The sequence below is a fragment of the Sapajus apella genome, unplaced genomic scaffold (genome assembly GCF_009761245.1).
Source record: "Sapajus apella isolate SASKATOON/1434 unplaced genomic scaffold, GSC_monkey_1.0 scaffold55, whole genome shotgun sequence".
NCBI lineage: Eukaryota > Metazoa > Chordata > Mammalia > Primates > Cebidae > Sapajus > Sapajus apella.
The window spans coordinates 4,395,618-4,467,706 of record NW_022436995.1 but is presented as its reverse complement, the minus strand read 5'-3'; positions in this window follow the sequence as shown (position 1 = coordinate 4,467,706).

Sequence of the window (72,089 nt, the reverse complement as noted above, 5' to 3'; positions counted from 1 at the left end):
AACATCCCAAAAGTCTATCAACAGGCAAATGGAAAACCAAACTCTATTATGGAATAGTACTCAGCAGTACAAAGACATGAACTCAATGCATGCATCAACATAAACCTCAAAATAATTACTCTGAGTAAGAGTAACCAGAAAATAGAGAGTATACACATTAAATTTCATTTTTTAAAATTTCATAAAAGGCAAACTATAGTACAGAAAACAAATTAGTAGTTTTTGCCTGGCCCTACGTTATTAATTTCAACATAATAGAAAGAATCTTAAAAAGAAATTAGCAGATAAAACATGTACACACACGTGCAAAAAAAAGAATAAAGAAAGTTGTCTACTTTAAAAAATACCTTAAATAAATAGTGCAGAGCTTTGAACTTCAAAATCCAAAGGAAAAGAAAGAACTTACTATAGATGTTTCTTTGATTAAAATGGGCCATTAAACATAACATCCAAAGAAAAGAATATGATTAGCACAAATATTTCACTGTAACATGTACACAGTAAAATGATTAAATCATGCATAGATGCAGGCATTGATGTCTTGAATGTGATATTATTAAGATTTTACTTTAATAAAAATCTTATCTATTTCAGAGGTAGGAATGCTTGTGATTCACTTTTATGGTGGTTATCCAAAGGGATCTTAAAATGTTCTTTCTTATTTGTTTCCATGGCATATTGAAAACAGATATATATTGTATGAGAATATCATGTCTCTACAATTAAAAAGTTGTACTTGTAAAAAGAATCGGACGCTCATGTAGTGACGATTTAATTTCTTTAAATGAATGAGGGGCTGCTTTCCTCCTCCTTAGAATTTTAACTTTCAGAGAGTAAATATTAACTTCTTTCCATTTGATTTTAAAACATCTGAGTGATGGACTAGGTCTATGTTTTAGATTCTTGCCTGGCAGCGCAATGAAGTAAACAATTATTCATTATTTTGCCATTTTAAAATTATTTTCCAAGGGTCATTCAGTGAAGCACTATGTCCCAAGTATCACAAATTTATGATTGCTAATTTAATTTACAATATATCACAATCCCCTTAACCTAGCTGCTTGACCATTTTCTGCTCTTTGTCATGCACAAGAGTAAACTGCATTTGTAAAACAACTTTTGACTTCCTTCTCACAATCGTTTCCTTTACCTGCTAGAGGTACAAGGGATACAAGCAGACAAAGGGGTGTAAGTGGAGGTAAGCCCAATTCTGTTTTAACGGTCTCACTAGCCTCTGTAGGGATAAACAACATGCTGCACAAAGGTTATGTAAATTGGCCAACATATTTCTGATCAATTCTATATCCTGGTAAAGTAACCAAAAGACTGAAGTGAGTATTAACTTTCTGGTTTTCCAGAGAAGCATGGGGCTAAAACTTAAACCTCCTTCAGTGGCACAGCTGGTTGCATCAATAGTATCCCCTCATACACATTTATGAATACATACATACATACCAAGAAAGATGACAAATACATGTGACATATTTTTTAAATGAATAGGAGAGAGGTGGCTAAAAAGAAATGTGAGGTGGTCACTGTTTTGCCAAATGCAAACAAATCTTAGTATTTCTTCTGAACAGGTTAAATAGGTTACACTTTTTAGTAAAATGCTGCCACACACAAAATGTTGAAAAGAGAATTCGCTAACGAATAATACTATGTGTAACCTTCTAAAGAGTTAAAAATTTGCTTTAATTTTTTCAGATGTTACACCTAGTAATTAAACTCTTCTAAAAATGCACTTTAGAGCACTGTATAGTAAGGGAACCCACTTGGAGACCCTCATAATGGCACCATAGTAACAAAAGCCTGTTTGCTATATGAAGCCTACAGAGAAATTTGAAATTATTATTTTTGAAATTTTGAAGAAAGGTTTAAGTTCATAGGGCTTTAGAAAAAAAAGTCTTAAAGCATTTTAAAATGCCAATAAGAGTTAGAGTGCTCAAAGTCATATAGAAAATTAACATGGGACTTAAAACATTTGCAAATATGGCAACGGAAATGTACATACCTATGATTTTTTATAGTGAATTCTATATTCAAAATCTATGGCCTGTTCAGTTTTAAATTTTAAAATAGCTATTTTAATAGAATGATGACTAAGTTTGTTACTAATCTTAGTAAGTGCAATGAAGTAAATTAGTGATTAGTAATCATAATATAAATTATAGTAGCAATTATGAAGTTATTAGTAATCACAATATATGAATTTTTTCAAGTATTAATGATTTCTAAGGCCCTAAATAGCTTAAATAATCTTGGGATAAAAGAATAACGCTGGAAACATCACATGTCCTGTTTTCAAATTAAATTACAAAGTTATATTAAAACAGTATGATAGTGGCATGAAAGCAGACACATAGACAATGGAATGGAATGGAAATCCCAGAAATAAATCCACAACATATATGGTCAACTCATCTTCAACAAAAATGCCAAAAATACATGATGGGGAAAGAATAGTATTTTCAAAAAATGGTGTTGAGGAAACTGGGTATCTACATACAAAAAAAGGAAAAAATGAAAGTGGATTCTTAGCCCACACCAAACACAAAAACAACATAAAATGAGTTAAAGACTTAAACATAACACCTGAAACTGTAAAACTCCTAGAAGAAAACACAGAGGAAGAGCTCCATGACATTGCTCTTGGCAATTATATTTTTGACTATGACACCAAAAGCAGAGGCAACAAAAACAATAAACAAGTGAGACTACATCAAGCTAAAATGTATCTTCGGAACAAAGGAAAAATAAAAATAAAAAGGCAACTAGTAGAATGAGAAAAAATTTTTATAAATGATATATTAATGATAGATTAGTATACACAACATATAAGGAACACATACAATAGCAAAAAAAAATTAACTTATTTAAAAATGGGCAAAGAATCTGAACAGATGTATTTCTGAAGAAGACGCATGGCCAATAGGCACATAAAAGGGTGCTCAGCATCACTAATCACCAGGAAAATGCAGGTTACAACCACAATGAGTTATGAACTCACAGTGTTAAAATGCTATTATAACACTGTGAGTTGACATCTCATTGTCAAAAGACAACAAGTGCTGGCAAAGATATAGAGGAACAGGAATCTTTATACACCGTTACAGAAAACACTGCAGAGCTTCCTCAAAAATTAAAAATATGACTACCTTATTGTCTAGCAATCTACTACTGTATATATATTCAAAGGGAATGAAATCAGTATCTCAGAGAAATATTTGTACTCCCATATTCATCACAGCATTATTCACAACAGCCAAGATAAAGAAACAGCCTAAATGTTAACCAACAGATGAATGGATAAAGAAAATGTGAGATAGACAGGTAGATAGGTAAGTAAGTAAGTAGGTAGGTAGGTAGGTAGGTAGGTGGGCGGGTGGGCGGGTGGATGGATGGACGGATGGATAGATAGATGGATAGATAGATAGATAGATAGATAGATAGATAGATAGATAGATAGATATGCATACCCACAATATTAGAATTAGAATATTACTCAGCCTTAAAAAAGAAAGGAATCTTGTCATTTGTAATATTGATGAACTTGGAGACACTATGCTAAGTGAAAAGCCCAAATCACAGAAAAACCCTACATGATCTCACTTATATGTGGAATCTAAAAAAACAAACTCGTAGGAGACAGTAAAATAGTCATTGCTAGAGGCTGGGAGTGCTTGGGGATACAAGAGTTGTTGGTCAAAGGGTACAAAGTTTCAGCTATAAGGGAATACCTTCTGGAGATTTAATACACAGCATGTTCACTGTAATTAATTACAATGTATTATACACTTGAAAATTGCTAAGAGAGTAGAACTTAACTCTTCTCATGTAAAGAAAGTAACTATGTGAGGTGAGGCATATGTTAATTAGCTTGATTGTGGAAATCATTTCACAAAGTCTATGTGTATCAAAACATCACATTGCATACTTTAAATATATACAACTATTATTTGTCAATGATATTTTCAGATGAAATGAACTGTCTCACATATCAATATTTATATCAGACGTTTTTGCATACATGCTGCAAGGGTAAATGAATTATTCTAAATTACTATATTAAGTCTTTTATCAGTGAATTTTGCATAATAATGTTTCAAAAAGTAGGGAAAATAACAAAATAGAATTAAATCAATCTACTGATGTTTCTGTTGACTTGGAACTGTTATATTCCTTTTGTTTCACATTCTCTTTCTTAGACAAATCCCAGCATAAAATGCACCAAGTTGTTAAATCAATAGCCTGAAAAAGCACATCTCCAGATAAAACAAGTACAAATGATGATGAAAGTAAATAAATCTAATTATGTCCTTGTTACAAAAGTTATCTCTGAGACTAGTAAGGCATACATGAATAACTAATTGCTTTTGTGTATTTAAACAAAAATGTTTAATAATTCAAGAAGCTCGTAAATTTATTTTATTCCTAACAGACAGATACTAAAGAATGGGCAAAGTTCATTTCTGTATTTTCACCACTTTGGGAAATTTTGCAGGAATAAAGTCCAATTATTTGACTGTGCACACACTTTGTTCAAATAGTTACATACTATTGGGCTACAAGAATAAAAGAAAGCCAAACAAAAATACCACCTCTCTAGATCAGAGAAAAATGGTGCAGGTTTATCAAGGCCAAATAGTAAGAAAAACATTTGCTTCAAATACGTATTGCCAAAGATATGTTACTTTAAGATCAAGATATTTCTATCATAATGATGTTAGTATATGGCTAGGGAATAGGACTCTATTAAAACGCTGATGAGAGAACGAATTGTCACAATACTTCTGGTGGAAAACAGATGTTTGATAATACATAAGTCTGTAAAATACGCATATGTATTCATCCATTAATTCTACTTTATGTCCATTTATTTTAGGAAAATAATCATCCTGTATAAAACATTACCTACAAGAATATAAAGTTTAAGCATCCTAAATGGTAAATGTAGAACTGGTTAAATAATGTGGTATGTTCAAGTAGTAAAATACTGTATGATTTATAACATACATTCAGCAATATGAAAATATGTTAAGAACATATTGTTAACATATGAAAACAAAGTGATTACAGAAGCTATACACTGAATTATTTCCTGGTGAAAAATCAACTGTCTTTTGTAGTTAGATATCGCTCTTCAGGATTCATTCCCTGAATGGTGTTCAAGGATCATAGAGCCCACCTCTCAACCCAACCACAACTGATTGATGCAGGCAGCCATGAGCACCTCACCCTGTCTGAACCAATATACATCTTTTCAAAAAATATCATCTCAGAGAGAAAAATTTGTTCCATAATTATGTCAGCAACTTGTAAACCTGTGAGACATCAGTAATAGTATCTGCTAGGTGATCTGGAAAATAGAGAACAATGTTCTGTAGGGAAGGAGATCAACAAAGCTAACTCTCCGAGAGGAGTAAAGATCAGAGGTCAGAGGTCGAATAAAAGAACTTGGAACATTTCAGTCTATGAATCTAGCCCATGTCTGAACCCTGGCTGAAGTCTTGAGCTTAACTCAATACAAACCTTCTATATATCTAATTATTCATTTCAGTATATGTTAACTTCACTGAGTTTCTATTACATGTCAATAAACATGTTCTCTGCAAAAGTTCTGGGCAGGTGTTTAAGCAAATGTCAACAGAAGTTATTAATATGGAGCAGAAGAATAGGCATTTTTCTTGTTATGATTTTCTGGATTTCCAAATTTTGTAAAACAATCATTTATTGCATTTGAACATGGAAATTTTTAATGAAGTTTACAATTAAAACACTTAAATATTTGGATGTTTTTGAGGGAATATGAATTTATAGAATGGAAAACACTCATTCATCAGAAATTCTAGGTTACATTCAAACTATTAATAAATACTCTAGTATGTGTGCCATGATACACATACATATATACAGTCATACACAAATAAATTCAATTTCAGCATTTTCTATAATAGCATATTGCAAAATATTCTAAGTCTCCATCAACACAGCAGTAGTCATAACAATATATTATAGTATAAAGATATATACTTATGTGTGTGTGTGTGTGTGTGTGTATATATGTATGTACTGATATATATTAAAGAGTGAAATAAACCAGTTACAAAGATTTAAAAATCAATAAATACACACATAGATATAGATATACTGGTATTTTCAGCTGAAACTACTTTTGGAATTTTGCATGAGGGGTGGTTAGCTGTAGTCACTTCCTGGTGTGGATCAGTAAAAGGATAAATCAAGGCTCAAATGTAGAGTCTGAGATAAGTAAACGTTTTTTTAACACATATAATTCTGGTATTTTTTGAATTTGTGTATGTAATAATCATGTGTTTTCATTAATTCAATTTAAAACTTTGTGTAAACACACTTTGCCATCAATCTTACAAGAATAAAAATGAAGTTGAGAAAGAAAGAGATAAGAATAAGGAAATGAAATAAGGAAAAGAGAGTGTGTGATAGAAATTGCTTCTCTCTTACTTTTGGACATACACCTGAGTTCACTGACACAGTGTGATTTATACAGACAACATTTGAATTCCATTATGGATCTAGAGAAAATAAACAAATTTATCATTCTAAATAAAGAAGACAAAATCATCTCTTTCATTGGGTTACTAAGATATCTGCATTGTACATGGATAAGAAAATGGTTTTAACCACATACATTTGTAGTCTCAAAATAGTTTTGAAAAAAACTTAGCTATAATTTCCAACATTTTCAAGAAATCTGCTTAACCCTACAAAATGCTATTTCAATTCCACTTCTGTGTCTCTGCCAATGGATTATGTGATTATGTCATTATGAAGCTGCACAATGAAGCTTTCAGCTGCTACATGTTTGTGACTCCATTTTCAAGATTAAAAGGCTATAGAAGTTAAATATATTTGTTTACGTGCCAAAAATAGTAGGGAACTGAGAAAGAGAAGGGAATACAGATATATCAAGAACAGAAAGCATTGTTTTTATAATTTCTGTATTAAATTGGGTTCTCATATATACAGAATAATCACGTTATTGAAAGTGTTATATTCAAGAGATAAGAATTTCCTAATGAAACCTAGGAAATCACAGCAAATTCTAGGACTAAAATAATTTTTTTCTAGTAATTTTCATTAGATTAAGAATTACATTGAAAAACTAAGATGCCCATTAATCTCTGATTTAAAATATCTTTAATGCGATTTTTATTTGATGTCATTAACTTTGAGAAGTACATATTACCTGCTGTTCTTGACATGAATTCAATGTACTTTGTTTCCTATAAAGGCTTTCCTAGGTACAATATGACAGTAAGCCATAGAATGAAAAAAGCTTTCATATAAAAATCAGTATAAATCTATTTACTACTTTATAAACACTTTTCCATCAGCCATGACCAAGAGAGAGAAAGTTTTTTATGTTAATGAACTCTCTGTTCTATCTTCTAACTGCTGAGTGTTATAAAAGTATAAATTGCTCTTATGAGTCAAAGCAATGAAAGTATTCAATAATATTGTGTGCCAGAAAATTATGTCAATCAGAAAACAAATGCATGCCACTGATCAAAACAACATTTTTCTTAGTATCTGAATATTAAAAATTTTTAAAAAGAATTCTGGGAAACATAAACTTTTATTGCAAATTCTTTTTCAATTTTCACTATTCTGAGGAAAATACTTGGTGAACACTTTCATTTATCTTTATCTTTGTTATATATTTCATGGAGGAGGTAGTTAAAATTCAAATATTCATCTAAAATATTAGAAATTGATTTTTAAATGAGATTATGTTTTCTCTGACATTTTTTCTGGATCATAGGAGGCACATTTTTACAAACTTTTCTACAAGTTCATTCAAATGAATGATTTCTTTCCTTCTTGGAAAACTGTTTATCATTATCCTTCCCGGACCATTTCTCTTCACATTTCTTCATTCCTACTATAAATTTTCTTGGATATTGGATTAATTTAGTAGAAATATGATGTGGATATTACTGAAATAATACACTTAACAACAATTGGTAAATACAGTTTGCATAGTAGTACCCATACCTTTTCTTTATTTCGTTATTAAGGATCATGAAACCCCATTTTGTTATAACATTAAAAAAATCATAAATCATGGATACATAAAATAGTTTTTTAAAAAATTGACATATCTCATTATATTAGTTTCCTAATATAATCTTTTTTTTTTTTGAAGGAGAGGAAGAATGAGGAAGAGGGAGAGGGAGAGAGAACTGCGGTGTTGCTTTATTGCCCAGGCTAGAATGCAGTCTAAAAATGGGTATGCCTATAACTGTGTTCAATAATAGAGACACGGAAAAAAAAAATGAGGAAAGAACATAACTAACAAGCAGCCAACCAATATTTCATTTAAACCTGTAAATAGGTGTGATGTGGTACTGATAAAAGTGTATATTTTGTATATTTAAAGTGGAGAGTTCTACAAATGTTAATTAAGTCTACTTGTTCCCGATCTGAGTTCAAGTCCTGGATATCGATGTTAACTTTCTGTCTCATTGATCTATCCGATATTGATGTTGAAGTCTCCCACTATTATTGTGTGGGAGTCTAAGTCTCTTTATAAGTCTTATCCATCTGTATTGGGTGCGTATATATTTAGGATCTTTAGCTCTTCTTGTTACATTGATCCTTTTATCATTATGTAATATCCTTCTTTGCTTCTTTTGATCTTTGTTGCTTTAAAGTCTATTTTATCAGCAAAAATTGCAACTCCTGCTATTTATTTATTATTTTTGCTCTCCATTTGGTTGGTAAATTTTTCTCCATCCGTTTGTTTTGAGCCTTTGTGTTATCCCTGCATGTGAGATGGGTCTGGATATAGCATACCAATGGGTCTTGGCTTTTTTTTGCCTGTCTGTCACTTTGGATTGGGGGATTTAATCGATTTTAATTTAGAATTAATAATATTATATGTGAGTTTGATATTGCCGTTTAATGTTAGCTGGCTGTTTTGCCCATTAGTCGATACAAGTTCTTAATTATATTGATATTCTTTATTTTTTGGTATTTTTTAGAAAGGCTGATACTGGTTGTTCCTTTCTCTTTGTAGTGTTTTTTTCAGAAGCTCTTGTAAAGGAGGCCTGGTGGTGATGAAATCTCTGAGTGCTTGCTTGTTCACAAAAGATTTTATTTTTCCTTCGCTAATGAAACTTAGTTTGGCTGGATGTAAAATTCTGGGTTGAAAGTTCTTTTCTTTAAGGATGTTGAATATTGGCCCCCACTTCTGGCTTGTAGGGTTTCTGCTGAGAGATCTGCTGTGAGTCTGATAGGCTTCCCTTTATGGGTAACCTGACCTTTCTCTCTGGTTGCCCTCAGTATTTTCTCCTTCATTTCAACCCTGGTGAATCTGACGATTATGTGTCTTGGGGTTGGTCTTTTTGAGGAATATCTTTGTGGTGCTCTCTGTATTACCTGGAGTTGAATATTGTCCTGCCTTGCTAGGTTGGGAAAGTTTTCCTGAATAATATCCTGAAGCGTATTTTCCAGCTTGGATTGATTCTCTTCATCACATTCAGGTACACATATCAAACGTAGATTAGGTCTTTTCACATAGTCCCAAATTTCTTGGAGACTTTGCTCGTTTCTTTTTATCCTTTTTTCTCTAATCTTGTCTTCAGATTTTATTTCATGAAGTTGGTCTTCGACCTCTGATACTCTTTCTTCTGCTTGATCAATTTGGCTGTTAAAACTTGTGCATACTTCGCAAAGTTCTCGTGTTGTGTTTTTCAGCTCCATTAATTCACTTATATTCCTCTCTAAATTGTGTATTATTGTTAACATTTCGTCAAACCTTTCTTCGATGTTCTTAGTTTCTTTGCATTGGGTTAGAACAAGTTCTTTTAATTCCCAGAAGTTTCTTATCTTCCACTTTTTAAAGCCTGCTTCTGATAATGGAACACAGTCTTTCTCCATCAGGCCTTGTTCCATTGCTGATGGGGAACTGTGATCCCCTGTAGATGGAGAGGCATTCTGATTTTGGGTATTCTCAGCCTTTTTAGGCTGTTTTCTTCCCTTCGTTATAGATTTATCCATCCGTGGTCTTTATAATTACCGTCTTTATAGTTGGGTTTCTGAATGGACGTCCAACTTGTTGATTCCCGGCACTAAAATCTGAGCAACCCACTGCACCGGCCAAAACGGCGGCGTTAAGATTGATGGTGCTTTTCTGACTCTGCACTGAGAACCACCGCACCAAGGCAGCGGCAAAACCACCTCGCCGGCCTCAAGAGTCGCGCTGGCGACCCGTGGGGCTCCTCCGCTGGGAATCTCCTGGTGCGTGAGCAGCAAAAATTGATTTGAAAGTGTGGCGTCCTCTCGTTCTCTGCGCTTTCAGTGGGAGCTACAGTCCCGAGCTGCTAGTGATCAGCCATCTTGGATTTCTCTCCTATAATCTTAATTGATAACATCGTTATATTTCAAAATGCAAAATACATGTTGTTGCTTTAAAAATGAACTCAATAATTGCAAACTTAATTGAGAATAACTATTAAATATGACATTGTAAATAAAGGTAAATGTATATATTTTAAAGTGTATGCTGTATACACATATTTGTTATAGAGAAATAAAAATGCATGATTAATATAAATATTTGAATTATAAATATATATGAACAAATTCTGTGGTGAACATTGTTTGGAAATATGAGTCCTGGAAAAAAAATAAATGATTACTAAAGAAATTAAAATTCAACTATATTTTAAATAAATTCTGTTAAAGTAATCTTGCTATGATTCATAAATTCCATATATTTTCAAATATTTTACATTCAGCTTAAAGTTACACTTTATTCTAGCTTTTATCTATTTGCAGAGATTGAAAATAAACTCCCTGTAGGTTCTGAATCTTAGACGTTTGACAGATGTATAGATTGCAAAAATTTTCTCTCATTCTGTTGTGTGTTCACTCTGATGATAGTTTCTTCTGCTATGCAGAAACTCTTTAGTTTAATTAGATCCAATTTGTCAATTTTTGATTTTGTTGCTATTGCTTTAGGTGTCTTCATCTCAAAATCTTTGCTTGTGCCTATGTCCTGAATGGTATTGCACAGATTTTCTTCTACGGTTTTTATAGTTTGGGTTTTACATTTAAATCTTCCATCCATTTTGAATAATTTTTGTATAAGGTATAAGGAAGGGGCCCAGTTTCAATATTCTGCATAGGATAGACAGTTCTCCCAGTACCACTGATTAAATAGGGAATCCTTTCTCCATTGCTTGTTTTGTCGGGTTTGTCAAAGATCAAATGGTTGTAGGTATATGGTCTCATTTCTGATTTCTCTATTCTGTTCCATTTGTCTGTGTGTCTGTTTTTGTACCAGTACCATATTCTTTTGGTTGCTGCAGCTTTGTAGTATAGTTTTAAGTCAGGTAGTGTGATGTCTCCACCTACAACCCCATTAAAAAGTGAGCAAAGGCATGAACAGCCATTTCTCAAAAGAAAACATTTATGCAGCCAACAAACGTATAAAAAAAGCTCAACATCACTGATCATTAAAAAAATGCAAATCAAAACCACAATGAAATACCATCTCACACTAGTCAAAATGCTGATTATTATAAAGTCAAAAAGAAATCAATGCTGGTGAGGTTATAGAGTAACACAAATGCTTTTACACTTTTGGTAGGATTGTAAATTAGTTCAGGCATTGTGGAAGACTGTGGTAATTCTTCAAAGACCTAGAGCTATAAATACCATTTGACCCAGCAACCCCATTACTGGGAATGTACCTAAAGGAACATAAATCATTCTATTATAAAGATACATGCATGTGTATGTTCACTGCAGCACTATTCACAAAACCAAAGACAACATGTTCTCACTTATAAGTGGGAGCTAAATAATGAGAACACATGGACACAGAGAGGGAACAACAAACACTGATGAGAGGAGTGAGAGCATTAGAAAAAAATAGCTAATGGATGCTGGACTTAATACCTAGCTCATGGGTAGATCTGTGCAGCAAACCAACATGGCACATGTTTGCCTATGTAACAAACCTGCACATCCTGCACATGTACACTGGAAATTAAATTAAAAGTTGAAGAAATAAAAAAGAAACTACATTTTTAAGTATCCTTGAATTTATTAGCAATTTTCTGACAATTAGATATACTCCTTTTGAGGTTTGGAATTGAGTCTCAGGACAGGTTCCTACAACTCCTGGGTGCTATGTCTGATAAGTAAGTAATACTACGGAAACTTAAAGCCATCCTGTAACAACATGTATTTCAGTTTCTATTCTCTACCTTCACAGGTGGGAAAGGCAGTAGTTTCTACTCTCTACCTTCACAGGTAGGAGAGGCAGTTGTATCAGGAATGATTGCATCTTCTTGCTTACCTCTCTGAAAGCCTCAGTTAAACAGTTCTGTGTTATTTTGCATCATTCTTAGAAGAATCAGATGGATCTTCCTTTTTCAGGACTCCTGCTAATTTTATAGACACCAAATTGCCAGTTATAATTTCATTCCTACCTAAGATAGCAGGATTCTTTTTTGCTTCTGACACTAATCTCAGAATAATACATTTTATACTAGAATTAAGATGGAATAGCTGCTTCTGATAGAACTTGATTAACTAAAGGAAGAAAACAGCAAGTTGCAATTGTCAAGGCAAACTCTGAGGAACAGATTTACGTTTATATAATATATATGTTATATATATATATATAATATATAATATATAATATATATATAATATATATAATATATATATAACATATATAATATATATATAACATATATAATATATATATAATTTATAAATATATACTACCAGATACATCTCTTGAAAATTTTACTGGAAAAGGAAAACAAAAATGGACAATAAGGTCTGGTATGGCAGACACTGAATTATAGTGTAAGTTGAATTTACAATCTTTTCAAAAATTCAATTTAAAATGAATTGTACAAGTAAAATGTTTAGTATTTATTAAGTACGACTGAAACTTAGATAATTATAGTGAAGACATCTAGGTGAATAGTGTTTATACACTTTGAACACAAAAGCATCTCCTCTTTCCCTGTATTATTATTTTTTTTTTATTTCAGGAAAATTTTCCTGCTTCATATTTTTGAATATTTGTCATTGTTGGGCTTTTCCCTTCAGGGACACCCAAGAGCCCTGCTACTGCTTTCCCGGCAGTGGCCTCCATGTCTGAAAGCTTTGTCAGTTTTCATTTTTTTGCCCTTTTCATTTTATATATTTTATATATTTCCCTGTATTTTAAGAGTAATCCTATCAAGCATAAAGGCCTAATAATTATTTTCCTTGAAAATAATACACATTATATTCTGGCCTATTTTTGTCAGACATTTCTGTAACCAGATGGAAATAAGAATCAGGACAATTTCAAAATCCCCTAGGGCATCAGGGATCTGAACGGAGAAAAGATTATCTAGATTTTATGAATTAGTTTTATCAGAAATCTGAAAAATATAGTAGTGATATATAAGAGGAAAAAGAATGAAACTGTAGATTGAACAAAGATGGATAGTGATATGGATATATTTTTTAAATATTCTACTTAGTTCTATACATTATTGAAAGTGTAGTGTTTAAGTCTCCAACTATCCTCCTGCATTTGGAAGCTCTGTTATTAAGTGCTATATGTTTATAATTGGTATATTTTTCTAATGGATTAACATTTTTACTGTTTTAAAATGTCTCCCTTTATATGTAGTCAAATTTTCTATTTTAAATTATATTTTTTCTATTAGTGTATGCATTCCAGCTTTCTTATGGTTGCTATTTATAAAATATATCATTTTTCACCCTTTGCTCTCCATCTATTTGTATCTTTGAATGTAAAGATTTAAATGTGTCTCCTGCAAACAGCATATGGAAGTATCTTGTTTTTTAAACCTTTGTAAAAATGCCTGCTTTTATTTGGATTTTTAATACATTTTCATTTAATGTTATAATTGATATAGTTGGGCTTATATCTGCTACTACTGCACTTTTTGTTCTATATATGTGCCACATTGAGGGACTGTGTTCTCTTTCTGGGTCCACAAGGGGTTGTAGTTTTAAGGGCAAGAACTTCCCAGCACCAGGCCCCCCTCCCATCTCTCTCCATCCTGGAGATTTCACTGTCTCTGTTTTAATTCTCTTGGGTGCGGGGAAAGGGTCAAAAGTCAAAGTCAATCACTCCAGTGGAAGTTCTGAGGAACTCCTTTCATTGGCCAGAGGTCTTGGAGAAGGTGGAGCGGGGGAGGAGTTCCTCCCAGGTTAAAAGTCCCCTTCTTCCACGCCCCTTCAGACTGCATGTTTGGATCCCGTTCCACACATACTCTCTCTCTCCTGTGGAAGCTTTCTCTCTTCTCCTTTTTTTTCTCTTTTTCTACCTAAATAAAATAACTTTTTGCAACACTGTTTGGGGTCCAGTACTTTGCCAGTGCACCTGGTTCCATCTCTCATTTTTGAGAGAGCAGGGGACCAAGAACCTTGGAGAAAGGTCCTCTCAGGGGAGCTAAGGACTCCCTGAATCCCTGAACCCCAACAATGTCTTTTTTGTTCCTTTATTCTCCGTTCTCATTAAGTGAATATTTTCTCATGTAGCATTTTAATTCCTTTGATAATGTTTTCATTATATTTTTTAAAAATTTATTTTTCTTAATGGTTACTCTAGACTTACCATGGACATTTTATCAGAAACTATAACAGATTTGTATTAATTCTAGAAAGATATACTTAAATATGTTAATCCTATATAGGTCTATGCCCTTTTTCCTCTTTGTATGTTATTACTATACATATTACACTTATAAATGTCACAAAGCCAATAATACATTGTTGTTCTTACTATTTTATATAATTTTATGGGGCTTTTTTAAACAAGCTGAGAGAAGAAAGAATGGCATGTATATATTCTTAAGAGTTTTTTTTTCTTGAACATATTATATAACATTTCTGGCTCTCTTCATTTCTTTTAGTGGATTCAAATCACCACGCTATATCATCTACTTGTGTTCAATACAGCTTTATTCCTACCCAGTCCCTTATGCAGTTATTGCCACTAAATATATTTTTATTTGCTATAGTTCCCATAAGAAAATTCAATACACAATGCTTTATTCAATCCCATTTTAAGTGCTTTCCCTCGTACATAATGGTTTATTATTCTTTTACTTCCTTCAAGGTTTTCTGTCTCTTTGGTTTTCAACATATTTACTATGATGTCTTTGAGTGTGAATCTTTTTGCATGTATATTACTTTAAAAAATCATAGATTTCTTGGATACACAGATTATTTGCCATAAAATTTTAGACATTCTCAGCTATTATTTCTTTGAGTGTGTTCTGCTCCTTTCTTTTTCTCCTATATTCTGGTAAGCTTATTACTTGTATCTTGGTGTGCATTATGGTGATCCATGTTTCTCTGAGACTCTGTTGTTTTTTCACATTCTATGTTTGATGAACTGTTGTCATCATATCTTCTTTTACCTCTTTGAGCAGAGTGTTCTTATTCTTTGAATATAGTCAAAATTCTACTTTAAACCCTGTATCTGTTTAAATTCAACATCTGGGTCCTCTCAGAGGAAATTTTTGTTGACTTTCTCTTTTTCTATTTTGTTTTGTGTTTTTGCCACACTTTCCCATTTTTCTGCATAATTTATAGCTTTGTTGTTACTGAAAACTAGATAGTTTAAATTACATATTATCACAGTTCTGCATATGAATTCCTTCTCATCATAAAAGTTTGTTATTATATGATTTTCTGGTGTATTTTTTAGTGACTTGGCTAGCATATTTTAGTAAACTTTATTTCCCTCGCACTGTGAAACCTCTGATGTTATTCTTTAGGTGATTCAACCTTGATGTGGGAGGAAGAATAATTATCTTCCAAAGAAGTTCACATCCTAATGGCTAGAATCTGTGAATTTGTTACCTTACATGGCAAAAAAGGAATTTAGGTTGCAAAAGAAATTAAGGTTGCTAATCAGCTGACCTTAAGATAGGGAGATGATTTTGAATTATTCAGGTGGACCAAGTGTAATTACAATGGTTCTCAATATCAGAATGCTGAAGCAAAAGGTAAGTAAAAAGATACAATATGAGAAGGACATCACCTGTGCTGCTTGTTTTGAAGGAAGAAGAAAAGGTTGAGAGCTAAGAATGTGAGAAGCCTTTGGAAGCTTGGCAAATGATTTTTGGATACATCCCGAAAGCCAACTGCAACAAAAACAAAAATTGACAAATGAGATCTAATTAAACTAAAGAGCTTCTGCACAGCAAAAGAAGCAATCAAGACAGCAAATAGATAACCTATAGAGTGGGAGAAAATATTCACACAGTATGCATCTGACAAAGGTCTAATATCCAGGAATTATTTTTTTAAAATAAAATCAACAAGCAACAACCCCACTGAAAACGTGAGCAAAGGACATGAATAGACACTTCTGAAAAGAAGACATACACATGGCCAAGAAATATGAAAAAATTCTCATCACTAATCATCAGAGAATGCAAATCAAAACCACAATGAGATAGAATGTCACACCAGTCAGAATGGCTACTATTAAAAAGTCAAAAAGCAACAGATGCTGGTAAGACTATGGAGAAAAAGGAATACTTACATACTTTAGTGGGAATGTAAATTAGTGGAACCACTATTTAAGGCAGTTTGGAAGTTTCTCAGAGAACTTAAAACTGAGCGGCCATTCAATCCAGTAATCCAATTACTGGGTTTATACCCAAAGGAAAATTGATCATTATACCAAAAAGACACAGAATCAACCTAGGTGACTATTAATGGTGAATTGGATAAAGAAAATATGGTACATACGTACCACGAAATACTACATAGCCATACAAATGAAATCACATTATTTGCAGCAACATAGATAAAGCTGGTGGTCATAATTCTAAGCGACTAACACAGAAACAGAAAACCCAATACCACATGCTCTCCTTTATAAATAGGAGCTAAGCATTAAGAACACATGGACATACATAAGTTAACAATAGATATGGGGGACATCTAAAAAGAGGAAAGAGGGAAGAAGAACATAGGATGAAAAACTACCCATTAGGTACTATGCTCACGACCCAGGTGCAACACACCCATATAACAAACCTGGACAGGTACCCACTATGTCTAAAATGAAAGTTGCAATTGAAAAAAGAAGAAGAACCTGTGAAAGGCAAGAAAATACACAGTCCCTAGAGCTTCCAGGAAGGAATGTAGCTCTGTCAATACCTTGACTTTATCTTGGTAAGACCTATTTTGTGATTCAGACCTCTAAAACTGTAAGATAATCAATTATGATTATTGAAAATGCTAGTTGGTTGCAATTTTTGTAGCAGCAATAAACAACTAACATAATGTACCGCACAAGGACAGGGATTCTAGAAGGGATCTGTTTGACTTTACTCTTTTAATCTTTGACCTCTCTTTTAATATGTCTGCCTCTTTTTTTTTTGAGACGGAGTTTTGCTCTTGTTACCCAGGCTGAAGTGCAATGGTGCGATCTCGGTTCACCGCAACCTCCACTTCCTAGGTTCAAGCAATTCTCCTGCCTCAGCCTCCTGAGTAGCTGGGATTACAGGCACACACCAGCATGCCCAGCTAGTTTTTTGTATTTTTAGTAGAGACGGGGTTTCACCATGTTGACCAGGATAGTCTCGATCTCTTGACCTCGTGATCCACCCACCTTGGCCTCCCAAAGTACTGGGATTACAGGCGTGAGCCAACGCGCCCGGCCCTGCCTCTCTTTTAATATGTCTGCCTCTGTTGGTATTACACCTAAGTGTTAAGCTTTACTAATTGATTGGTTTTTGACAATGCTCTAGATGGATCTTCAATATGATCCATTTAAATTTGAGTCCCTTTTGCAGGGATCCATTCTAAGGCCAGTCTTTACTGTTTGCTCTGACCAGAGTGTACTTTTCTTAGCTGTTTCTTACCATAACTCTCTCAGCAAAAACAGTTGGCCTATCATTTAGTTTCTTCTTGTCAGGGAGCTGCCAGCCACCAGTTAATTACTTGCCAACAAAATTTCCATTGTTTTTGAAAGTGCTCTTAGGCTGGAACTTCTCCACTCTCTGTTCTAAATAAAGCCAGTTTCTTTAGGGAGATCTTTGGGGCTTTCTTCTCAAAGGGCCTCCCTCCCTCCTTTGGAAAAATCTCTGAGTCACTGTTCCAAAGCTGAGGGTAAAGACAATAATCCACCTCTCTCGGAGTGACACCATAACCTTCTGAGCTATTTGAGACATTAGCTATCGCTCTTCATGTTTCAACTCTCTTAGCATGCAATAATTTTTTATGAATGGAATCGGGCAAAGGTGACTGGGGCTCCTTAATTATTGGCCTATAATACCTGTCACAGATCTCTGTTCTGTGAGCAGGGATTGAGTGGAGTAAAGGAGCCTCTATCTCTTGGCTACCTTGCCTGAAATTTAATCTTTAGAGTATGTAGGTGAAATAGATGAAAAATGCTAGAATTCTGCTTTCGCTGAAGAAATATTATAGCCCTTGACTAAGAGATAGAGGAAAATGAAGCTGCATCTTCTCAGCCACCCTAGGCCAGAATGAAATCATGCTAAGCAAAGGATAGGGAAAGGGATTATGAGGTCATGGCCAAGTGTCAAAGATTCTCATTGTTGTAACTGAACAGCAAGACTTACAGTAATTTTCTTAAATAAATGTTTCTTCATTTGTTTGATGACCTTAAGACAATTTTCAGATTTATAAATCATAGTTTTCTATGTTTGCTTGTTATGACTCTTTCACTGGGAAGTATCTCACACTGACATTCTGGAAATTAACTGATAAGCATGAAAACACACTTCATAGTGAGATCAGTGGTTCTCAAGAATCGCTCTGTTTATTTTCCTAGTTCCTTAATGCCTGGTTGGCCCTAGACATACTCAAAAACTGGAAAAATTTCTACATTTATTTCCTTAACCATGATATAAGAGCTATTATGGAAGATAGAGCCAAATGAATCATTTAGGGACAACTTTCTAAATACATGCATGACCTAAAAGCAATGTCATATTTCTGAAGGAATTATCAAAGTCTTAACAAAGTGATGCAAATCCTCTCACATGTCTATCTAATACGTATATTTGTCTTTTTAGTAGCTGGATTGGATTTACAGAATATTATACACACATAATCAGATGTTAAATTTAATTATAGCTGTTGTTCCAGGTGTGACTTTATGACCACAAACCATTGTAGTCAAGTATTCAAATTACCAATATGGATAATGTGTTGTTCTTTCAAACCAGAACTTTCTTTCACTTGAAAGGAATGGGAGTACATTTCATGATCTTATTTTGGGGCCATGCCAACTCTCTGACTTAGGCAAAATCACATACAGAAATTTAAGAGGCCCTAAGATGTTTGGAATATATGTTCACAGCAGAGAGTAAGAAATAAACAAATGAAAATGTAGGCTACTGCTACTTCAGTAAACTTTTGAAATAATATCTTGTGAAAAACAATTACTCCGTTATGTTCTGTCCCTGAGAAGGAAGCGCAATGCTTGGTAAACCACCTTGATTTTGGAGACAACATGTATCAAATTAGTTTTGCTATTATTACAGTTTGCAAGAGTAAGTTGGAATGGAATAATATAGGATAGACTTTACCAGGTATTTATCATTGATTGGCCTGTTCTAACGCTATTCTACACAATTACTAGTTGAAAAAAATTAAAAGCTACATAACAATATTCTTCTGAACACTATGAAGCAAGGATTCTAAATACAAATTATCATTTCCCTTTATGTGAAGGGTAAAAATGAGATAGTATCATTTTCCTTGCTTTTGTTTTTTTCTCTTTTTTGCTTGAGACAAACAAGGTATTGGAAACAGAATACTTTTTCGCAGCAATATTTCCATGTATGTTCTCCATATATACCAGTGGCAGTTGCTTGATTTGACTCATTAATTCCTGGATTATAGCTTTGCATGTCACTTCTCCAACTTTCTGGGCATTAAAGGAAATTACAACGGTAGTACATTTTTCTTCAGGAACAGCTGCAATAGCAGCCTCAGAGAAAAGGGCTTCCTTACAGGATCGGCACTTATTTTGCGGGTCATTTCGAGAGACTTATCATAGAAGCTGTTCTATATGTTAAACTACTTCCTGTTTAAATCAAGTAGCATGTGTTCCACAATAAGCGCTTGTTGACACAATTTTATGTATTTAAAAGACTGATCATTTGATATTAGTTTCAAATGTCAATATTTAAAAATAACATTTAAACTTATAAAAATTATAAAATAATTTAATGGAAACTGAAAGGGTTTGGAATTCAAGGAACTCAAAGGAAGCTGTTAGAAAAGAATAAGAATGACTAGATAATATTGGAGTGAATTCAGATTCTTTAAGACCATGACAGAGTAAAAAGTTTAGAATTTCTTTGAAGTATAATGAACAGAGTTTTAAAACATAATGTAGTTTTAAACATGGGAGTAAAATTGTATCTTTTGTGACTGAAGAGCTACTTTGAAAGTAGAAATGCCATGTGGTGATGAATTGCTAATAAATTACCCAACTCTTCTTATTGTTTTATTTAAGTCTAGAAATTTATATGTGGCATGTATTGAAAAAAAGAACTGTTTCATGTTTTTAAGTTATTTTTTAAGTTTTAAAAGCAAAAAATTTCTCTCAAAAAATCCCTAAAGAATGTATAAGAGAAGTAATGAAATAGTAATGGCATGGCAAAAAAAAAAGCTTATAGTTACACACAAAGGCTAGTTTTCTGTTCTTGCATAAAAATATCTTTTTAATATATTTCCTCTCCTCTCTTATATTAGCATGTATAACTTGTATATTATCACATTGTGAACATATAACCCATGAATCATTTTGTCGTTGTATCATTTTTAATACTTCTTAAATAAATGAGCTGTAAAATTTCAATGCAAAAGTTTGATTTAAGCTATGACTAAAGTCCACCTCCTATTTCTTTCTTATTTTTCTTTTTAATTTATTTGATGAGTTTTTCAGCCCAGGACCAATGCATTTTCTCATATAAAGCATGATCTTTAAATAAGCCAACTTCATGACATTCTAGTTCAATGTTTATGTCTTATTTTCCCTACTGTGATATTTATTAATATATATACAACACCCACACACACACAATTGTGTACATGTAGATTTGGAAAAAGTTCAAACCATGGCATTAATCAAGATGGTCTATATTATGTTGGAATAGCCACAAACCCACAAATCTCCGTGGTTTAATACAACAAAGGTCTCTTCCTTGCTCAACAGCAGTAAAATCCACTGCAGATCCAAAGCATCTGTTACCCATATCGTAATTAAGCAATTCAGGCTAAGGGAAGCTATGCCCATCCATCCTATGATGGTAGTCATGGCAGGCAGAGAGGATCTATGACTCTTCCATATTCTAGACAAAATTTCAAAATTACCCCAAGCCCATTGGCTAGAACTAGGCCTATTTTCCCACCGAATACTAAAAAAGGGTGAGTCTGAGAAATTTCTAATTATTCAAAGGAATAATGGAGATATACCTTAAGGTTCCATTTAAAATTTATACTTTTAAAATAGATTTTAAGGCAGTTTTAGGTTCACAGCAAAATTAAGAGAAAAGTACAAATATTTCTCATGAATCCCTTTCCAACTTGCATGGACACTGCTTTTCCCACTATCAACATCCCCCACCAAAGTGCTGAATTTGTAACAGTTGATGAACCTATACTGACACATCATTATATACGAAAGTCCATAGTTTATATTAGGGTACATGGTTTGGTAACTCATTTCTTTTTAGCAATGAATAAATATTTCATTGCCAGGATGTACCACAGTTTATTTTGTCAGTCACCTGCTAAAGGATATCTTGGCTGCTAATGCTTCTATAAAAATGCATCAGCAGGTGTTTGTGTGGAACTTTTGTTTTCAACTCATTTAGGTATATATCAAGGAGATTGTATGGTAAGAGTATGTTTAGTATTGTAAGAAACAGTCTTCAAAAGTGGTTGTCCTAGCATTCCCACCAGCAGTGAATGTGAGTTTCTGCTACTCTGCTCCTTCAGCATTTGGTAGTGTCAGTGTTTTGGACTTTTGCTGTCCTGACTGATATGTAGCAGTATCTTGTTTTAATTTACAATTTTTTTTTTGAGACAGAGTTACACTCTGTCGCCCAGGCAGGAGTGCAGTGGCGCGATCTCAGCTCACTGCAACCTCCACCTTCCGGGTTCAAGCAATTCTCCTGCCTCAGTATCCTGAGTAGATAGGACTACAGGCACGTGCCACCACACCAGCTAATTTTTCTATTTTTAGTAGAGATGAGGTTTCACCACATGGGCCAGGCAGGTCTCCAACTCCTGACCTCGTGATTCGCCCGCCTTGCCTTCCCAAAGCGCTGGGATTACAGGCGTGAGCCACTGAGGGTAGCCAATTTACATTTTTTTTGATGATATATGATGTTAAGCATCTTTTTATGTGTTTATTTGCTATACATATATCATCTTTAAGTGTCTGTTCAGATCTTTTGCCCAATTATTTTCAGTTTGTTTTCTTATATTTGAGTCTTAAGAGTTCTTTGTGTATTTTGCACAACTATTCTTTATCAGGTATGTCTTGCAAAGGTTTTCTCAAAGTCTGTGGCTTGCATTCTCATTTTCTTAATTGTGTCTTTCACAGAGAAAAAGTTTTTTATTTTAATAAAGTCCAATTTATCAACTATCTCTCTCATGGATTGTGCTTTGGTGTTGTATCTAAAAGGTCATCACCGGACCCAACATCATCTAGATTTTTTCTATATTACCCTCTGGGAGTTTTATATTTTTGCATTGTGTATTTATGGCTATGATCCATTTTGAATTAATATTTGTGAGGGATGTAAGGTCTGCAAATTCATTTTATTGGTTTATTTGCATGTGAATGTTCAGTTGTTCCAACACCATTTGTTGAAAAGACTACTTTTCTCCATTATATTGCCTTTGCTCCTTTGTCTGGTTTTGGTGTTAGGTTAATTCTGAACTTATCAAATGAGTTAGAAACTATCCCTCTATTAGGCCGGGCACGGTGGCTTGAGCCTGTAATCCCAGCACTTTGGGAGGCCGAGGCGGGTGGATCACGAGGTCAAGAGATCGAGACCATCCTGGTCAACACGGTGAAACCCCATCTCTACTAAAAATACAAAACATTAGCTGGGCATGGTGGCGTGTGCCTGTAATCCCAGCTACTGAGGAGGCTGAGGCAGGAGAATTGCCTGAACCCAGGAGGCAGAGGTTGCGGTGAGCCAAGATCGTGCCATTGCACTCCAGCCTGGGTAACAACAGCAAAACTCCGTCTCAAAAAAAAAAAAAAAAAAAAGAAACTATCCCTCTACTTTTCTCTACTGGAAGACATTGTAGAGAATTGGTGTAATTTCTTCTTTAAATGTCTTGTAAAATTTACCAAAGAACACATTTGGGCCTGCCGCTTTCTGTTGTTTAACATTATCATCTATTGATTTAATTTACCTAATAGATTATTTCCTTTTGTGTGAATTTTGCAAGACTGTAATTTTCAATGAATTCATTCATTGCACCGAAGTTACCAAATGCATGTACACAGAGTTGTTCATAATCTTCATTATTCTTTAAATGTCCTTGTGATCTTGAGTGATGTCCTCTCTTTTACTTCTGATAATATTAAATTGTTCCTTCTCTCTTTTTCTCTTAGCTAGATTGTCTAGAGGCTTATTGATTTTACGGATCATTTAAAAGAACCAACTTCTACTGCTATTAATTTTCTCTATTAGTGTTTTTTCCATTTCTTCTCTAATTTTTATTATTTGTTTTCTTCTAGTTGGAATTCATTTACCTTTCTTTATTTTTTTTCATTTTTCTCAGGTTGAAATTTACATTTTAGATCTTTTTATTTTCTAACATATGAATTCAATGTTATATATTTTTCTATGAGCACTACTTTTCTGCATCCTACAGTTTGATAAATTGTATTTTTATTTTGTCCAAAATAATTTTTAGAAACTCTTTATTACTAGACCTGTATATTATTTAGAAATGTGGTATTTAATTTCCAAGTATTTTGTTTATTTTCCAAGTATTCTCAGCTGTTTTTTCTGTTAAGCTTATTTCCAGTTTAGCACCATTGTTTTCTTAGAGCATTCATTATATACCTATTTTTAAAGACTTCTTAAGGTGAGTTTTCACATTATTTTAGAATATGATCTTAGAAAAAGTTCAATGTGTGCTTGAGATGTATGTGTATTCTGCTTTGTTGGATAAAATAGTCTATAGATGCAAATTATATCCAGTGAATTAATGGTGCTGTTGAGTGAAACCACATCTCCACTGCTTTTTCTGCCTGTTAAAGCTGATAAAAGGGTGTTGAAGTCTCCAACTATAATATCTGATTCATCTATTTCTCCTTGCAATGCTATTAGTTTTTGCCTCATGTATTTTGATGCTCTGTTGTTATTCACATACACATTAAGGTTGTCTTATCTTCCTGAAGAACTGACCACTAACTTTATTACTGTTCAGTGCATCACTTTACCACTGATAATCTTTCTTGCTCTGAAGTTTGCTCTATCTGAAATTAGCATAGCTCCTCCAACTTTCTTTTGACTAGTGCTAACATAGTATATCTTTCTCCATCCCTTTACTTATAATCCTCGTGTGTCTTGATATTTAAAGGGTGTTTATGGTAGACAACATCTAGTTGGGTCATAGTTTTTGTTCCACTCTGACAATATCTTTTAAGTGAAATATTAATACTATTCATATTTAAAGTGATAATTGATGTAGTTTGGTTATTATCGACCACATTTATTTATGCTTTCTATTCGTCACCCTTGTACTTCATTTTTACTTTTGTCTCTCATTCACCATTTTTCTACCTTTTGTGGTTTTAACTGAACACTTTGCATGATTGTATTTTCTCTCCTTTTCTTATCAATTATACTTCCTTTTTAAAATTTTTTTCTTTTACTAATATTTTCTTTCATCCTGTGTGTTGTCTCTTCACTTTGCTGATTGTTTCTTTGGCTGTGTAAAAACTTTCGACTTGGTATGATCCCATTTATCAATTTTTGCTTCAGTTGCTTGTACTTTTGAGATTTTACTGAAGAAATCTTTGCAAACTGACATGGGATTAATAACTAGAATATATAAGGAGCTCAAACAAATCAACAGGAAAAAAACAATTTTAAAAATAGGCAAATATCTGAAAAGACATTTCTCAATAGAAGACATACAAATAGTAAACAGGTATATAAAATGTTTAACATAATTATTCATCAAAGAAATGCAAATCAAAACCACAATGAGATATTATCTCACCCCAGTTAAAATGGCTTTTATCAAAAAGGCAGATAATGAGAGATACAGCAAGAATGTGGAGAAAGGGGAACACCATAGACTGTTAACAAAAATATAAGTCAGTGCAGCAACTATGGAAAAGAGTTTGAAACTGCCTCAAAAAACTTAAAATACATCCATCATGTGATACAACAATTCCACCGCTGGATATATATCCAAAAGAAAAAACAACAATATATCAGAAGAACACTTTCACTCCCATGTTTATTGTAACACTATTCAAAATAGCAAGCCATGGAAAAATCTAAGTGTTCATCAACATAATGATATAAATGAAAAAATCTATTAAAAATGAAAAATACATTTATGAATTCATTAGCAGTCTACACACAGCTAAAAAAAAAAATCAGTGAGTTTAATTATGTGTAAATAGAAATATCCAAAAGTGAAAAATCAATAAAAGTGAAAAGAAAAATAACATCCAAGAATAGTGTAAAACTACATTTTTTAGAGTTTTTAAATTTATATCATTAAAATTATTTATTAGAATTTATGCCTCTCTTCTTACAATGCACATCTGTTCTTTCTGGCTGTCTACCTATTCCATTAGCGCTCTTGGCATATTAACCATGGTTGTTTTAAACTCACAATTTGATAATTTCATCATCCCTGCCATATCTGAGTCTGGTTCTGATACTTGTTCTGTCTCTTCAAACTGTGTTTTTTCTCTGGTAGTGTGTCTTGTAATTCTTTGATGAAAGTCAGACATGGTATACTGGGTAAAATGTACCGAAGATAAATAAAGTTTCAGTTATATGATGATAAGGCATAGGGTGAATGCAGTACTCTATGATCTTATGATTAAATCTCATTTCTTTTTTGTGAGTCTGTGTTCCTTGGCTGTGACCTGCACAAGTTCTCCTCAGTTTCCCCTACCATTTGGTAGACAAGATGGGTAGAAGAGGCTGAAGTTGGTTATCTCCCTTTACCCAAGGATGTTTAGGTTCTGATAAATTCCAGCAATTTGCTCTAGTAAAACAATGTCTCTTGATGATTGAACTTGCTAACAAGAACTGAACGCTAGGGTACACTTCATAATGGCTGCCTTTCTTCTCCCCCTGATTAAATTCAAGGTTTGTTTGTTTTCCTATCTTCACTGTGATAATCTTACTGGGCTCCTGAAAGTAAAACTCACAAAGTGTAGGGGCCTCACCTATGACTGGGTACCCTAAAGTTTCTAACTCTCAGGCTTACTCACACTGAGTGTCCAGCAATTTCTCAATCACAGTATAGGTTTTCCTACCTGGGTACTGGTTCCCATGGATACCTCTGTTCCCTTCATGTGTGGTTGTTCTGGAAAGTTTCGATTTTCTGAATCTACTTGTATGTTTTTACAATTTGGGGAGCAGCAATTTGCCCTGTGACCATAATTCTCTGGCGGATCTAAGAAGAGTTGTTTAGTTTCAATTTGTTCAGCTTTACACTTATTGTTGGGATGGAATAGCAATTTCTAAACTCTGGCATAGCAGGCTAGGAACCAGAAGTTTAATTTCTTTTAATTTTAAACTAAATATCTCACGCAAAAGCTTAAAATATTAAATAAATTTGAAACCCCTATGAGAGGATTATTTTTTCTTTTTTGAATGATTTATCTTTGGTAACAAATGTAAGATAACAAATATATTGAAAAACACACTGATTTTCACCTTTATTCTAAATCCCAATCACATAAAATGAATTAGAAATTGGAAATTAAAATTATCATGTTTCATAGCTCATTCTAAATAGTATATTTTAAATGTGTGTATAGTTTACTTTTTCTTCCCCTGTAATTAATAGTCATACAATCCAGACAGATCAGTCTATTGTTCATTTAACTTTTTCCAAGTTGTTGCCTATAATATGTGTTTCACTATCTGGCAGTTCATTTAACAGCATAGGTCATTTTGTGGGCTTCTATAGCATCTGATGAGTATGTGGTTATATTTATCATTGTATTAGATTTTAAGCTTATAAATACTTAATTTAAGTATCTCTATCAATATTTAACCTGCATATTTAAAACTGAATTGCTTAAAAGTGGCAAGGGAAAAGAATTAACATAGTACAAAAATACAAGTAGATAAATTCAAGTAGATAAACAGATGAAGTCATTTTTCATCTTTTAGTTACTGATATAGTTTGGCTGTGTCTCCACCCAAATATCATCTTGAATTGTAGTTCCCATAATCCCCAGGTGTCATGGAAAGGAACGGTAGCAGGTAAGTGATCTTGGGGGTGGTTTCCCCCATGCTGTTCTCATGACAGTGAGTAAGTTCTCACGAGATCTGACAGTTTTATAAGGGGCTTTTCCCCCTTTGCTTGGCACTCCTCCTTTTTTCCACCATGTGAAAGAGGACGTATTTGCTTCCCCTTCCACCATGATTGTAAGTTTCCTGAGACCTCCCCAACCCTGAGGAACTGTGAGTTCAGTTAAACCTCTTTTTTTATGAATCACCCAGTCTCAGGCAGTTCTTTACAGCAGTGTGAGAATGAACTAATACAGTATATTGGTACTGAGAGAGTGGGGTTCCGCTATAAGGATACCCAAAAATTTGGAAGCAACCTTCATATTGGCTAACGGGCTGAGGTTGGAACAGTTTAGAGGGTTCAGAGGAAGACAGGACAATGTGGGAAAGTCTGGAACTTCCTAGAGACTTGGAGGGTTCACAGACAGGAAGATGTGGAAAAGTTGGAGCTTCCTAGAAACCTGTTGAATGGCTTTCACCAAAATGCTGAAGAAAGGGAGTAATTCAGACATATAGCGGAAACAGACAGAGAGACCAGAAATGAAGAAAGAGTTTACATCTGGACCTTAAAGAGCAACTTTATACATAATCACTAAAATAAGCTGTTGCCTAAGCCAAGTCTTGCCAATTAATTACTTCATCAAGATAGTCAACTACCTTGACAGATTCTTAGCAGCACCTCTGAAAGGGGGGGTTAAGAGCAAAATATTTTTGAGATTGTTGGATTCTGATTTAAGGTGGAACTTTCCATGTGGGAGGACTAATTATCACTGGCAAAGTTTCTTGCATAATATATAGTATTTAGGTTAGTAGGAACAGAATTGAGTGTTTGAAATGAGTCTTCAAGAATAGTTAAATGAACACAGTTGAGTAACCAATCATTCTGATAAAAGGATCTTTTACTCTGATGAGAGCAAGTTGAAAAATCTATTTTTCAGTTGTGGAAGATTTTGCAACAATCAATGTTATCTGCCTTCCTGGGAAAAATATCCTTGATACTAAATGTATGTTTATGGAGCCAGCCTTTATTTTTCACCTTTTTAAGCTGTATGTCCTTAGTTTAGATTTCAGTTTGCATTATGAGTTAAGGTTTAGAAGTGTAAGGACCAGATTCTTACATAATCTCCTATACAGCATGTTAAGGAACATATGTCGAATGCACAAGAACATCACTGCTGTCTTTTAATGAGAATAATAATTATGCTTACATTCTACAAATATTGTTCCAGTTTTTGGACACAGAATGGATCAGAAAGTTAAAAATGTATATGATATTTTGTGTTCAGTCTAATTCTTCACTAGATTGAACATAACTCAACTTTCTCAATCTATAAGGTTTTTTATATTTCTAAAAAAACTTTTGTATTTATAAAATGCTTACATTTCAATATAAACTCAGAGTAACAGGATTTTCTACAAACCACCCTTAAAATATAAAGAAATATAAAACATAATTAACAGGAATTATGAGTCTTTAAGAAACATTCTTGAAGCCTTGCTTCTTGAAACCAGCATGAGGTTACAATTCTCCTGTATTTTACAACTGAATATAAATGGAATCTTCTACTCCATAATAAGAGAGGTGACCTAAACTGTGTTCAGTCATAACTGTTGACTGCCTTGTAATAACTAGAGTTATGAGAACCACTGGCTTCATTAGCTCTCTCTTCTCAGGAGATTTTCTTTTTTTTTTTTAAGTATGGTTCCCCTGTGTGAAATTAATGACTGGTCAATCTCATCATTCAGAATTTGCTTAAGAGAAATTTTGTTTGTTTAACAATGGAAAGAGGAAGTAGGATGACAAATAGAAAGGTTATTGTAACTGCACACACAGACACACACACGCATACTATGAAGATTTGGACTAGCAAGGAAAACGTGATAATGGAAAGACACGATGTTGCATGCTAGATACTAAAGAGTGCATAGGAGGTTTTAAATTCTACCATTATCTCCTTTGCTCATTTTTATAGGCTAATGGATAAAAATAATATCATAAATGATCCTGGTATAACACAGAAATAATTATTATTTTTATTCTATTTAAGTTTTAGATTTATAAAATTTTTTACACCTGTGAAAGTTTCCATCCACAACACCACAGCCAGGACTAAAGCCCACCTTTGACACTTTTACTCCCTTTCACCTTAAGCTATGAAGAGATAGACTGACCTGTCACAGAAGTTAGGGAATTTCCCATCACTGTGGTTGTCACACTTGGGCAGGCTCAATACTTGATAAGGATATTGCTCAATGAAACACTGGCATTTTTATGCATGAGATATTATGAGAATTTACGGTAAAATAAAAAAAAATTCCAAAACCACTCTCCTTAGAATAACGTTTTATACTACTTGTTATTATAGTTTAGAATAGATGGGATAAAGTGACCTAGAAGCCATGGTAACTTTGTGAGATCTAAGATTGATACTGATCGTGACTATGTCAGTGGCCAGGAGCAGTAGCAATAACTACAAAGAGTAGTAAAGACCAAGGAGGTTGAGCTAATGCCAGAGGCTGATTGCCAGTCCAAATGTCCTCGTGTGTCACCATCTGGCACAAGCGTTAAAGACTGCCAACCCCTTAAGTTAGAGCACTCATATATATCAGCAGGTTTCCTGTCTTCTCTGATCAACAACAGATTAGTTCAAATACTACATTTTATTAAAATATGGTGCTGAGATACTCTACATTGTTATGAAAATAGCAATCATAATACTTTGTTTAATTGTGCTGAAAAAATGAGTGTAACCTTCATTTAGACAGCAAATCAATGCCCTTGTAAAACATAAAGGAAGTTTGGCTTCCTGTAATCATGAAGTTGCTTCTTATCAACAAAAAGTACAACTTTGCTGGAACAAATTTTGGAAAAAAGTCCCCAGACTTTCACTAATATATATTTTATCCTAATAAATTACTTTTTATAAGATTAAATTAATGTAGTAATATGCCTATAGGTTTACTTTTATGATATTTTGCAGGGGAAGCCATTGTCAACATTACTAAAAAGAAGTTCTGCCCTGTTTCTATTATTTGATGGAAGACTCAGTTTGAAATTTTGACAACTGTATTGAAATAAATAAAAAGTCTTTCTTCTCACAAAGCATAGATTAGAAATATACTGGATTATGACATTCAAGGGACTCATCTCCATAAAAGAAAAATCAACTCAAAAGGGAGATTATGCTAAACAAAGGATGAAAAATTAGGCTCTTTTAGTGACAAAAAATATCCTTTAATTTTAGTTTCTTAAAGTGATGTTGGAATTATGAAGTTAGTGAACATTGAGCGTATCAAACTAATATTGTTTTGCCATTGCCCAATCTCAATTTGAATATACATATTTTATTGTCAAAATGAAAATGACTATCCTGACATGCATATATCTGGAATTGAAATAATATCATTGTAGACACAGTCAAAATTTATGATGCAAGTTAAAAAGTGACAAGGGCAGAAGCTGAAATCGGTAAAAAAAGGAAATGATTGATTTTTATTGCCATTCTTCACAAAGTTCAAGGACTAAATATAGAATAAGTCCTTTCATTTTAAAAATAAAAGTATTTGAGTATGAGTTGAACACTTCTTTCCAGGCTATCTGGAAATAGAGCTGACATTAGTTACAGGCATTTATAGTAGCTGAATGCTGAGTGTGTTTAAAACTATCATATCAACATGTAATAGAAAACTGAACGGAATCTACTATTGTGGAAAAAATCTTTAGTTATCAACTGGGTAAAATAAAATACATAATAACTAACATTTGTACGGTGATTTTAAGGTTTCAAATATTTTCTCAAATGTTTCAAGGAGATAACAACTAGAGAACAAATACATTATCACAACTACAAAGGAGAAAAGTTTAAATATAAATAACTTGGAAATGTGTCAATTTATATAATATAAATTAGATAATTTATAGAAAAATTATTTTCATAATTATTATTCCCAAAATGTATAAACAGGACATTTTCTACAAGTATTTATTTTTGCCTTGATTCATTATATATATCTAGCAGAGACGTAAAGCTGGATAAATCTAAAATCATATTCCACTACTTGATAGTGGCAGAAACTGGCATGATTTAGAACTTTTTTATAAATCTTTCTTATTTTCTAGTTCTATAATATAATTTTCAAAATATTAAAACATGTCTCTCAAACAAGTGGACCTCTGTCACAATTTAACTGAACTAATAATGGAGAGTATGAGATATGCAATTTAATAAGTAAAAAAGTTAGAATATAAATGCTTTATTAAATACAAAAGTGGTGAAAGTCCAATAAAGCCATAAAATCTAAAAACATTAGGATTACGTTTCACCTGATGGGAGTAAATACTGAGTCATTAATGGAGAAAGTCTGCAATTTAGCAGCTGGCATTACTAAATATGAGACTGTAAATCAAGGGTAAATAATTAATAATACTGTCTTTTTTCTAGATAATCTCTGATTTACCTTTCAATATATAAAGCTGAAAAAGACCTTTCTGCATTATCTAAGTTTCAGATAATTTTTGGACTGTTTCTCACTTTGTGATCGTAAGTAATCTCTGAAAAGTATTATTAACCACAAAAAAGTTTGACTTCATTATTTACATAAGTGTTACAAGAGCATTAATTAACCATATAGGGTTTCATGTGTTTGCTGTATAAATCTGGAGCCACTCAATATTGAGCAAGTTCAAATGTCAGAGAATTAATTTATGTCTGGAAATTTTGATACTGAATGTCAGAATGGGCTTGGAAAAGCCTCGCATAATTTACTTTTCTGTCCTGAAGCTAGAAAAGCAATCTGAAGAAACCTTCCCTGCCAGATTTCATCGGCACTACTCGTAAGTTTGGGTAAATTCCTCTTTTCTTGGGATCCTCCAAATGTGCAAATGCCCCTTAACTGCCAAGAAACAACCACTTTTACCATTTGTGAAAATAGGATCCTGCAAGCCAGGTGTTAAGCCAGAACAATTTGTGCCAACATAGTGACATTTCCATCTGCCACATGAGAGAGCATTTCACAAAATCCTTGGTGAATACAGGCTGAAAGCACAGCTCCATATATGAAGTCAACCCTTATTTTTTAATAGTGGACTTGCCATGCCTAATTAAATGAGAATCATTCTCAAATGTGGCATTTCAGATTTGGACTTTGTTAACTCAATCAATTTGTCCAAATACATACTGGTAAATAGGAAGACATCTGTTGAAAGATGCAAGTGACTCTATTGCCCTCAAATGTAAGTAGACTCAGAAAAAAGATATGTCCCTGAATTCAGGATAAGGATGAGGATGAAGAGGTGAAAGAGTCAATGACAAGCAGATACATTAAAAATGTTTAATTTCAGTTTTGAAAACACTGTCTAACCAATGCAGAGGTAGCAATAGGAACTTTTTAATGTATTCTTAAAAACATAACGTTAAAAATATTAACAACATTGAAAAAAGTAGCCACAATTAAATTTCACTTATTTAGTCCTGAGTTTATCAGTGAGTATACCATAAGAGCACATTTAATTTTTGTAAGCTTTATGAGCTTATTTTATCATCAAGTATCTTACTTAGTCCAAACTTCCTAAATGTCTTGTATAAGTTTAGTAAAAAAAAAAAAAAAAAAAAAAAAAAAAGCTCTTACTACTCATTTACATAGTATTTAACATTTGAAAAGGTATAAATAGTGTTCAACAAACTTGAATACAATTCTGAGAAACATTTTTATGCAGGAATTATATATGTAATATATTAGCACAAACATTATTTCTTTAAGATTTTAGTAACTCAAAAAATGAGTAAATATTAAATCAAGTTAATCTATGAATAGTTTTTGGATATCTATTAAATTCCCAGTAATATTAAATACCAAAACAGTTATTACCATGCATAATTTAAATGTGTATCTCACACTTCTTATTTTTCTATATTTACAAAACGATTCCTTTGAGTCCTGTTATGAGTTCTCTTTGTCTCTGCTAGATAAATTCTCATTTTGCTAGATCATGTTTCACCAACATGCTTTTGTGGAGTACGTTCACTTCTGGACTAATAAAAATTCTGTTTCTAATGACTCTGTCAACTGGTCCAAATTGAAAGTTGCCTAAACAATGCCATTTTAGAAGCCTGTGTTCAACAGGATAATTCTTAATTATCAGTAGTTCAAAGTACCTGCTACACTCCTATCCACAACGCACTGTGATTGTCCTTTTATTGGTGAATATATGAGTTCTAGCCTGAAGCTTATATCAGAGCCTCAGGCAATCATCAGAGGGAAGCAAAAACCTGTTTGATAATGATACTAAATGACTTTGGTCCATTTATTATAGTTATTAAAACATCAGAAGGGAAGAGTAAAATTCTTTATGGTGTACAGTACAGAGTTATTTCCTAGAATTTCATCAATGCTTCTCACGAGGGGTAAGAAGTATGTATGGGTTGCAAAGTCACTGACAAATTTCTCAGGTACTCATGCAGTGTACAATTCGTAAAATATTTATATTAATATTTTAGCTCTACAAACTTTAGGGTAGTGTAAGCATACCTTCTGATTTCACAATTCCTAAAGAATCTCACAATTGTATTGGGCAAATTTTAAAATAAATAGGGAGCAAACCAAAGAAATTATTTCTAGTGTTTTGTTTTGTTTCGTTTTGTTTTGTTTTTAATGGAGTCTCACTCTGTCACCAAGGTTGGAGTGCAGTGGCACGATCTTGGCTCACTGCAACCTTGGTTCAAGTGATTCTTCTGCCTCAGCCTCCCAAATAGCAGCTGGGACTACAGGTGAGTGCCATGACGCCCAGCTAATTTTTGTATTTTTAGTAGAAACAGAGTTTCACCATATTGGCCAGGCTGGTCTCGAAATTGTGGCCTCGTGATCTGCCCCCCTCAGCCTCCCAAAGTGCTGGGACTATAGGCATGAGTCACCGTGTCCGGCCTCTAGCGTTTCTTTTTATAAGGTGAAAGAGCAGATCTGTATGATATTCCAGGGTTTCAGGTAAACATACATGTTTTTAAGTGTAAAAATATTCCTTATAATATTTATTTGTTCTAAATGGAAGGACTGATCTGGGGACAGCACATCAAAATATTTATCCCAAGATATTTGGCCACTAGATTAAGGTAGGATCTTGGATGCTTGCATAATTTTAAGCAAGCTTAGCTCTTCCATATGTGAGAAGACTTTGTTCTATTTTTAATAATGAAGGACATGATAAAGTCATCTCAGTAAAGATAAAATTATTTTTGTGTATCATAGATTCTTTGCTCTATGGGCAGATTGCAAAACAGGCGAAAAATTATTGTTTATTATTTAACAGTAAGAAAGCCAGATTCTAGTTTGGCATTAAAATTTGGCAGCTAGTGCTTCATAACATTTTAAAAATAAGTACATTAAACTGAGCCAACTTTGGCAAAAATATTTACCCAACCCTTTGGTGACTTCACAGATCTAGTATTTGTAAACACTATAAACCAAGACAAGTAAAAATCCCCATTCTGAATATATTGTGAGTATTCTCACAGCCATTCATGTCTGGCTTTTCATTATCCTCTTTCATATTACTGAACAACAAGATACTGTAAGACTACTTTCTTTACATTTTGATTTACAAAAAAACAGATACTATTTTGTCTAAAAATTCATGCTTTTCCATCACCATTTTCCCCAGTATTATTTCAATATCGTATATTAATTACAGCATCTAACCAAAACAATAACATCAGAAATGTCAATTTAAGAAAATTATTGTTCATGGTTCATTGAGAAAAATCTGTCATATGCAACCAATTCATGAATACAGATAATACATTTTTTAGTTTTACATGTTTCTTTATATTTTCTAAGTGGGAAATAAGTATCTTCGTTAGTATGTCTCAACTTGTAAAAATATATAAAAACAAGCAATATGTACAGTATTACCAAGAAATTTAACAGATATCCAAAGACTATAACTTTATTTATTATTTACTCAATTTGTGGGGCGTTAAAATCTAAAAAATAATGCTTGTGCTGATACACTACAAATATAATGTTTGCTATAAAAAATGTTTCTCATAATTTTTATTCAATTCTAGTGAATGCTATGTATAACTTTTCAAGTCTTGAATATTAGGTAGATGAGTAGTAACAGCTTATTTTATTAGGAAACCTATATAAAACATTTAGAAAGTTCAGTCTAAGTAAGACACTTTATAATAATCTTAAATCTTATAAAACATTTTAAAATGGACTCATGCTATCTTCAACAGTGATAAAGCAAGGAAAAAACATGAAGCTGCTTTTTAAAAACTTTTAAACCAAAATTATTAATACACTCTGATCCATTTTAATTAACTGAATCTAGATTCATTAAATGTTTCAGAGAAAGCAGTTTTGGTAAAAAGGATTTCGTTTTAGTCAAGCACTTCATCATATTACAAATTGTACTTTCTTAACTGCTGTGAATTTTGGAAACACTTTCTATAAATCAATCTGAACAGCACTCATTTAATTGAAGAGGTATAACAATAAAATTTATGAATGCACTCCAGAAATAGCAAAATACTTTATAGTCATTTAAAGAAAGGTAATGTCTTTCCTCAATGACAGATATAGAGACATGGAGAGAGTTTACATCTTCAGAACTGCAACTTTAGCCACAGATAAAAGATAATCCCAGTCATCAATTCACAGAAATGGTCTCGTTAAGAGCAAGCAGAAAATTCTAATTCATTTGAACACACAAACAGAAAAAGAAACGCATACACACACACACACACACACACACACACACACACACACACACACACATAAAAATGCAGATCAGATCCTTCATGTGACAAAGACTTGATCTCCATCATTCACCTGATACAAAACATCACCAAGTGGTTAGCCATAATATTCAATTTTCATTCATGTTTTCCACCAATTGAAAATAACTAGCCTTCATGAAGCAGAAACAAAAACATAATCATCAGTTGACAAACAAAAAAAGAAACAAAAAGCAAAAACCTTGAGACACCAAGAGTCAGCAGTTCTATTACATGCAGCTTTTGTCCAAGTTTAAATAATCCTTCACAAGTATACACACCTTCGGCGAGACAGATTACATGGCTCCAACAGGTGGCTCCACCGGCGTATGTCAGTGGATGACCTACCAAATTTTTAAGCTATAATTTTCAAGAGGTCCAAAAACATGACTACAAGTACATATAAAATGGACTTTTCAAATATTGTATTTAACTTAACAAGAGAAACAGAAAATACTGAAATTTGTACAAAGAACATTTGAGAAGAGAGAGGAAAGGAGATGAGGGGAGGGAATCGGTGGGGAAAGGACAGAAAAGGTATACAGATAGAGACAGAGTCATTAAAAATGTAACAACTGATCTTATAGTTTACATTAAGCATAATTCTCTTATTCATTTCTCTTAAAGCCATTAATCAGCAAAAAGTAGCTGAGGCCTGCCTTGTTCTCTATGTGTAACAATTTGTGTGTGTGAGCGTGCATGCATACATGTGTGTGTGCATCTGCAAGAAAATTTAATTTGAAGTCTATAAATTAGGGTTTTTTTTTTGTTTGTTTGTTTTTTTTTGAGACAGAGTTTTGATCTCAGGCAGAAGTGCAATGGCATGATCTCAGCTCACTGCAACTTCCACCTACCAAAGTCAAGGGATTCTCCTGCCTCAGCATCCCAAGTAGCTGGAAATACAGACATGTGCCACCACACCCAGCTAATTTTGTATTTTAGTAGAGATGGGATTTCACCATGTTGGCCAGGATGGTCTTGATCTCTTGACCTCGTGATCCACCTGCCTCAGCTTCCCAAAGTTCTGGAATTACAGGTGTGAGCCACCACACATTGCCAAGGCATACTTTTATCAAGACTCTGAAGACCAGATGTCCCAATATAAAAATGTATACATTTAATACAAGACATAATTCATTTTATTAGTAAATCAATGGAAACAATAAGTATGACAATACTATGGACAAGTTACCGTGCAACTATTTAAAAATCGTTCTGTAAGTTCAACTACTGAAAAGACTCAGACAAAGAATATGGGCAATGTCTCTTGGAGGCTGTTTAGCGGAAATTCATAAGTCTCTCACTAGCTCGAGGAGAGTTTGTCTGTTAATTAATATGAGTGGAAGATCATGGTGCAGGGGATCCTGGAAGACACCTGGGCCAAGCACGAAATGGATGGGAATCAAAGGAGCACAGAATTAGACTTAATTATGAGAGCTGGATGGAACCTGTAGAGAACATTGGACTTAACTTCTTATATTATGGTTGAGAAATTTGGAGAGAGATAGGTTAAATAACTTCCTTCCCTAAGTTACAAAACTCAACCTACAAAGAAAAAAATCACGTGTTATTCTCTTCAAGTTTACCTTCTTTTACTTTTTATTTTTTAACAATTACATTCAACTGCTATTGCCATTTTAGGAACAATGGGCAAAAGGTATAGATGGAGAATTCTTTTCTCTGACAGAAATTCTCATCTATATCTCAGGAAGAGTTCATAGGGATGAATAAACCTGAGAGAAAGAAAGTTGTTTGTTTCTGGTTTTGTTTTAATGAAAGCATCTAATTAAAGCCAATTTCAACAGCCAGGCAGAGATGGCAGGCCTGATACTAATGTTTAGCCTGAACTGGCCATGTGCCTGGCAAAGGCAGTCAGAACTACAAGTTGAAATAAGATATATTATATGGTACAATTTGAGCTTCAATTACATAATAATGTGAATGAAATCTAACAGATATAGAGGCAGTGTGTTGGCACATATTCTTTGTGTACTTAATCTTATTTCACAGTAACTTCATGAGATAAACATTTTGATCACTCCTATTTTACAGGTGAGGAAATGAGGCTTAGAGAAAAAAAGTATTAGATTGAACTGTTTTGACCTGTAATTTGACCTGATAACGTCCTTGTTATGTGAATACAAGTCTACCAAACCCCAGAATTACAGGATACTGGGAATTGCTTATTATCTTACTACTTCAGGAAGCCCCTGATGGAAAGGACCCATTGCAAGAAACTCAGTGACCAGGATTTCCGTTTTCTTTGCTATTGCACACATGTGTAGTCATTTTATGTATATGTATATTGGTATTCCAGCAATTCAGGGACTTCTGAAAAATGAAGTGCTTATTTAAAGCAGCTCTATATGTGTGAGCCATCTAAATTGTATACTCCTTTATTCAGGCAAACTCTTATTTTACTCCCATAAGTTTCATTATTGATCTTGTTAGATAATTACTTAATGTATTGTTCTCTTCAAAATTTATTTTAAAACAAAGATAATTAGTTAGCTGGATAACATATAAATCAAGTTCTTGAATGACTTGGTTTCTGAACCACAGAGCCTTGCCTATATAACTCTAATATGATTATTGCTGTGTGATGACAGCTACCTGAATAATAGGCTTAATTGTTAAATGGAAGTATTAAGAGGCCAACCTTGGCCAATTAATTTCTATTTCAATGCAGAAAAAATATACAGCCAATGGTTTAGATTAGCATCAATTTTGTTGGGCCACTTAGGATTTCTTACATATGATTAACACCAGAGAAGTTTTTGGTTATTTATAAGCAACTAAAGGAGTTTACTAATATAAACAGATATACTCTCTTGCTCATTCATCATAGGTCCACCATTTTTATCTCTCTTGGAAATATAAATCACATCTAGGAGATTAAGAATTTTGGTATTAGAGTAATAGAGATTTAAATTGTTGCCTTTGTCATTTATGATAGCAGTTAAAGGGGATGGCAACCCCACTTTCTTATTGTTTCATGGGCCACTTGTGATCAAGTGAGACAGTTATTTTTAGGTGTGACTAGCAATGGAAGAAGAACACATCAACTTTTTGCTCTATCCCATTGAGACACCCAAAAAATCTCAATTCTTTCATCTCCAAAGAAGCATCAAGTATGCTCAATGTCCATGTCAGTGAACAGTATTTAGCAAACTGTATCTTTCTTTGGCTATTCCTTAGCAAAGATTTCCGGAACATTTGCCTCATGAAAGCCACCCTGAAAAGGGAATATGTGTGGTACCAGTTTTCCTCAGAGTTGTCGGAGAGCTTCTACTGTTCTGAAAACAGAGCTTAACTAAGGGCTTAACCGAAGACTGTCTGGTTTGATGAGTTTTCTTTGCCTACTGGGATTTAATTACGGTTGTTTATTTCAGATCAGATTTTCTCATTGTAGTTTTCTCTCAAAGGAAAGTTTAGCCTTTAGCAGGTAAATGGGAAACCTTGAAAGAATATCAGAAGAAAGTTTGAATAAATTTTTTTTAGGTCTACACAAGGAAAATACTATAAAAAGAAAATATAATAGCACCTGTGGTAGGAAATAGGCTATACTTGTGTATATACAGCCATGAATCCCATACCTACGTTTGAAATAATAAATCACATATACACTGGTGGTCCTGTAAGATTATAATGGAGCTGAAAATTCCTACCATCTAGTGACACTGTAGCTGTCATAACGTTGTAGTACAATGCATTTTTGACATGTTTTAATGATGCTTCTGTAAATAAACATACTACACTATTAGTCATATAACACACACAATTATGTAAACTATATAACACCACAATTGTAATATAGTATGTTACTGTTTTATGTGGTTACTATACTTTTGAATAATTATTTTAGAGTGTACCTTTATAGATTTTTTAAAAAGTTAACTGTAAAACAGCCTCAAGCAGGCCCTTCAAGAGGTATGCAGAAGAAGGCATTATTATCATAGGAGATGAAAGTTACTGACCCTGAAGACCTCCCAGTGGGATAAGATGTTGAGGTGGAAGATGAGAGATAATAAATTTCTAGTGTAATGCTTTAATTCCAACTTGAAAAATTATATTTCATTAGTTTCCTATTGCTGTATAATAAATTATTTAACAAATTAAAACAACACACATTTATTATCTAAATATAATGCACTGGTCCATGAACAACAGAACACAGTAGAACTGATAGCTTGACTGAAGCCTTGTCAGACCCTGTGTTCTGTCTCATGGCTTCACTAGGAAATAATTCATTTCCATGCTCATTCATATAATTGGAAAATACAGTTCCCTATGAGAGTATAATTGAAAGACTCTCATTTTTATTGGCTGTTTGCTATGAGGTAGGAGGCAGGACCCAACCAGAGGTGTGACTTCAACACCTGACTAAATTGAGAACTAGCTAAAACAGGTCTAGGAAAGCACTTCCCCATAAGACATGCCCACCAGTGTGCCATGTCAAATTACCATTGCCATAGCAATACCCAGAAGTTACTGCTCTTGTCCATGGCAGCAACCTGACAACCCAGAATTCACCTGGCCCACTGTCCCCAGTGACTGAGAGTTGCTCCAGGGATGGCTAGCTTTCCCCCCCGCCCAACCCTCCTGGCTGTGCTTGCTTGTGGTCTCAGATGGCTTCCATGGCACTAGAAAGATCCATGGAAGGATGAAGCCAAAATGATAATGAATCATTCATTCTTAATCTATTTACCCTGCCAATACCATGGACAAATGGAAGTCATTCATGATCAAGAATGAGTCACTTATCCTTCATCTATTGACCATGACAATATCTCACCAATACTATAGGCAGTTTTGTGAGATGAACCCTCAAAAACTGCTCATGGTATCTATTTTGAGGTAAAATGAGCATAGGGCAAAGGGATATGAAGCAAGAAATATCTACTACTGAGATGAAGACAATAAGCGTTTTCAAAGAATTTAAAAGTAATTTAGTACAGCTGAGGCACTAGGTATGAGATGGAAGTAAGTGTAGAAAGAGAGTTTTGAATGGCAGTCCAGTGAGATATGAAGGGACAGATAATTTGACCCAAAATATGACAGCTGAACTATAAATGGAAAGAGGGATTAAAACTAAAGTACTCATAATTCTATATAATTTATCAATATTTACATATTGGTAATTTTTCTTCTAGCATACTTCAATGTATGTATTTCTGGATCGGTCATAACACATTATAATTTATATATATATATATGTGTGTGTGTGTGTATACACATATATAAAGTGATAATATAAGCAAATGTTATTTTATCCTTTGAAAACTCATTTCTAATATTTTCTTACTATTTCTCAAAAAAATCTATTTTTATGGGCAAGGAATTCTTATTTTTAATAAACATATATATATGAAGGAAAATCATGTCATGTATAATTTTTTATTCTTTTGGAGTAAATTCCCCTAGAATAGGTCCCAGAAATAGAATTACGTCATTGAAGATAATTGTTTAAGGATACTAACATTTTCTTTCGTTTTCCCCAAAATAATTGAAACAATTTGTAATTAAATCAGTAATGGATGATGATGGTGATTATGACATGGATAATGACAACAGTGACTGTAGCAATAATAATGTTGCATCTCTATGTCTAAGATTCCCACAACCCCCTCCCAACATGATAAATCATACCTACTAGTTGTTATGCCTTTTTATAATCTGCTCTCACTGAATCTAGGATGATATTATGAATCATTTATAACAAAGAAGCTCAGTCAACATGATGCTGTGTGGCTGTAATAACAAGGTTAAAGTATCCTTATAACTTACTCCTGGACCTTAGGTTACTTAACCTGTAGGAAGACAGCCTCTATTTGAGAAGTTCAACTATCCTGAGACTGCTATGCTGATGTTGCAGGAAGTTCAAGATACTAGATGGACAGGTTAAATGAAGAAAGAGATGCTAACTACTACTAAGCTGTAATTGATATTGCAATTGAGATACAAGATGTGAATCTTAAAGAAATCATCTTGAATGTCTAGCCCCGTCCTCTAATAATTTCAGCCTGGGTGTCTCATGACTATAACCATATAATAAACCCCAAGTACGGAATGCCCCACTGAGCTCAGGCAGCACAGAAAACCAAGAAAGATTAAAATAAATCATTGCTTTGAGTCATCTGCGGTCTACACTAATATCCAGAAAATAATAATCATAAAACAAACAAAAATGTGCTGATTTAGTATATTCCAAACATGATAAGGACTTTGCAAACATTTACTTCTTAAATTTCCCAGCAATCTATGACATATATATCATAAATTTTATCTTTAATATATAATAAATGTAAGTTCAGGAAGTCTTGGCAACTTGCCGAAGGACATAGAATTGGGCCTTGAATTCAGGTCAGTCTGTATCTAACTCTGCTTTTAATTCTTTCCCTATTAAAGTTTCAATAGCAATGTCCCTTAACAGGATTTATATTTTGCAAGAATATGTGAATCCAAAAATTCGTGGGTGGTGGCTAGGCAAGGTGGTTCATGCGTATAATCCCAACACTTTGGAAGGCCAAAGCAGGGAGGTTGCTTAAGGCCAGGAGTTCATGACCAGCCTGGGTAACGTAACAAGAACTTTTCTCTACAAAAAGTACAAAAAAAGAAACAACTAGCTGCACATGGTGGTGTTCACCTGTAGTCCTAGCTACTGGCGAGACTGAAGCAGGAGGATCACTTGAAGCCAGGAGTTTGGGATTATAGTAAGCTATGATAGCACTACTGCACTCCAGCCTGGGCAACAGTGTGAGACCCTGTCTCAATAAAAAATAAAATTAAATAATAAAAATTTATAGATAGGATAAAATATAAAAATATAAAACCTAAAACAATGAGAGTTTTAGGTTTTATATTTTTACTTTTAAAGTGGTACAATTTTCAGTCATGCAGAGCAGGAAATGAATCTATGAACAAACAATAATGTCACTCACACATATTATGGAAACAAGTATTGATATAAATCAGTTTTCTAAATGTTTTATATGTATCTCACCTAATTCTCCTAATACTCCTCTCATGGGAACTATTATCAGTCACATTTTACAGATAAGCATTTAAGACAAAGAAAGATTTAATACCTAGCCCAATTAGTAAGTGACAGAGTCAGGCTTTGAACAGAGGAAACCTAGCTATAAGGAAGCCTTAACTTAAGTAGCATATATTGTGTTGTGAAAGGTATTGTAAAGCTAATATTTTTTTAAAATTCTGACTCTTTGAAAATCAATTGAAACTATCACCAAGTATTAGCATTATTTTTTTGATAATTCTTGTACTCACAGCAGCCAACATATAGAAACAACCTAAATGTTGACAGATGAATGAATTTTTTTAAAATGTGATATACACATACAGCAGAATATTGTTCAGTCATAAAAAAGGAAGCCATACCATATGCAGCATCATGAATGAACATGGAGAACATTATGCTAACTAAGCCGGTCACAGATGAAACAGATACTGTCTGATTCCAATCATAGTGGAAAACTAGTATTGTCAAATTCATAAAATTGACAGTAGAACGATGGTTGCTAGCAGGTGGGCAGAGGGGAAGATGAGGAGTTATTGCTGAATGTATATAAAGTTTTAATTATGCAAGATGAATAAGCTCTAGTGATCTGTTGTACAACTTTTTGCCTGTAGTTAACAATGATGTATTGTGGATGTAAAAATTTGTTAAAGAGGATACATCTCATGTTGTTTTCTTACCAGAGTTAAAAAAAAAAAAAAAAACTAACAAGAATATATATAGTACTGAAGACTGTATATCTGATAATTAAGAACATACTCAATACCACATAATTTACACAATAGATACAAAAGGTGTTGGCAACAAAGCATATCTGTCAACTTGGCTTAAATTCTAATCATATCTTTAGAAGTCTTGAGAGAAGTCTATTTTTTGTTTTGTTCTTGTCATTTTTATTGCTGTTGTTTGACTCTAAAGAATGAGATCTTGGGTAAATTTTTGTAATATGTAACATGTATCTGAGGTACTACAAAAATCAAGTTCTATTACCCTTCCCTAATTCCTTCTTAGTATGTGATTAGATCTGTGTAGTACTTCATTGATTGTCTGCTGTGTAGGCAACAAAGGATCAATGTTTATTGAATGCAGATTTACTATTGGTGAACCAAGAGATACAATGTTCTTTAATAGTATTAGAGTTTAGATTTCATGTGTCCTCAGTGTCAACAAGGACAGTGATATTTCTCCAAGACTTTTATTGGTGAGGTATAGCATCCATGATGCTCAGTAAATGGAAAAGCAGTTACAATGTCAAGCTGAAGGAAAATATTGCAACCTACTTAGAAGACTTCATGTATAGACACCTGACTTTATTTTCCATTTCAAACCTCAGCTTGCCTAGTGTGGGTTTATTGTGCATAAAAGCAGCAGTTTATTTGAATTGTAAAGTACTCCTTTAAAATGAATAGTTCTAACTGTATTATACTAGTTAGCTCCAAAAGGCCATTATATTAGTGTGCTAGGGCTGCCATAACAAAGTACCAAACACTGGGTGGCCTTAGCAACAGACATTTATTTTCTCAGAATTCTGAATACTAGAAATTTGATCTCAAGGTCTACGTAGGGTTGGTTTCTTCCACGGTCTCTCTCTTGGCTTATATAAGGCCTTCTTTTCTCTTTGCTTCTCCCTGGTCATTCCTCTGTATGTTTGTGTCTTAATTTCCTCTTCTTATAAACTCACTAGTCATTGAATTAGGGTCTATCTTTATGACCTCGTTTAACCTTAATTACCCCTTTAAAGACCCAATCTCTACAAGTAGTCACATTCTGAGGTAGTGAGGGTAGGAAGTTTGGGGTGACACTATTCAGCCAGCAAAAACTACCCTCACTCCACTGTTGCTAATCCTCTCTACCAAAGTCATCTCTTATAAGTCAAATGAGAAGCTGATCCTGTGGCAAATCCCGTTCTCCATAAATGGATGAAAGCACAGATGTCGAAAATAGCCAGATAGTAAAAACTAAGGGAAGGCACAAAATACCTTTTCAAAGGCTTCCAAAAGGTAAAAACTTTTGAAATATTTCTAAATTGATCAACCCTACTTTGCAGTTCCAACTAGACTGATTAATGATTTCTATGAACATTTTCTATAAGGACCAGACTAGAATTTTTAAATGATACCTCACATAATTATATTATGAAAACATTACAAGTTATTAATCAAATTACGTTTGCTGTTTTTCAGCAAATATTCTGTTCTTGGGCATTGTGAATCATGAATGCTAACCTTTGATTGGGGTTACAGAGCTTTACAACATCTGAAGCATACTAATGCAAATTAAACAGAGTATCATTGGAAATATATTTGGAAAAAGGGAAGCTATAACGCAAGCAAAATAGGCTGCATGAACTTTTAAAACTTCTGTGGCTGGCTAGAGCTGATGACAGCTGTACTTAGGATCTCCCAAGAGCCTGTTACTACCTCACTGTCTGTATTTTCCCACTATATTCAAAGAATCTATACAACCTCCTGAGGGCAAACCTGTTCTAAGTCATATTAGCCTTTATCTCATTATAATTCCCTTTGTATCGTAGTGTAAAGGAAATTTAATTGCCCTATTCAGTCAAATCAATTCATTGTAATCTGATACATAATGTACAAAACAAATGTATTGTAAGATAATGTTCATGATAAATTTCTTTCTCAAGAGAGAAAATATATACATATGGGGTAATAACACAACGTATAAACATGATGACAGTAATAAAAGTTTAATAAATATATAGGAGGAGAATTCTGAAGAAGAAGCTATCACCATTAATTGGGATATCTGGGAAAAATTTGTGATGGAAAAGGTAGTAGTTCTGACTTTTGAATTGTGAAATAAGTGTATTTTCATTCCAGGTCAAAAAAAAAAAAAGTACCATGAGGTAAACATAAAGAGAAGAGCGAGACTTCCAGGAGGAAAAATGGGATTTGTGTGGCTCAAGGGTGGATGAAAGACAACAATTTCAGAAATGTGAACATAGTCAAAAAAAGTGAAAATTTCAGAGAAGGATCTAAATATGCTTCAGAAGAATTAATGCTGTAGGAATATGTGAAATGGATTTGAACAGGATGAGCTGACAGTGGAGTACCATGGCATAGGTAAGATGCATAATAAGAGCCTCAGGAATGAAGGCAAAGGCCTTGAAAGGACAAAATTACAAAAAAATTATAAACAATAAAGTAAATTGGTTATGATAGTAAGACAGAGATTTTGGTCCTAGCTGACTAACAAGATATTATATTGCCTTTAATAAAAGCAGAAAGAAGGGTTAATTTGGTAAGAAATACTATGAAATCAGTTCTAAATATTATAGCAGTCAATATTTTTAGATGATCAGCAAGACTCACCACCCCTAGTGTGCAAACTGTAAGCAGTGCAAAATCTCTCAGACTATTAATGTGATTGATTTTATTCTTATGATTAGAACATGTTGTTATATGGCACAGTTGACTTTAAGAAAGGGAGACTGTGCAGGTGGGCTTTACCTAATCATAGAAACCTTTCAAAAGGAGAACATTTTCTCTGGCTAGTAGCAAAAGAGAAAACCAGAGTTTCAAAACATCAAAAATACTGAATGGTTCAGTGCTGGCTTGAAGATAAGGGTCCACATGGCAAAGAGCTCAGGTGGCTTCTCAAACCTGAAAGCAGCCACTGACGGACATCTAGCAAGGAAATGGGGACTTCAGTTCTACAGCCTCATAGACATGCATCTTGCTAATAACAAGCTTAGAGTAGATAATATTCTCTAGAGCCTTCTGATGAAAACTCAGCTTGATTGGTACTTTGGTTTTGGTCTTTTGATTAACTTCATTAAAGAGCCCAGTCATGCTTAGCCAGACTTAAGGCCTATTGACTGTGAGTTAATAAATTACTTATGTTTTAAGCTGCTAAATTCATGGTAACTTCAATAGAAAACAAATGCAGATATACTGCCCTTCAATTGCTTGGAAAGCATTAAAGATGGAATTTCTCAACCTTGGCACTACTGACACTTTATACTGGATAACTATTTGTTATGGTGGTCTGTTCTGTGCATTAGAAAATGTTCAGCAGCATTCCTGGCCTCCACCCCTAGATGCCAGCAAAGTTTTAACACCAAAAATGTCTCCAGGCATTGTCAAATGTCCCCTTGAGAGCAAAATTTCCTCAGTAGAGAAGCACTGATCTTACGGTTAAAACTAGAGGTCATTTATAAATAGAGGGTGTCTTAGTCTGTAGTCAGGTTGCTATAAGAAAATACCATTAATGTAGGTGGCTTATTCATGACATAAATTTACTGTGTGCCTGGTGAGGGCCAATGTCTTATACACAGAAGCTTCTTGCTGTCTCCTTACATGGTAGAAGAAGCAAGGCAAATCTCTGGGGCCTCTTCTACAAGGGTAGTAACCCCAATCTCTACGGCTCTACACTAATGATCTAATCACCTCCAAAAGGCCCAGCCTCTGAATAACATATGAGTTTGGGGGTTAGGACATGGGGGGGAAGGACAAAACACTCAGACCACAGCAGGGCACTAGAGTTCAAGGAGTTGTGGTAAAACACTTAGATTGGAAAGGCAGGTAAAGACAGCTGAGGTGGGAAATTTTAACACATACGACGTAATAATTTTAAGAAAAAAGTTTGAAATACATTTCTATTCAAGTATCATAAAAAGGAGAAATGATTCAGGCTGTAGGTAATGCAGCCAAAGGGCTAAAAGAATAAACAGCAAACAAATGATTCAGGCTGGAGATAATGCAGTCAAAGGGCTAACAGAAGAAACAGCGAAGAAAAGGGCATTCACTTAGGAAAAGAAGAAGTGAGACTGTCCCTATTTGTAGAAGACATGATCATATATTTAGAAGACCCCATCTTCTCAGCCCAAAACTTCCATAAGCTGATAAGCAACTTCAGCAAAGTCTCAGGATACAAAATCAATGTGCAAAAATCACAAGCATTCCTATACACCAATAACAGGCAGAGAGCCAAATCAGGAGTGAACCCCCATTTACAACTGCTACAAAGAGAATAAAACACCTAGTAATATAAATAACAAAGGATGTAAAAGACCTCTTCAAGGAGAACTACAAACCACTGCTCAAGGAAATAAGAGAGGACACAAACAGATGGAAAAACATTCCATTCTCATAGTTAGAAAGAATCAATATTGTGAAAATGTCCATACCGCCCAAAGTAATTTATAGATTCAACACTATCCCCATCAAGCTACCACTGACCTTCTTCAGACAACTGGAAAAAATCACTTTAAACTTCATATGGAACCAAAGAGAGCCCACATAGCCAAGACAATCCTAAGCAAAAAGAACAAAGCTGGAGGCATCCTGCTACCTGACTTCAAACTATACTACAAGCCTACGGTAATCAAAACAGCATGGTACTGGTACCAAAACAGATATATAGACCAATGCAACAGAAGAGAGGCCAGGAAGCAATGCCACACACCTACAAGCAACTGATTTTTGACAAACCTGACAAAAACAAGTAATGGGGAAAGGATTCCCTGTTTAATAAATGGTGTTGGGAAAACTGGCTAGCCATATGCAGGAAGCTGAAACCTTACACCTTATACAAAAATTAACTACAGATGGATTAAAGATTTAAACATAAGAACTAACACCATTAAAAAAAACCCTAGAACAAGGCCGGGCGCGGTGGCTCACGCTTGTAATCCCAGCACTTTGGGAGGCCGAGACGGGTGGATCACGAGGTCAAGAGATTGAGACCATCCTGGTCAACATGGTGAAACCCCGTCTCTACTAAAAATACAAAAATTAGCTGGGCATGGTGGCGCACGCCTGCAGTCCCAGCTACTCGGGAGGCTGAGGCAGGAGAATTGCTTGAGCCCAGGAGGCGGAGGTTGCGGTGAGCTGAGATCGCGCCATTGCACTCCAGCCTGGGTAACAAGAGCGAAACTCCATCTCAAAAAAAAAAAAAAAAAAAAAAAACAAAAACCCTAGAACAAAATCTAGGCAGCACCATTCAGGACACAGGCACAGGGAAGGACTTCATGACTAAAACACCAAAAGCAATGGCAACAAAAGCCAAAATAGACAAACGGGATCTAATGAAACTCCAGAGCTCTGTACAGCAAAGGAAACAATCATTAGAGTGAACAGGCAACCAACAGAATGGGCTAATATCCAGAATCTACAAAAAACTAAAACAGATTTACAAGAATAAAATAAACAAACCAATTCAAAAGTGGGCAAAGGAGATGAACGGACACTTTTCAAAAGAAGATATATATGTGACCAACAAACATATGAAAAAACACTCATTATCACTGGTCATTAGAGAAATGCAAATCAAACCACACTGAGATACCATCTCATGGCAGTTAGAACGGCAATCATTAAAATATCTGGAGACAACAGATGCTGGAGAGGATGTGGATAAAAAGGATCACTTTTACACTGTTGGTGGGAGTATAAATTAGTTCAACCATTATGAAAGACAGTGTGGCGATTCCTCAAGGATCTAGAAAAAGAAATTCCATTTGATACAGCAATCCCATTACTGGGTATATACCCAAAGGATTATAAATTGTTTGATTATAAAGACACATGCACACGCATGTTCACTGAGGCACTGTTTACAATAGCAAAGAACTGGAACCAACACAAATGTCCATCAATGATAGGCTGGACAAAGAAAATGTGGTGCATATACACCATGGAATACTATGCAGCCATAAAAAACAAGGAGTTCATGTCCTTTGTAGAGACATGGATGAATCTAGAAACCATCATTCTCAGCAAACTGACACAAGAACAGAAAACCAAACACCGCATGTTTTCACTCACAGGCAGGTGGTGAACAATGAGAACACTTGGGCACAGGGAAGAGAACAACACCCACTGGTCTAGGTGAGGGGTGTGGGGGGGACAGTGAGGGGCAAGGAGGATGGGGGGAATAACACTGGTAGAAATGCCTGATGTAGGCAATGGAGGCAGGGAAGGGGTTGCAGGGTGGATGGAGACAGCAAATCACCAAGGTATATATGTACCTATGCAACAATCTGCAGGATGCGGGATGTGCACATGTTCCCCAGAGACCAAAGTACAATTTAATAAAATAAAAGCCTCAAACAATCTAAAGCATAACTATCAGAGAGCTGAGAATAAAAAGTACGTTGACGTTGGAACTAAGATGTCATTGACAGATTAGTTTTGGCCCAGTGGCTTGGACAGAAGTTCAACAGAAAAGGAACGAATAAATTTTTTTAAAGGCAATAGCTTTTAAGAGGAAATGAGAAAATTCATACTTTTAAGGTAGGAACATTGTTGGAGGAGAAAGGACATAGGGAAAGAATTGCAAGAGGACAAATATTTATTGAGTATCTTCTCAAATTCTTCAGAACTGTGCTGACAAATATGGTGACCACCAGCCATGGTGGATTTTTAAATATAAGGCAACTAAACTTAAATAAGTAAAAGTTAACTTCCTTAGTCAAACTAGCAACATTTCAAATGCTCAACAGCCACATTTTACTGGTGGCTACTGTATTAGAAATAGCACATATAAAATACTCCATTATTGCAGTATTGGACAGTGCTCCATTAGTACTACTTTAGTGGATTAACAAATTAATGGTAAAATAATTTGAGAGTCAGGCAATTTGCAATTAAAAAATGAAAATATATGCTGTAATAGTAGTTTAATATATTTACAGAACAATGTTAACTGTAAACATAGTAGTTTAAGAATGAAATGTAAGTGTATATAATCTGGGTTTATTTGATCTTATTTAAATGATACATATTTATGGAAAAGCTATACATCAATTACTGAATGAAAATCTTAAAAAAATAAACTGTATGTTTGCCTTCTGGATACTTGCAAAGTACTGAATATCAATATGTTGAAAATTTTCACTTTGTACATGGGTATTTCGAGACTATATAAGCAGAACTTCAGATATAAATATATTCATCCTTAAAGCATTTCTAACTGTCTTTCCACTTAATGCAAGTGGATAGATGTTTACAAAGAACAGTACAAATAAAGACTTCATCTGTAAACTGTAGTTATAATCTATTACTAAAAATGATTTGATTTATAAAGTAATAATGATGCTATTTTAATAAGACCTTATGAAACTGGTTTTATTATTACTTTGGGAAGTAAAGAGCTAAGTATTTGTGATATGGTTTGGTTGTGTCCCCACCCAAATCTCATCTTGAATTGTAGTTCCCACAATCCCCACAAGTCATGGGAAGTACAAGTGGAGATCACTGAATTATGGGGGCTGCTTCCCCCATTCTGTTCTTGTGATACTGAGTGAGTTCTCATGGGATCTAACGGTATTATAAGGGGCTTTTCCCCTTTTTGCTCTGCATTTCTCTTTGCCGCACCATGTAAAGAAGCATGTGTTTGCTTCCCTTTTTGCCACGATTGTAGGTTTCCTGAGGCCTCCACAGCCCTGCAGAACTGTGAGTCAATTAAACCTCTCTTCTTTATAAATTACCCAGTCTCAGGTATGTCCTTATAGCAGTGTGAGCATGCACTAATATAATTCATAAGACTTTTTCCTTCCCCTCCTTTTGAAGTATATTTCCTAATTTGCTTCTGGGGCACAATTCTGCTTGGATAAATTTGTTGAAAAGCTAAACCTTCTATCATAAGTACTTCAAATGGAAGCTGTAGGAATGCATGGAGAATTTAGGAAAGGAACATTGAAACTTTCTTTGGTTACATCTAAGTGTTTTTTATTGACAACTTGAAGCAATTACTTTGACCTACCCATGAAAAGAACAGCCTTTGATGTCCTGCTTCTCCTTCCTGCTATAATTTTGTTACCAGAATCAAGTTTTTTGAACTTGCATGAAACACTGAACATCAAACTCCTGAAGACAAACCATACAGCCTGGGTAAAAAGTACTTATGCACATCAAAAGATAACAATCAAGGAATTGGGAATGAAAGCCATGTTTGCTGGCTGTTAGAAGGGATGCCTTAACAATTTTGTTTCTCTATGTATGCGTCCTTGTTTTCCTGTTTTCTTCAAAACATCTCAGTTGTGCTTCCCTATCATTCTGAGATGGAGGTTAATGTGTTTGCATTTTTTTTCATACGTGTTTTCTGCAGTTGTTTTACGTGAGTAGACTTCCTGACCTCTTGGATTCAATAATGAAAATCAATTATCTCCTAATGAATCTTTATAACTCACATACTTCTGCAGTCACAAAATTAATTGGGTGTAAATGAACAAATTATTTTTCTTCAAATACTAATTACAAATATGGTCTAAGTAGTTTTGCAAGATTCTCTGAGAATTCATATCATGGAAATTTGACAAAAACTGTAAATCCTCAAGTTTCAGTGTAGCCTGAGGATGACCTTTATGAAATCCAGCAGTATAAAGTTATGTTTCCAAAATATGATGTCTTGGGTGACAAATGGAACTTTCTCTTCTACTAGATATAATAGAAAAACTTATTTTCACTGTGTATGATGCAAGAAACAAATGTATGAAAAACATTAATATTATATACATGGTTCATATGCTGAAGAATTTCTACTCTGAAGAATTTAGTGCTACTCAACATATAGAAATTGATTATTTTCAAAGTGTGCCTCAACCATATGCCTGTTGTATTTCCAAATTGTTCATTGATACATATTTGTTATTTTTGCTTAAAATGTATTTCTGTGGTTCTTTTAATAAACAAAATGTATTTAATGGATATAAACACCAGAAAATGTATTAATTATGCTAAATACATGCTAACTACAACAACTGATTCTAGGGAAATATTTATTTAAACCCAGATTTTGTAACATTACATGATAACACTTCAGATATAATTTTGTTGCTACATTATTTATAAAATTCATCATTTTTGTGTGAAACTTTTAATCTCAGAATTCTCAAGATTTGAATAAGTCTTGACATTTATTACCTTCACCTTTATATTATTCATACCTGTTGCTCAATGTAGGATTAGAAACTTACTACTCCCAAGACAGATTTTTTTTTTTTACCTTTTGGTAGGAATGGAAGTTCTCTGAATTGATCTAAAATCATTTTATCTAAATTCATAGCTATTGGTTTTAGACCTTCCTAATATAAATGCACTAAGTATTAGAAGTGTCCAAAAGTGGATCTCTCATTACTTTGTAATCTTTTTGTTCTAACAAATATTTATTGAGCATCTGGGTCAGATCCTAATGTTTTAAAAATGAAGTGGACAGAATATATGATCTCTAGAAATTTAAAATCATTAGAGCTAATTAATATTTAAACACTATCTGCTCGTACATATTTTCCTTTTCAGTTTCTTGTTCAGTTAAGTATCTCATTCAGTCAAATATCTTGTTCAGTCAACTCCTTTTCAGGTCTAGATGTCCTCCCACAATTAGTGTATTAATATCTCGTTAGTCTTCCCTCCCTTTTATCATCTACTTTCATTCCTTCCTTTCTTCCTTCCCTCCTCATCCCTTCCTTTGTCCTTCCCTCTCTCCTTTTCTTTTTTCCTACTCTCCCTCTCTTCCTTCCTTCTGCTCATCCACCTAGTGGCTGCTGAACATTGGGATGAATTAATTTATTTACCACTTGATATCCCTCATTCAAATCAATATAAGTATACTTGTATAACTCAAATTAAAGCATTCAAGTGAATTAAATTCTGTTCTTAAACATTTATGATAATATTAAGAAATAAGCAATATAAATCTGACAGTTATAGTAATTTTATAATTTGAGCTCCATTTTTCAGTTCATTTATGGTACTCAAGAAAACACATTTACGTGTAGACCTTCAAGTAAAAGAAAAACACAAAATAAAGCTATCAATCTTATGTATATTCACATAATTGACTAATGCAGTACAATTATCTTTTGATGTTTCATCAAATTGGCATTTTCTTAATAAGTTTGCATAGCCATATTTCTGGTTACAATTATCAATGAAAACTTGAAATTTCGGTGCAAACCTAATAGAAGCAAAGTTGAGAAAAAACATATGGAAATAGAAAAAGTGTCCATGCCCTTCAACTGTGTAATGAACTGAGAAAAGTCAGCTAGCCTCTGCTAGTATTGGAATATTCTAATCCTTTGAATACCACTAGGATAGGATTTTTCACTGTGGCTGATCAGCACAATGGCTCCAGTAAGACCATCCTAATGAGACTGCTATCTGGCTGTATGCTTCAAATTGCAAAATGCATCCTACGTAAAATTATGTCTTCTTTCCTAGGTTCAGATCAATTTGGTTTGATAATGCCTCTATGTATCACTCTGCACAATTGTTAATCCTTTGCAGAAAGTAAGACAGTGTGAAAGACTGGAATATCTCAATAAATAACTGAACTCTTCAGTGAAAAACAAGATAATTTGTAACAAAGATGTCTTAAATTTTAGAAAGACAAATCTATATTATAATAAATTAATAATTTAAAGTGTATAAAAATAAATTACTGCAGAAAATAGCAAAGCTATTTTAGAATGCTTTTCTTAGAGACTGCTGACAAATGAGGAATGGTCATCCAAAGGGAGAATAATAAATGAACCAATTCTCAGTTAAGGTCTTTATAAACCTTTATTTGGGAAAGTGGCAGAGAAAAGTAAATAATAAATAGTAATTTGTTAATTTGGGAACTATTTATTAGTGTGGCATAAAGGGATTTTTACCTTTTGATTGATAAACAGGTAGAAGTAAGGGAGAATAGTTTCTAGAACTTCAAGGTTGTATGCCTGCTTCTAAGGTGTTCTTGCTCTGTCCAGGGCTTATCATCCTCCAGAACTATAATCCCAAGATGAGCCCAGCTAAACTACATATAAGACAAGCAAAATATTTATCTCATGAAGAAACTAGGTCCACTTTCCCCAATATCTCAGGCTTCTCTTCTTACTTCTATCATTTTCAATGCTTTTGTTGCTGTGTTACAAATAAACTGGCATCTTAACATAGAATACCAAAAATCTTCCTCATTGATAAGAATAAAAATAATAGATCTGTTGCATAATGTTTAACAAATTAAGTGACATAAGAATATATTTGCATGTTAAAAATGTGAAGTTCAGTACTGTTGCTTAACAATAACCATAATTTGTATATCATTTTTGTAATTACATAAACATTTTTGATTCAATATTAATTATAGAACACACTTTCCTCTGTTAATCAGTGAAGTCACCGATTTTGAAGCAATTTTTTTCCAAATTCCTTGTATAATCATGCTGTTTTTACATTTGTATTGTTTTTTTATGACAAATGAGGAGATACTTTTAATGGAACTTTTAGAATACTAGTATCCTAGTCGACATGAAAATATGACACACATTAAGTACCATTATTAAAATATACATAACTCTTCTTCAGGTTAATGAAAAGGAGTAAAAATTTTGGCAAAGAATACAGAGTCCTATATTGTAGCTCTGACTTCCTAAGTTAACAGGACCTTTAGTAACCTATTACTGGACATGCACCTTCTTTTCTATTTTTAAACTAAATTGACTCTACCAATTAATTTCTTAAGATTCCTTTTGTAATGAAAATTCTATGTCTTTTACATGAATTTATAAAGAAGCAGAAAATTAGATTAGTAGCTTTAGAAGTCAGTTATTATCTCCTGTCATTTGGTTAGAATTTTAAATGTTGACATGTATTCATGATAGGAAGTTGTAAGGAGGATAAATACAAAGTTCATATTACAAGCTTCTGGCCAATTTTCTTTACCAAGAAGCTACAAGCAAAAGCTGGGAAAATTTACCTTCTTACACTCTTTTCTATTTATGAAGACTAAAGTTAGTCTTGGGTTTAGAGGATGCAGGGGATGCTTAGGGAAAATCAAGCAGTTATTTAAAAAGAAGAGACAGAGTGTCACCATGGCAAGCTCTAATGGCAACTGTGTGGTCCAAGGGCAAAGCTGTATCACACAGCTAGACAGTTTTGAAAATCAATTATAATCATAGAAGAGGACTGGTCAAGAGCAGATTATTGGAAGGCAATTTGAGTCCCCGAGAAGTATTTTACAATGGGGTTGGTAAGGAATAGAGTCAGCACCAAGCTCTAAAATAAGGTCTCAAAGGAGCACTGATATCTGTTTCATACCTGCTTGCCCCAGCCATCATGCATGCAGACTGGTGGCCAAGAGAGATGGTTTTGTGAGCAAGCCTAAAAATTATGAACCTACATTGCAACTCCAAGTCACTCTTGGCTTGGAGAATCTAGGGTGAAGAAACAGAGAACGAAAGAGCATCCTTCCTACACTTGCTTAAAATAGCAGAGACCACTGGAAAACGGCAGAGGTGGTGTTATACCTATATGAATTGTTACCATGTCTGCTAAAATGGATGATAAGTCTCTGATTTCAACAGCTGAAGCAACAACACTGTCAAGATGAATGAATCTAACAAAATATTATCTCCACTGTGTTATCAGGGCCTTAGGCCCAGCTAGGAATCGTGCTGAGAGCAAGAACAATTTCACTATGGGTATGGCACACTTCAGAGAGCTACTCCAAGAAAATGAATGTGGAGACTCAGTTTACTACTTTCATTTGCCTTGCAATACCCAATCATACTCCTGGAAACTTCTCAATTCCTGTCAAGTAAATATGATATAGAAGGAGCAATGATGTATCTACCTCTCTATTGGTATCCAGCAGTGACCTTCATGTTCTCTCAACTGTAGGGTACCAAATTCATACTTCACAGGTTTGAGAAGCAGAGACAATAACAGCAGGAATTGCCTGATTTCTCAAACATCTGCAATTTGACCAGTGGCCTCAGATTTTCTGCCTTCTGTAGTACAGATGAAATTTGCTCTATTAGTTCACGGGATGGAAGACCAGAATTCAATCTAGACACCTACAGGGTGCCTTGAAAAAAATAAGATTTTAAGAGGTTTAACGCAGGGCTAAAAATCCTAATTTCTTGTTATTTAGGGCAGATGGAAGCTCAAAATTGCTATTTTTGAAAGTATAAATAGGAAAATAACATTGTTTATCTATACTGGCAAACATAAAATATTGGAGCTGCACACTAAAAATATTAAATCTCACGCAGGTTTTAGATGCTTCCACAGTGAGAGATTCCAGACATTATCAAGAAGAAGGTTAAGAAAAATATGACTGGCGAAAGGAATTTACATACCATAACATCTACTGGTATGTAAGTGGCATGCCACATAAATGGTGGAGTATTCATTTAAAAGTTATAATAGTTGCATTCACCCATTCAACAAACATATATTCTATACTTTGGGGAAAGCACTCTGCTAGATACAGAAGTTCACAAAAATGAATCAGATATAAATACTAGTCTTTAATCTTGTTTCACTGAATAGATTATATATACATCAAATATATATATATATATATATATATATATATATATATCTTCTCATAAGTACATCAGTATGGTTTTTATAGTTTTATGGAATACAGATATATATGCAAATTTATCTGTCTATATCTAGCTATAAGAGTTTTTAAACAGTCACCATCATTTTGGTATATAAAGCTTGTTTCTTGCATTGCTTTTAGTTTGTAATAAATATACTTGAAACTAAATCTTTGCTCAAATCTGTAGTTAATCCATTAGGTTAATTTCCAGAACTGACGTATGGAGACAGTTTAAAGCTTTTGGTATTTACTGTCAAATTGTGTTACAGAAAGCTTATTCTACTTTATTCTCCAATCAACAATATATAAGATATTCCATTTTCTTCTATTATTGCCAAGATTGAGTGATACTACTCATAAAATTCCTGATAATTTCATCATTAAAGAGTAGTGGCTCATTAACATTTTTATTTTTATTTCTTGGTTTATTAGTGAGCTTCAAGATGTCTTCACACATTTGTTCCATTTAAATTTCTTCCTTTATGCACTGCTACTCTATGTCCTTTTAAAATCTCCTGAGTGAATTTATCATTTTTAATTTGTAAAGCTTTATTAATATTCATGTATCTTAAATATGTTTTTATGCAGTTAATAAAAAGTATGCCATCAGAAGAACGTTTTTATTTATTTTTTTCTGTTCTTGTAAGGTTCTTACACTAAAGCTTTAGTAATAATATACATCATTTTTTCCTTTACATTTCTCTGTGCCTTTATTTTAACTGAATTGACAAGTCAGCTGAAGGGTAGCATTTTGTCATTGAATTGCTTTGCCAGTTACTTGGTAAGGGAAAAAAAAATCAATACTGATAGAACTGAGTAAAAGCCATTGTACATCAAAATAGAGAAAGATTAGTTTACGAAATTCAACTTTCTAATGGAGGAAATATCTGAGTATATAATAGACAGTACTCCATATAGTGCGACAAACAAAACTATGTGGCTATAAAGGAAACTGCAATGTTGCTGATTGAGATGAGATACATGATACATTAACCTCTGTTAAGTGGAGGCAAACTTCTACTGGCACACAATTTGTTAGCAACTATACACCAAGAAGATCTGCATGCCTGATTTAAGCTATCATATGAAGCAGCCAATGTGAGACAGTCCTAAAATCTCCAAATGTTTCTGTAATATTCCCTTACCATCATAGGAGACACTTCAGTCTCACATAGGGAGAAATTCTATCTAGTTTTTAATCAAACATGTGGGATGTTGTTAACCACTTTTGGTGACTCCCTACTTGAGTAGAAAATCCAATTCCCTATTTCTGTTCTTCAACACTAGTTTGTATGTGCTGCTATTTCAATCATCTTCTCATATTTTGATTTAGTTGCAGATTTAGCTGAGCACTGTCAGAGATCATGTAGTTCAACATCCTCATTTTACACAGGAGAAGGCAGATCTTAGAGGTTAAGTGATTTGTACAGGGTTACACAGCTAGTTAGTGACAATGTAGAAGCTAAAACAGAGGGTTCCTGATTTCTAATCAACCTTTTTCACTTTACTATGTTGACTTCTAAAACAGTACAAGACCTTAAATTAACCTTCTAAATAGTTAACTTTTTTAAGGTTAGTGAGAATTTCTGCCCAGCAAGTAGAAAATGGTATTAACTTGTTTGACTATTTCTGGCAAACTGTGTGATTTTTTTCTTTATAAAACACATACAGACACATATACGCATAATACACAATATCATTCTCATGAACAACAAACTCCCATCTGTGGCCTAGGAAACTGCATATTTATTGCAAAACTCTAAAGCAATGGCTTATTATATTCATAGTTTTTGTTTGTTTTGCTTATTTCAAATGTATTAAAACAATATATCTTTTGGGTATTTTATACTTGTTAAATATTCCCAAAGGTGAGGGTATTAGAAATATAAGACCTCAGTCAGGTACTGTGGCTCAGCACTTTGGGAGGCTGAGGTGGGTGGATCACCTGAAGTCAGGAGTTTGAGAGCAGCCTGGCTGACATAGTGAAACCCCATCTCTACCAAAAATACAAAAATCAGCCAGGTGTGGTGGCAGGCACCTGTAATCCCAGCTACTCAGAAGGCTGAGGCAGAAGAATCACTTGAGCACAGGAGGTGGAGGCTGCAGTGAGCCGAGATCATGCCACTACACTCCAGCCTGGGTGACAGAGCGAGACTCCATCTCAAAAAAAATAAATAAATAAATAAATAAGAAAAATAAAGAAATGTAAGACCTCTCTTTGCCTCTTCTGTTCCTCCTTTACATACTTCAGTAACTGTCGTCTCCCTGTAACTTTCAACAAGTCCTGAGATAATGTACAAAAGACCAAAATCAATATGGCATAAAAATTAAAAGACTTTATTGACCTCAAAATGCCTGCCAGCAGTATGTGAGCATACTGCAAAACATCAAGCCAAGCTTAGAGGTTTGAACATTCCCAGAAGTGTGTAGGTATAAATCCCGAAACAATATTACAGTATGTTTTCTAATTCCTCCCTAATTAACCTATGTCTTGCCACCAAAAGTTTAAAATAATTAATAAGTTAAATATTTATCAAAAAAGCATAAGGAGAGAACATTCAGCATTTTCCTATAGGATCCCTGCACTTACTCATATCATTTTCCCTGGAGTTTCTGAGAGCACGTTATGATATATAATACTTGATAACTAATTCTCTGGAAGATTTACTATTCCATAAATTTCTAAAACACAGATCTCAATTACAGCCACAGTTGTCCTGCTTGAAATTCAGTATCAAAAACATTAGAGTGAATTCACCTTAAAATACGCAATGTTACAATGAAAATGGTAGAAAATCTAAAGTTTCTATCTTCAATTTTCTTGCTATGCCCTAATTTTAAAATGAGACTTGAGGTGTTAAGGAAATGCAGAATGGCTCCTGAACCATGAAGGAAATGAAAGATGTTAAAGTAGGAAGAGAGATGAGTGAAAATCAGACTTGTGTGGTAGATCAGGGCATCCTGTGTACCAAAGAAACACAATGCTATAGATTTTCCAGAACTAGAAGCCAATGGCTGTTGCTGTTTTGGCCTTTGTCTTTCAGTTGTTCAGAATAATGCATCCTGCATTCTATTTGAATATATCACCTATTTAAGATTGAGTTATCTTCATATAGATTCTCAATTGGATAATCACAAACAGAAAGTTTATTGTGGAGTATTCTTTGAAGATACATATCAAATAATAATAATAATAATAATTGGAGGAATTGGATTGAGGGAAAAAACTGATCTGCAATGTAGTTGCAACTGTGGCTTCACCCGGTCCTCTGCCAAGTTTTGGAGCTGGGATAACAATGTTGCCCCAAATTGAAGCAAAGAGAACATGCATTATTTTCCCTCATCAGTTAGTCATTAACTGTGAGCCACTGCCCAGAAGGGGGTGGAAACTGGAATGAGCCAATTTTTTGTGGATCAAGCAATTCTCAGTAAGGCATGAGTTGTAATCCTTCTGAAACTAAGATGACCAGCAACTCTGAGATAAATGGAATGCTTAAAACCTAAGAGGCTACAAGGGTCCAGAAACTGAGCGAGAGATCATGACTTTTTATCAAGGTAACTACTCTCCTGACTATTCAGCCTTGATTTCTTTTGGATGTTTTGATTAGGCACTGCAGTTTGTCTTCTATCTCTAATTAATCCTGCCTTTCTTTCTTTGTTACAGGTTATCGCCCAAGAGTATTTAGTAGTAAAACTTCTATACAAAACTCTTTTCTTCAGAGTCTATAATAATTTATTCAGAGTCTACAATCATGGAGATATGTTTAAGAGGTTTGGTACCGGGAGTGGACCTTAAAAGGAGATTCATAGATGGGGTTTTGGAGATCGCTGCCCGCTGAAGTATCCATCACTCTCAGGAATTAGGGTATGAATAGGTCCTGGCATTATGTAGCAGTGCAACTGCTAAAACTTCCATTAGTAGTGAACTGGAATGTGATAATGGAGGAAAGGATATGTTACTTCGTGTAATAGCTTAGACAGTTGAAAGGCAGGAATGAAATGGGAACTCAGAGTTATATAACTCAGCAACTGCTGCAGTCAACTATAGATTCATTAAAGAAAGATAATTGCAAACTTAAGCACTAATGCAAGGTCAAATGTTAAAACCAGAGGACTTCCTGGATAGCCTTTATGGGAATCCTTTTCTAGCTATATCTGAAGGTCAGAGAGAGTGAGAACCAGGCTCAAGACTTAATCAGAAAGATAGAGTTTTATTACTTAGAGATATAGCAGATGAACTACTTAAGGTTGTCTTCATGTGTTCTTCATGCTTTAACAAAATATTTTATGCTGGGGTAATTCTCAAAGTTCTGGAGACTAGGAAGTCTGAGATCAAGGTGCCAGCAGATTTGGTATCTGATAAGGGTCTTCTTGCCAAATCTTTACAAGGCAGAAGGGATGAACACTTTGTCTTCACATGGGAGAGAGTAGGAAAGGGAGGCAGCTTTCTGAGGTATCTTTTACAAGAGTGTTAATCTAATTCAAGAGCATGGAGCCCTCATGACCTAATCAGCTCCCAGAGGCCTCACCTACCTTCCAATACTATCACCCTGGTGATTAGGTTTCAACATCTGAATTTTGGAGAACACATACATTCAAACCATAGAAAAGGTGTACTTCTATCAGAAGGAAAAAGACCCTAGAAGGATAGATAGAAATCCAATATTCATGGTAAGTAATTCAGTGGGTAAATACTTTGGCAATGTAAGTATACATAACAAAACCTAAAATATTTTGTTTTAAAACACTAAAATGGCCTTCTCAAGTAATTTATCTGCTAGATGTCTAAGTGGTAAAACTCTCTGTCTTTATGATTAAATCTTGAGATTGGTTCTCATTCTGAACTTCAGATTTAGCCAGAAAAGACTAGGATTTCTATAAATTCTGTCCAGGAAGTCCTCTGGCTTTAACATTTGACCTTGCATTAGTAGTTAATAAATATAAGTTTGTCATTATTTTTCTTTAATGAATCTATGACACACTGCAACAGTTACTGAGTTCTACAGCCCTTATAGTTACCACTTAATTCCTACTCTTCAACTCTCTAAGACATTACACAAAGCAGCATATCTCTTCCACCATTATCACAATTCAGTTATAATCCTTATTATAAAAATATCAAAAAATTATGTATTATACTTTAGCAACAACTAATGAATACATATTTTTAAAAAATGTTTATGTGTAAAATACACATAAACTATAAAATTTAAGTTTGACCACGTCATTCCTCTGTTTTAAACTCATCAATGGGTTTCTGTCTTATTCAGAGTAAAAATCAAAGCTCATAAAATAGTTTCAAGAGTCATCACTAAAGTTCTCTGATACGACTTCCTAAAAGTTTTCCTCTTACCAATTCTATGCAGCTATGTTAATCTCTATATGGCTATAGAGTAACTACCTTTTTTTGTTTGTTTCTGAACTGTTAGGACTTTCAGAGTCAATTTGCTTAAATAAGTAGGACTTCAGCTAATTGACCAACCTGGAAGTTAAATTATAACTGATTAAATCTGAATACACCTGTAACAAGCAAGAAAGTACATTTACCCACAGAAGATAAATAAATATCTAATAAGCACATTTAAAGATTCTCAAATCATTAGTCACTAGAGAAATACAAATTAAAGCCACAGTAAGATACCATGTTATACCTATTAAAAAGTCTATAAAATATATGTCAGAAAACAGCAAATTTTGATGAGGATATGAGGAAAAGGAACCTTCTTACATGGCCGACAAAAATGGAATATGATGCAGCCACTGGAAAAAGAGTCTGGCAGCTAACTGAAAGGTTAGATAAACAAAATGTTGTCATATGACCCAGAAATTACATCTTTAGTTAACTATCCAAAAGAAATGAAAATGTATATCCACAGAAAGTCTTCTCTCAAAGTAGTAGATCAGGACATCCTGTGTACCAAACAACAAAAGTCAAAGAAAGACCTACTAATGCTTCTTTCTTCCCTATTAACACCATTCAGATTCTTTCGTTCTTTTCTTTTCTTTTTGTTTTTTCTTCTCTACAGTGCATAGGATCATATTTGGCTTTAACTGCATCACTTCAGGAAAAAGAATTACGACACAGAGAAACTTTTCAGCTATTATTTGCTCAAAGTATACAAAAACCTATTCTGTTCCAGAATCTTGTGTGAATTCTACATAACGTAATAAACACAAGATATTAAATCTTTTTTTTTTTTTGAGACGGAGTTTCACTCTTGTTACCCAGGCTGGAGTGCAATGGCGCGATCTCGGCTCACCGCAACCTCCGCCTCCTGGGTTCAGGCAATTCTCCTGCCTCAACCTCCTGAGTAGCTGGGATTACAGGCACGCACCACCACGCCCAGCTAATGTTTTGTATTTTTAGTAGAGACGGGGTTTCACCATGTTGACCAGGATGGTCTGGATCTCTTGACCTCGTGATCCACCCGTCTCGGCCTCCCAAAGTGCTGGGATTACAGGCTTGAGCCACCGCGCCTTAATAGTCTCTTTGGTATTCTCGAACATACCATACATCATACATGCTCTTGCCTTCAATTTTCATGTTGTCTCTATCCAGGCTTCTTTTTCCCAAATACACACATGACTGTTAGCCTTACTTCATTTAGATCTGTGATCAAATTCATCTATGAGTTAATCTTATCTTCCTTCTATAAAATTATTCCTTTCTACTTGGCATGCTCCGTATTCTACTCTGATTCCTCTTTCTTCGTAATATTACCACCTGAAATAGTTATTTAGTTGTTTATGTATCTCTTATAACTCTCCATGTCACTCAGTAAGAAGAAGGGCTCAACACAATTTTCTTCATTGCTACTTCCTCAACATCCAACCAAGTACATAGGGCTTAATGACCTGTTTGTTAAGTTAATGCTGAATAAAGGAGGCACCACACCCATGATGTATATATCAAGGAGGCTTTACATAGGAGCTAACATTTGAAATCGTTTTTGAAGAAAGAGTAGAGTTTTCCTCAAAAAAGAAAGGAAGTAGGACTTTCCAGCTAGCTGTGTCAAAGAAAGGGAAATATAGTCAACACTGTCAGTGTCTTACGGCAATTAGGAGGAAATTTGAATGACTCAAAAACAACTTCAGGAAGAAAGCATAAATTCTTCTTCAGCATATTCACTAATATATGTAGTATTTATATACAATATTATCCATAATATATATAAGATACATATTTCTAGATACAGAATATGTATTGTCTTTGGCTAAATCTCTGTTAGTTCTTTTAGGTTAGTCCTTTGCTGGTAGCTGGTAGAACCACTGAAAGGACTGCATTATGTTTGATGTTTGTAATATTAAAGAATCCAGTATTTAAAAGTATTTTGGAAAAGAGAATTAAAAAACGAAATATTAGAAACTACCTCATTTTTCTTTCTCCTTTACAAAAGATGGAATTTTATAAATAGTGATGTGGGTAGTCAAATGGAAAACAGTTATGTTTCTTTTAAGCTAATGGACTTTAGTTTCAGGTTAACCAAATAAGTAAAATATTCCTTATCTTTTGTATTTTAAATAACTATTGAAAAGATAATTATTTAGCAAAAATATGAACATGAATGTTGACATGTCTTTGTATTACTATTTTAAATGTTGTAAAATTTTACTTAACTAGAATCATCATGGAAGTTTTATTTTTCCAAGCCTAAAGACAAAAGATAATTAACAGTTGCATTACAGACACATCTTCAATGCTCATTGACTTTTGACAAAAGAAATCTATTCCTCACTTATGCCCAACTAAACATGGGCTGGTAGGAGGAAAGGGGAACATTCTCCTCAATCTTCTTGCTCTAGAATCCAAGCTCCTTCCATCTTGTTCTTGCCATCTCAACACATGACATTTCTATTCACAACGCTTGGCTTCAATTAGTTACAACATTCTTCTATCTTCAAGAAAAGCTAGAAAATTTAGCCTGCCAACATGCCAAAGAAAAACAGGGCACCTGGATATAGGTTAACACCTTGGGGAAAATGTGGTATTATCAAGGGATTTTTATAAAATTAAATGCTCTCTGCTCAATTTTTTTTTTTTTTTTTTTGAGACAGAGTCTTGCTGTGTTGCCAGGCTGGAATTCAGTGGCACGGTCTCGGCTCACTGCAACCTCCACCCCCTGGATTCAAGTGATTCTCCTGCCTCAGCCTCCCGAGTAGCTGGGAATACAGGTGCATGCCACCAAACACAGCTAATTTTTGTATTTTTTAGCAGAGACAGGTTTTCACCATGTTGGTGAGGATGGTCTCAATCTCTCGACCTCGTGATCTGCCTGCCTCAGCTTTCCAAAGTGCTGGGATTACAGGCATGAGCCACCACTCCCAGCCTCAATGTTCAATTATTATAATAATATTTTTACTTAACTTTTTTCAAACATCATGATTTTATTTAAATATTATATAATTACAATGATCTCCTACTTAATCATTAAATTTCTCTAATCTCTGCATAGGCTTTCTGCCAACAATGTACATTTTACATAATTTTTCCTTCTCTTCAGCTAGACTATCTCAATTATTACAACAATTCCATATCTCAGGTTTTTAAAGCAATAGAAAACAAAAATTCTAAAAACAAAATTATTCTTCAAAAGTACTCGTCAAATCTTTTTCATAAACGAAATATCAATTATTCTGCACATATTTGTTTACTACCATGTTTGTTAAAGTGGTAAATACAGAAAAATTAGGAAGCACTAACTATGCATTTGGGCTGCTATTTTGCTGAGATCAAGCCTACCAGGTGTAATAACTGGTGAATAACACAAGCCATTATATAATTGAGTACTAACTTTTAGAGAAAAGTAAATAGTTTATAAGTAATGAAAGCTTCGTGGGGCATTTGGCCATTTCCCAGATCTTTTAACAATGAATTGTTGGCCTCAAGAGATAAGTGCATTCAAAGTTTGGGTAATTAACAGAGGTGGATATGTTCTTAGAACAAAAAGCAAAACAGATAATATCATACTGGTTAATCTACATTTGTAACTTAAATTAAAAATTAGCCAAATATTACACATCTTTGTAGGTCAAAATAAATCTTCGGTCTACCATTTTCGTTGTGGATGGTTAATTCTAGGAGCAAAAATTTTAAAACTCACTTACAAAACAATTAATGCACTTTACCACTTGGCATTCAATTACAGATAAAGCTAAGATGAAATAATTCACTCTCATCTATTATTAGATGCTTTTTAAACACCTAGATTCCGAAACATTTATATGTTACAATATGAGAACAAAGATCACTTCCATATTTAGTTTCCAAGATATGCATACAATGAAAATCAAAAGAAAGAAACGAACACAACACTTCTACTAGTTCTATACACCATTTTTCAAGTTATAATTATTATGGGCATCTTTTATAAAGAAGTCAGCATCAGAAATGAAATTAATTTTAACAGAAATTATTATAAGATTTCTATTCAGGTACACAAAATAGAAAAAATAAAATAAAAACAAGCCCTAAAGAAATAATTTGGCAGGTTTATTTTGATTTTTTATTTATTTGGTCACTTGAACTGCTTTTCCATTTTTAGTAAAGATCTACCCTCTATATACAGATACAAATTACTTCTGGACAAGATAATATTCCCAGCTTTAGAACCACTACACATGTTTACAGGTAGGGATTATAATATGTAGCCATGTCTATTTCTAAAATTCACAACTAAACATTAGAGCCCTGTCATTGAATCTGAGACGCAAGATGTTAGTCCAAATTTTGTTGATTTCATCATTTTCCTGATATTGCATGGAAATATAGCTACTGTGGTCTGAGGTGACCATAGAAGGCAACTTCATGTTCTTATACAAACAAAAACAACAAAGTGCTAATCATGCTATTTATTCATGTCAGAATAAAATTTGTCAAGCAATTACTGTAATAGCAAGCACTGCAATTATCTAATGAAATATAAAAGAAAACTAAAGAAAACTCTAATATAATAAGAGGCAAAAAAGTATAATTATTTTGCTTCCTATAGTCAAGAATTCATTTTTGGCTTAAATCATTATACAACTTGTAGACAATGACCAAATGACTAGACTATCATAAGCTTCAGGACAGGAGTAAATTTTTTTCAGTATGAAGGCTTTTACTATTTCAGATGAATATTAATAAAATAAATTGGAAATATCTTTCTACTGTTCTTTGATTACAATTTTCTTTAGTGTCATAGTGTCCTATTGCCATTATTAAAATATGTATATACATATTAAAATATGTAGATACATTTCCAGAGCAATTCCAATAATATAAAAAAATGAAAGAGAATTCAAAAGAATATCAGAGAAACAGTACAGAATTAATAATCGCCATGTGTATAACACAACTGATTTTTGCTTTTTATAACTAATCCATAATAGATTGGCTTCATGGCTAAAATATTATCAAAGTTGACTTTTTCAAAGTGATCTGACTAGAAATATGTAGAATGCAGCTTTCTAAACGTTTTTAAAGATTTCAGTTAGATTAACAATATGGATACTTAAAAACCCATAAATGATCACATTACTTTACTGTGAAAATGACCACAGGTCCAAGAAACTTCTGGATAACAAAATAAACATCAGGGCAGAAAAGAAAAAAAATCAGGGTTATACTTGTAGGTGCGCCATATTGGTGAGATGAAATTAAGTATACCTGTTTATTTCCTCAAATAAAGTTTACAATATAGATAAACTACTACAAATGAAACCATTGAGTTCATGAATTGAGATTTGGAGAATACAGTTGACCATTGAACAACACAGGTTTGAATGGTGTGGGTCCAAATAAATGTAATTTTTTTCAATAAATATTTCAGAAAACTTTTTGGAGATTTGTGCAAATTTGAAAGAAAACATGCAGACAAACCCCATAATCTAGAAATACTGAAAAAGAAAATGACTTTGCCATGAATGTATAAATACATATAAATACTAGTGTATTTTATCATTGACTACAATAAAATATGCACAAATCTATGTTAAAATATTAAAATCTATCAAAACTTAGGCACATAAAAACTCGCAGACTATACACGGCATCATTCACAGCTGAGGAAAATATAAACAAGCATAAAGATGCAGTATTAAATCAAAACTGCATAAAATTAACTGCAGTACATTTTGTACTCCTATTGCTATTGCAGTGAACTTAAGTGTTGGGCATCTCTGCTTAAAATGATATTTGATATTAATCATGTCCAAGGGCAGAATGAGCAGTTTGACTTTTCAATAACATGCATATTACAGTAAAAGTGATCTCTCGTGCTTCTCTTGTATTTTTCACTGTGTTTGGTGTAATACAGTAAACCATGAATAACATCATTGGACCCCTACGAAGTGCCAAAAGGGATGCTGAAAGTGATCTCAAGCAGGGGAAAATCATAACATTACTAGAAATAGTTGAATTGCTTGATGTGTGCTATAGATTGAGGTCTGCAGCTGCAGTTGCTTGCCATTTCAGACAGTAAGGCTTCTGGTCAACAGCAAAAGCCTTCCTGCTAACAAAAGTATTTTGACTTCTGACTCCCCCAAAACTTAACTACTAACTACTACCTGTAGTTAAGTTTAGTGAGAGTCAAAAGTCACACATAAATTTTCAACTGTGTTGAGGTCAGTACCACCAACTCCCAATTTGTTCAAAGGTCAAATTTACTAGCTTTTTAGTCTATGTTATTTATTATCACAATACATTAACACAACATCATCTAAATTAAAAAGTGTGTGTTTACAACATGTTAGGTACTATGAATGCCTAACATAGTGTAGTGTGTTTGGCATACAACATATATGACATCATCCTTGACTTCAAGCTGTGTACAAACTAATCAAAAATAAAACCTTGTATTTCTGGAAATCATAAAGGAAACTATAAAGCACATCATAATTACAAACCAAAGTATAGGTTTCAGATGATACCATGTTTGAAGATAAAACATTAGAGAAATCAATATGCCCAGAATGCTTCAATAAGGAAAGCCTCCTGGCTGAAAAGAGACTTCAGATATATTCTGAAAGATAAATTAAGATTAGCTTAAGGGAACAGTTAGAAGTTGTCCAAGAAAGTAGTAATTTCAACCATTTATGTTACCTAGGATGACCTAAATAGCTAACGGTATACAAATGGAAAAAAAAAAATCCCTAAAATATGAATATGAGAAAATTTAAAATAGAATAAAATTTAAAAATTTTCATATTCTGCACTACAATTTAACACATTTAGCTATAACCAGAAGAAACAAACATGAAAAATATTAGTGAGAGAGAAACCAATAATTCAAAAATTCCCATGAACTCTTAAATAAGAAGATACAATTAAAATAAAGAAAATTAAATGTTATTAAAAATTAATAGGAAAAAGTGAATCCAATACTAAGAAGAATGGTTGCTATTATAGAACTGGGACATTGACATATAGATCCAAGGCAATATTAAAGAAGCACAATCATGTCTTCATGTGAAGACTGACCGTGTGGACATCACAATTCCAAAGATGTTGAAGACAAATTACAATTTTATTTATTTTATTTTATTTTAGATGAAATTTTGCTCTTGTTGCCCAGGCTGGAGTACGGTGGCATGATCTTGGCTCACTACATTCTCCCCCTCCCAGGTTCAAGCAATGCTCCTGCCTCAGCCTCTGAGTAGCTGGGATTGTAGGTACCTGTCACCATGTCCAGCTAATTTTTTATATTTTCAGTAAAGACGGGGTTTTGCCAAGTTGGCCAGGCTGGTCTTGAACTCCTGACCTCAGGTGATCCACCCACCTTGGCCACCCAAAGTGCTGGGATTACAGGAGTGAGCCACTGCACCTGGCCCATTTTTGAAAGTTCCTATCAGAAGAAGAAATCTATCAGACCCTGACTGTTCCTGTATGTCACTGATGAGTATGCCAATGATCCACCCACCTTGGCCACCCACAGTGCTGGGATTACAGGAGTGAGCCACTGCACCCAGCCCATTTTTGAAAGTTTCTATCAGAGGAAGAAATCTATCAGACCCTAACCGTTCCTGTATGTCATTGATGAGTATGCCAATAATTTAAGACCCTGACAGCTTTTAACTCAAGCCTTTTCTCATGATTGTTTTTGTAGCGAATGAACTTGAGCGATAAGTAACATTTTACCTTCGATAAAGAACAGGCTTGCCTCTACTCACCATAATATAAATGAAGCCCCAAGTTCATGTCTCCACTACTGTAATGCAACTCACTGAGTGAGTGTACAGCCACCTATAGAGGCAATTTGTGTTGCCTACCAATGGGACATGGGGGTCACAGAGAATCAAACAAAAAGGACATCAAGCTCTGTACACTGCTTTTGCTGTTATAAAGTTAAGTCTCTGACACAGGAGTCTCGTCTTTTGCTATGATCCATGAAACACTAACAGGCCAACGAATTGGCTTGTAAGTGGAGTAAAATCTTAGACCCACCTTGAGAGTTTCTGGATATTCAGATTTGAAGTTATAGAGTTCTCTTCACCCAACAAATAGTGTAACCAAAATAAAATAACAACAACAAAATCATAAAACCAATGAACATTTATGGGGTACTAACTATATCCCAGGCATCATTCTACATGATTTACTTATGTTAATTCTTTTCTTGTAAAAATCTAACAGGTAGCCACAATTGATTACTTGCAGTTTTCTGGTGGAGAAATTAAGACCCTAGGAGATTTTGCCACCTGCCCAATATTACACAGGTAATAAGTGAAATAACTGGAATCCATACATAAACACTCTAGTTCCAGATCCAGTGTTCTTTCCTACCAGACCATATCATCTTAATTAGTGCACAACTAAACATTCCAGTGTTCTGATACTAATGCTACTGATTTTTTTGATTATAATAAAAACTATTTCACAGACTTACACTAAAACATATTATTATTGTTTGTTGTTTGCTTTTACCTGTGGCCAAAATCTATGGTCCTTTCTCAAAATGTGTTAAATCAAATGTAACTGAGCATTTCTGTAGTCTTTTCTATTGAAACTTCTTCTTTCAGCCTTATTCTCTCCACTAATTATTTTATTCCATTTATAATTCAGATGTTTATACTTTTAAAGACTTTTAGATCACTAAACAGCTATATCCTTGTTTACTCAAATATTAACTTCATTTATTCAAATACTTGTGTAATTTTTCATAATTAACTCATATAAAAGGTTAAAGATTCTCAAAGTGACAGAAAAAAATAAGAAACCTCTATAAATAGTAACAATCTTCCATATTTTAGGGACTAAAATCTTACATGGCACATAGATACAGGAATTGCTGTTCTTACACTGACATCTTTTTGTACTGCAAGTTATTTAAAAACATAGGAATAGAGTTTCAGAAAGAATAAGTATCGCTGGGAAATGATTCAAGATAGCCTTAGGCTAAATCTTTGACA